General features: G+C 39.6%; 1 pseudogene across 1 annotated transcript; it reads left to right on the top strand.

Moving 5' to 3' along the window:
- Window positions 1-32,857: 32,857 nt before the first annotated feature.
- Window positions 32,858-33,194, top strand: LOC308426947 (cyclin-dependent kinase 2-associated protein 1-like; annotated as a pseudogene). Its single transcript has one exon. The product of its transcript is annotated as a cyclin-dependent kinase 2-associated protein 1-like (transcript).
- Window positions 33,195-72,089: the final 38,895 nt, after the last annotated feature.

The raw sequence follows: 72,089 nt of genomic DNA on the forward strand, positions 1-72,089 counted from the left end.
GAACCCACTACACTGAGAACTAGGTTGTCCCTGGAACTTCAACAGCAATTTCCACTATTTAACTTTATCTTTAAAGTATAGAATAGACTTTATTTTGGTCATGGGAGAGTTCAGAGAGTGGTAGAAGAACAGAGAAAGAGAGACAAACAGAGAGATAGACAGGGAGAGAGACAGAGAGAGAGAGAGAGAGAGAGAGAGAGAGAGAGAGAGAGAGAGAGAGAGAGAGAAAGAGAAATAGAGGAGGAGAGGCCTGCCAAGAGCAAGCAGAAGTAGAGGGGGAAAGAGAAGGTAAAGAGTATGGATAGGGGTGGAAGGGAAAGAGAACCAGGGACCAAGAGAGGCCAAGAGAAAGAGAGGAGGGGGGCAAGCAGCCCCTTTTATAGTATCCGGTCACTGGAACAGAGCATACCTCGCAAATGCCAGGTAATTGTAGAGTGGGGCTTTCAGAATCCCAACATGCCCCCATTTTGATTTTAATTAAAAAAGAAATATTTCAGGTGGTGGTGGACCAGGAATATGGTCATTATGATCTCTTGACTTTTTCCTGCTTGTTTGAGGTGATGTTTCTAGAGAGTCCAGAAAATTGGTGGTAGTGATGTTTGTCCAGTCTTAGAGTTGACGGTTTTCTTGTTGTACAGAATCTGTGGAACCACCTGAGGACAGGTCAGAAGGAACAGGTCCAGTAGAAGAGTCTGTGTCTGCGAGAGAAGGCTGAATCGTCTGTAGGTTGCTTCTCTGTTCTAGATGTAATGAGCACCTGGACTTGACAAGATGCTGGAAAACACATATGTCTACATTATTGGGAGATATTCGGTACTTTTGGCTTGGAAGAAAAAAACCTTTTCAGGAGCAGTGCTAGTGCTCTCATTTCTCCTTTTTTCTTATTGTAAAAAGGAGTAAAAGGGGAGTGGGAGGCCGATGGTGAAAGAGGATGAGGAACAGCAAGAGTCTCATTCGCTACTTCCTGCTGTCTTTGGGCATAGTTCAAAGTGAATCTGGCTTTAACCATCGGGGTCCACTTGGCATATATGCACATCAAGCTCTTCTGTGGACAGTGGATGGTAGTCAAGTAACGGGAACTAATTAATAGTTTGGTTAGAAAGGTTCTGTGTCTATCATTGAAGTAGACAGAGGATTAATAAGATTTGGAGCAAATTACTACAGAATGTGTCCTGATGTGTTAGAACAGTTTGCCATGCAATGAAGGATGTAGAAAGGTGTGGTGTCATGGCAATGTGTGACTCAGGGCAGCTGAATGTTGATAGTACTTACTAAGGACCCTGGTTGATTTTTTTATACTAGAGCTTACCAACAACTTCTGTCTCAAACCTGGGATCTCATGGATCTTGTATGTGGAAAAAGAGCTGTAGGTGACTCGAGCATCACTTTAAAAGGGTCCTGATAGGGTCTAGTAATTGGATGACAACAGAAGAGTGTTTATGAATAGACTCAGGGTCTACCTGAGAAGCTGGTAAAGGAAACATATTTGTGTTTGTAGGTTGACTGGCTAGAAGAAACAGAGGGGTTTCTAGCAAGCTTGGGTTCAGGCAAATGGGAGGAGCAAAGAAAACAGAAAAAAACGCCCAACATATCTAGAAGTTCTATTACCCAATAAGAGGACAGGATATGTTGGCACTACCAAAAATGAATGACTGCGAGGCACACCCCTAAAAATGTAAGTAAGTGCTAGAATGTGGTCAGGAATTTAAAGTTGTCCAGTAGGAAAATGGGAGGGATTAGTGGGTCCCCAAAACTCCAGCAGCACTGAGTAAGTGGCCCTAGTTCCAAGAGGAAGGAGATGGGCTGCTCACATACAATGATAGCTACCCATGACTCCATATTCATGATGGCAGAGGTCAGGTCAAGGGAGCCTGGGCCTCTTCAGTTGTGCATAGCCAAGCCTAGAAAGCTGGAGGTGTTATATAAATGTGATATCCTTCTATCTGGGTGACACAGGGCTATTGAGAGTCCAATGTTCCTCTAGATAGTACTTATAACATGGCCCCTTGGCTTGTGAGGGCTGGAGAAAGCTTTCACCGAAGTGCCTGTTTATCACATCTGTTGCTGGGTCCTGATGGTGTAGCAGTGGCTGGGGCTGGTCGGGAAGCCTTTGCCAGCACATGGTATTTTTTGTGAGCATTTTTACCTTTCCCATGGTACACTTTAAAGGCCAGCACCAAGATTTCTGCCTGTGCAGTTAAGGTTCCTCTCTCTAGCTTTTAAGCTAGTCTCTTATGTCGGGTTAGCTCTGGGAAATGAAATAGGTCATTAGAAGCTGTTTACCTTCTGGGTTTTCAGGGTCTAAGATAGTGTCTATCTGTTCAATGGATCTATACTGTATGCATTTTTTTTTCTGCTCCCAAACTCACGGACTTTCCTCAGGAAGTAATTTATTAGTGAGAATCATATGTAAAGCATGAAACATCAGACTAGAAGATTGCAACAGAGAAAAGGACATGATAGGGAGGTAAGGGGCATCAGCACCAGTGCTTGAGGCCGTTTGGCATGTACTTGTCTACATGTGAGTCTGGCCGTGGAGGGGAGATTTTTGAAGAGCTTAGAGTAGCATGAGTAGAAGCTGAGGTAGAGGTTTGGAATTGCGGCAGAGAGCATGGCTCATTGGCTTGATCGAGAGCTGTGGTGTCATCTGTCTTATTGCCTCTGGTAAATGTAGGTGGGTTTGGGTTACAAGAAGAGCAAAGAGAAGGATTAGAGCAGAGATAGATAAATGCCTGTACAGAGGGAACCTCTTTCCATTTACCAGATCATTGGCAGTATGAGTGAATTTATCATTAAATTAATGAGTCTAGGGTACCATTTTGAGTCATTATCTAGTAGATACTGAGTCCAAACATTGTTGTAGAGGTGTATCAATTTAGATGTCTTTAGCTGAGGTGTTAGTGTTAGAGATGTGAAATTTTCCGGTATACATCCCAGTGGGGAACCTGGTGAAAGGTTGTGAGACATTGAATATCCCATTGGGAAGGAGGAACATGGAGGAGCTACCAAGTTATTAAGTTGGCGTCCCAGTGAATAAAACCTGGTATAAAGTTTCACATATGGGCAGGGGTTGAGAGTCATCACTACGACTCCTGGTGGGTTTGCCAGAGCCCTGAACTGGCAAAGAGTGCCCTTGCCAGGCCTTGTCTTCAGCTTAGTTATCCAGCTGTTAGAGTCATGGGGGTTGGGATAAACTGAAGGGCACTCCTGTAGAGACCTTCTCAATGGTCAATGTCTCAAAACTGTGGCTATAGAGAATTAACACTCTTTGCCAGCAAAGGCTGGCCAGGCCTTGTTAGTGAAATCCGGAATTCTCTCTGCCATCTGGGGTCATAATCTCTACCAATTGACCATATCTGTGCGGGAGCCTTAGCCATGATCTTGTATCATGAAAAGTGAAACATTGTAGCACGTGGTTTATCTATTACAGTGGACCACGAGGCAAAAGCTATAGACAGGAAAAGAAAGAAAAATTCTCAGATGTACATTTGAAAAACATTTGCAATCTAGAGGAATTCCATCCTTTATAATATATACTTAGCTTTAGGCAGTTGTACTTTTCAGGGTGGAGTCTTATTTGGTCAATTTAGGTAGATCTAATTGTGTTTCCTGTAGGTTATAAATTTATAAAAGAGATAACAACATGAGTTAAAAATATAAACAATTTCAGATGAGCCTTTATGGAGCAGAAGGAGCAAGAATTATATGTAGTGGCGAAGGAAGTTCATCAAGAGGAAACATGAAGCATTAATGGAACCTGAGCTTCCATAAGAAAGTAGCCATATATCTGAGCTACTTGTGAGAAAATAGAAATCTGTTTCTTTAAGTTGTTAAGCTGCAGTTACCTTAGCTCTCAATGCACTCAGAAATCTAGCGTAGAATACCGAAAATTTTAATCTAGCAGGCAGAATAAGTTTGAAAATAGTAAAGGATACAGAACATGTTTGAATCAGGCACTACTGCACATGGGTGAGAAATGCAGTTGGGGCACTGGAGGCACTCAAATACACGGAGAAGGGTTGGTTCTGTGGTGGCAGAACAAGACAAGCAGTTCAGTCCAGGGGCTGTACCACCCCTGCCTCTCAGTGCACAGGGAGTACTTGTGCTAGAAGCATGGCTGGGGACCAAGTATGTGAACTACTAGTCAGGACACAGCTTACAAGGAGGCCTGTTTTAATGCTTTCCCTAGGGACTGACAGCAGGGCCAGGGTCCCTGCAGTAACTCAATCACCACCATCCTCACTGGCCCTGGGAGTGGCTAGAGCCTGGGGCACTGGGCCTGCCCAAGGCTCCTAAAGGTACAGTATTCCAGACCAGATGCCTTCCCATTGGCTCTCAGAGAAAAAAAAAAGAAGGGTCTGGGCAGAGAAAGCAAAAAGTCCCAAGTGGAGACTAGGGGCAGGGCCAGACCCACTATTCACACAGAAAGAATAGCTAGCAACTTAGTGCAGTTTATTGGGTTTTGTTTGCTGTAATTTAAACCAAAGCATCCCAGGAAATAGGGACAAAGGCAGCAAAGACAAGCCCATGGTTGAGGGTAAGGATAGCTGCCATGGAGGTGCTAAACTTGAAGGCTGTGCTCCACAGAGGTGTCCAATGGGTGAGAGTCAGAAATGGGGCTAAATCAGAGGCAATGATCCTCAGAGGCGGTACTCCAGGATGAGATCCATGCCTGGTCTGGCTTTAGTAAAATGAGCAGTGTCCCAAGGGCAAAAGACCTAGAATGAGGATCAGTAAAACCATCTGTCCTCATGGGTAGCTCAGGAACACTTCCCTGGGTCCATGTGGATACTTACTCTGACCAATGTGGAAAGGGAGCTTACCTGGTCTTGTGTTAGTGACATTGGGATGTGAACCTGCACCAATCCAATGTTAAAAGTCACAGAATGAAAGGTAAAAAGATACCTGTTTGTGAGGAAATCTATTGTCCTCACAGGAGGCACCGATGTAAGGTGAAGATGACATCTAGGGTTTCAGAACCAATGTTAGGGGAAGGATTAAGAAAGGAGGGATATATGGCCCATGGATGTGCATCAAAACCTGGGGACAAGGGAGATGCCTTGGGGGCTCATGTTGATAATCCCTTCCCCCCGAGGTACTAGCCACAGGACAGTATACTAAAGAATACAGTTTATTTAAGGCAGGGGGAGTAAAAGGGTAGTAGAGGTGCAGAGAGGTCGTGACAATAGAAAGTAAAGACTGGACATGAGCACTTGGACAGAGAGGTGAGAATGGAAGGGAAACAGGAGGGATAGGGTTTGGAGAAAAACAGAGCCAAGAGGCATGAGGGGCCAAGACCATAAATATGGTTTCTTATGTGGTGTCACACAATACAACCCGTCCTTTTAAACAAGAAAACACAGAGTGTGTGTGGTATTGGGTCTGGGATTGCTAACTGTGGGTGATTTATTTGTTTATTTTTTGAACCATCATTGTAGTCTGAGGGCCACATATTGCCAGGGCTGAGGGGTGCAAATGATAAGAACTGTCACCTAACATCCCTCAGCATTCACTTTGAAGACCATGCAGGCAGATCTACAACAGTTTCAAAACTGTTAGTACTTTACACACGCCCGGAAGCCACTGGGCTCCAGTAAGTGGGGTCTAAAGCAGGCAAGCACAGATCATAAGCTTAGGGACCAAGCCTCTGAGTCTCTGTTACTCAGTGTTCCAGATATGACCTCAACTTCTCATGCAGTGCCAGCATCATCCTTAGACAAGATAATGAATGGATTTGCTGCCTGCAGAAACATGCTAAGTATGATGACATCAAGAATGTGGTGAAGCAGGCTGCCAAGGCCCCACTACACTGAGACTAGGTTGTCCCTGCAACTTCATCAACAACTCCCACTCTTCCATCTTTGATGCTGAAGCTAGCATTGCTCTAAATGACATCTTTGTAAATTTTATTTTCTGCTTCATTGGTAAAGTAGGTGGGTTTGGGTTACAAGAAGAACACAGAGAAGGATTACAGCAGAGATAGATAAATGCCTGTACAGAGGGAACCTCTTTCCATTTGCCAGATCATTGGCAGTATGAGTGAAGGTCTTATAAAATCAATGAGTCTAGGCTGCCATTTTGAGACATTATCTAGTAGATACTGAGTCCAAACTTTGTTGTAGAGGTGTATCAATTTAGATGTCTTTAGCTGAGGTGTTAGTGTTAGAGATGTGAAATTTTCCGGTATACATCCCAGTGGGGAACCTGGTGAAAGGTTGTGAGACATTGAATTTCCCATTGGGAAGAGGGACAGGGAGGAGCTACCAAGTTATTAAGTTGGCGTCCCAGTGAATAAAACCTGGTAGAAAGTTTCACATATGCTCAGGTGTCGAGAGATATCCTCCGATTCCTGGTGGGTTTTCCAGAGCCCTGATGTGGCAAAGAGTGCCCTTGCCAGGCCTTGTCTTCTGCTTAGTTATCCAGCTGTTAGAGCCATGGGGGTTGGAATAAACTGAAGGGCACTCCTGTAGAGACCTTCTCAATGGTCAATGTCTCAAAACTGTGGCTATAGAGAATTAACACTCTTTGCCAGCAAAGGCTGGCCAGGCCTTCTTAGTGAAATCCAGAATTCTCTCTGCCATCTGGAGTCATAATCTCTACCAATTGACCATATCTGTGCGGGAGCCTTAGCCATGATCTTGTATCAGAAAAAGTGAAACCGTGTGGCATGTGGTTTATCTATTCCAGTGGACCACGAGGCAGGAGCTATATACATGAAAAGAAAGAAAAATTCTCAGATGTACATTTGAAAAACATTTGCAATCTAGAGGAATTCCACCCTTTATACTATATACTTAGCTTTAGGCAGTTGTACTTTTCAGGGTGGAGTCTTATTTGGTCAATTTAGGTAGATCTAATTCTGTTTCCTGTAGGTTATAAGTTTATAAATGAGATAACAACATTAGTTAAAAATATAAACAATTTCAGATGAGCCTTTATGGAGCAGAAGGAGCAAGAATTATATGTAGTGGCAAAGGAAGTTTATCAAGAGGAAACATGAAGCATTAATGGAACCTGAGCTTCTATAAGTTAGTAACCATATATCTGAGCTATTTGTTAGAAAATAGAAATCTGTGTCTTTTAGTTGATAAGCTGCATTTACCTTAGCTCTCAATGCAGTCAAAAATCTGGCTTAGAATAATGAAAATTTTAATCTAGCAGGCAGAATAAGTTTGAAAATAATAAAGGATACAGAACAGGTTTGAGACAGGCACTACTGCACATAGGTGAGAAATGCAGTTGGGTCACTGGAGGCACTCACATACAGAAAGGGGGGTTGGTTCTCTGGTGGCAGAGCAAGACTAGCAGTTCAGGCCAAGGGCTGTACCAACCTGCCTCTCAGTGCACAGGGAGTACTTGTGCTAGAACCATGGCTGGGGACCAAGTATGTGAACTACTAGTCAGGACACAGCTTACAAGGAGACCTGCTTTAATGGTTTCCCTAGGGACTGAAAGTAGGGCCAGTGTCCCAGCAGTAACTCAATCACCACTATCCTCACTGGCCCTGGGAGTGGCTAGAGCCTTGGGCACTTGGCCCACCCAAGGCTCCTGAAGGTACAGTATTCCAGACCAGATGCCTTCCCATTGGCTCTCAGAGAAAAAAAAGAAGGGTCTGGGCAGATAAAGCAAAGAGTCCCAAGTGGAGACTAGGGGCAGGGCCAGACCCATAATTCACACAGAAAGGATACGTAGCAACTGGGTACAGTTTATTGGGTTTTGTTTGCTTTAATTTAAACCAAAGCATTTTAGGAAATAGAGACAAAGGCAGCAAAGACAAGCCCATGTGTGAGGGTAGGGATAGCTGCCATGGAGGCGCTAAACTTGGAGGCTGTGCTCCACAGAGTGGTCCCATGGGTGAGAGTCAGAAATGGGGCTAAATCAGAGGTAATGATCCTCGGAGGCAGTGCTCCAGAATGAGATCCATTCCTGGTCTGGCTTTAGTAAAAGGAGCAGTGTCCCAAGGGCAAAAGACCTAGAATGAGGATCAGTAAAACCATCTGTCCTCATGGGTAGCTCAGGAACACTTCCCTGGGTCCATGTGGATACTTACTCTGACCAATGAGGAAAGGGAGCTTACCAGGTCTTGTGTTAGTGACATTGGGATGTGAACCTGCACCAATCCAATGTTAAAAGTCACAGAATGAAAGGTAAAAAGATACCTGTTTGTGAGAAAATCTATTGTCCTCACAGGAGGCACAGATGTAAGGAGAAGATGACATCTAGGGTTTCAGAACCAATGTTAGAGGAAGGATTAAGAAAGGAGGGATATATGGCCCATGGATGTGCATCAAAATCTGGGGCCAAGGGAGATGCCTTGGGGGCTCATGTTGATAATCCCTTCCCCCCGAGGTACTAGCCACAGGACAGTATACTAAAGAATACAGTTTATTTAAGGAAGGGGAGAGTAAAAGGATAGTAGAGGTGCAGAGAGGTCATGACAATAGAAAGTAAAGACTGGACATGAGCACTTGGACAGAGAGGTGAGAAAGGAAGGGAAATAGGAGGGATAGGGTTTGGAGAAAAACAGAGCCAGGAGGCATGAGGGGCCAAGACCATAAATATGGTTTCTTATGTGGTGTCACAGAATACAACCCTTCTTTTAAACAAGAAAAGGAAACACAGGGTGTGTGTGGTATTGGGTCTGGGATTGCTAACTGTGGGTGATTTATTTGTTTATTTTTTGAACCATCATTGTAGTCTGAGGGCCACATATTGCCAGGGCTGCAGGGCTGCAAATGATAAGAACTGTCACCTAACATCCCTCAGCATTCACTTTGAAGACCATGCAGGCAGATCTACAACAGTTTCAAAACTGTCAGTACTTTGCACACACCTGGAAGCCATTGTGCTCCAGTTAGTGGGGTCTAAAGCAGGCATGCACAGAGAACAAGCTTAGGGACCAAGCCTCTGAGTCTCTGTTACTCAGTGTTCCAGATATGGCCACAACTTCTCATGCAGTGCCAGCCTCATCCTTAGACAAGATGATTGGCTGCCTGGAGAAACCTGCTAAGTATGATGACATCAAGAAAGTGGTGAAGCAGGCTGCCGAGACCCCAGTACACTGAGACTAGGTTGTCCCTGCAACTTCATCAACAACTCCCAGTCTTCCATCTTTGATGCTGGAGCTAGCATTGCTCTCAGTGACATCTTTGTGAAGTTCATTTTCTGGAGTGACATTTATACTGTCTGGTTTGTGACAACTTGATAGAAGCTGAAGTTATAACATAGTAAAGAGCCTCAGCTGGGGAAATGGCTCTATGATGTCCAGCTGTAAGTCATTTTCTCAACTAATGATCAAGGAGGGAGGGCCTGGCACATTGTGGTTTGTGCCATCCCTGACCTTGTAGACCTGGGTTCTATAAGGAATCAGGCAGGTAAGAAAAAGCCCTCCATGGCCTCTGCATCAGCTCCTGCTTCCTGATCTACTTGAGTTCCAGATCTGACATCCTTTGATGATGAACAGCAGTGTGGAAGTCTAATCTGAGTAAACCTTTTTCTTTTCAACTTGCTTCTTGGTCATGAGGTTTTGTGTAGATATCCTGATTAAGACAACAATAAATACAGCTACAGGAAAATGGTAGTGGACCTCATGACCTCCCTGGAGCCTTAGGAGTAAGAAACCCTGGACCATCAACCCACAGCAAGGACACTTATTTGTTGTGGAGTCCCTGTCCCAACAGGGCTCCAAAACTGAGCATCTTATTCATCATTTCCATCCCAGAACCCTACCATTACAGCAGATACCTAAGAAGCACACCTTACTCCCTTGAATAACTTCAATAAATTTCAACTGTCCAAACACACACACACACACACACACACACACACACACACACACACACACACAATTACACACACACACACAAACACACACACACACATAGTCACACACATGCAGTGAGAGAGATTGAGAGAGAGAGAGAAATCCAAAAAACTCAAATCATTATGTGGTTTCAGATTGTCACTGAGGTCACTGTGGTGTTGACAGCCACAGCTGAAATGCCAGCTTCTGAAGCATAGTTCACTTGAGACAGAATTGCCAGGAGACTTTTACTCTGCTGTAATAAGATCTGAGGTTTTTAGAAAACTTTTATTGTATAGTTTGGGAGGCAGCAATCAACTAAAGAAAAAGGAATAGAGAGAATGAAGGGACTGAGGTCCAGGGAAGCTCTAGGCTTCCAAAATAAAGGAAGATCTCATTTACGATGCCCAACCATTAAGATCTCACCAAAGAAGACCATGGTACACCTCCCTGAGGCATTCCTGTTTGATATTGAGATGTCTGTGTCCTCAGCAAAGGAGGAGGTTCCCCCTCAATTTGATCAACTATAACCCAGTGGGTAAATTACAAGGAGCCACCAGTATTGAGGAACTCGATAAAGTAGAGAGATTGTTCCACTCCAATCAAGGTGGTGTCTAAGAATGTACAGGCAGTGCTGGTAATTGGGCTTGACATTGGTTAGGGTGTGATGGAGGGAGTTGGGAACTCTTCTGAACCCAAGGCCAAGTTAGACTCAGAGCTAAGTTGAGAGAAAAATTGCCTTCTAGTACTACAACCTGAAAGAAGGAAGAGGTTATACTTTGGCTCATTTTCAATGGGTGCCCCTGTTTTTATACCCCCTAAATGCTCTCAGGCATGGGAGACCTGCCCCCCATCCATTAGCATTTCTTAGGCTTTAATGAAACGACATCCTTTTATTTTTATGTTTACCCTTTAATTTTGTAGACACAAAACTACAGACACATACACAGGGGTGTTTTGCATATATGTGTTTTCTGTGCACAAGTTGTGTGAGAACCTGGTGCTGGATCCCCTGGAACAGGAGATATAGACAGTTGTGAGCTACCATGTGGGTACTAGCAATGCAAACAGAATGTTCTAAGAAACAAAAGTATAACTGTTACTGCCAAGCCACCTGTCTAGGTTTTCATAGTATATCTGCTGTTTATCCTAATATACAACATTGGAAATTTCAGCCTAAGATACATTGTTAACTTTAATGCAAAAAAAAAAATCACTGGGGAATCTTAGATCAGTATGACCTGTTTCCTAATAGAGGGAACAAAGACATATCGACCAGGATGTATGACCCTGCTCTCCATTTTCACCTTGTGCACATATTGTGTGTGTATAGATAACACATATGAAGGAATGACAGACATTGTCTTTCTCTAACTTTTCTATGCCCCTCACTTGTAGAAAGAGTGTGTGGCAGTCAGAGAACAGTGGCACTTGACAGTTGGGTTCTGCTACACTCTAGGTTCTGGGACCTGAACTCAGGTTTTCAGGCTTCCCTGTGTGTTCCCCCCCCCCACCATGGTACCTCTGATTAAAATGATGTTCACTCACTGAAATAATGGTGCATTTGTTTTTTCACACTAATACACAGACTTGTACACAAGTAAGCTGTGGGGATCCCCTTGTCCCCACATTGTGTCAGAGTTTCATGGCAAGTGTTTTACCAATTGAGTTTTACCAACGACTGCACCCCTCATTCTTATTTCCCATTTCCAAGTAGTAGAGTATGAAGAGCCATCAACGACACAAGAGTATATTTTCCATAGTTCAGCTCCTTCCTGATCAGTTTGTAATTCTAAGGGGCTAATTTGTCTTTAAGTTGGAGCTTTCATAAGTAATAGAAGAATAAATTATACCTTATAATTTCAAAATATTCCTTTGCTTATTGAAAGTGTTCTTTCAAAACTCCGAATTGTCCAACTCTCCTTTTTTATTATGTCAGTCCATGTTTTCCTGACACATACCTTAGATATCATTTGTGTAGAATAGACTTTCTACTATTCCTTAAGACCTTCCCATTTTTCCACCTTTGTTTTTCTGCCCAGTCAAGCTTCCTTATATTATATAAATGTAACTATTAAATGAAATGAGTAATGATTTTTGGAACCATAGTTTCATTTTGTTTAAAGCTTTTAGCATCTTAAGAAAGAAAGCTTGGCTGTCACAGGTTACCACCTTGTACGGATATTTACCCAGTTTTTGGTGTGAGTCCAGGGACACTGACCATACTATGGCAAAGCATGCAGGAGATCCTGCTTTGATACCATTATGTGCATGAAATGCGATGGATAATATATCACCTAAGGACTAGGTTATGTTCCTGCTGGTACTGAGTAGAGGTTCATTACTCATGGGCATAAAACATAAAATATGGAAATGAAAATAAATCAAAGTATTGATGACTGAGGGTTGCGATTTTTGTTAAAATGTAAAGAGATTCAGGTGATCTGCATAAGTGTCATTAACTTATGGGTTGTGTGATATTTTGTTTAATGAAGGGCACAATGGTCACATGATACAGAACCTTTCATTTTGTAGAGAAACAATGTTAAAAATCTTGACAGCTATAGTTTGAAAACAATAGAAATGATTAGTGATATTCTAATGTTAGAAAGGCTAAATGTTAATTAAAATGAAGGTAACCACAGTGTAACTGGCTACTATTGAGGATGAATAAGGAGGATTATCAAATTGAAGACCTGTTTGGGGAAGAGAGTTTTTTTTAAAAAATATATGTAAACTTCTTTGCATATAAAATTTTTGTATGACTTTTGTGGTTAGAATCCAGTTTTCTCTCGACTGAAATGCTGTGTTTCATATCACCAAGAATATACATCATCATGACCAGCAAAGGCTTAGCTCTCAGAAGCAGGAAAGACTTGTAATGTTCTAGCAAATTTCTGGCCCATCCTAACTGAAGCATCCCAGCAGCCCCATGTAAGAAAGCTCCTATGCTTAATCTCCATCCTTTGGATGGGGAAATGCAGTCACAGAGTTCATAGAAATCCCAAGTAGTAACTAGATGGTACCAGCTCTGAGAATAAAATATAAATCCAAGTAGAGATCAATGTACTAGGATCTTTTCTATCATTCAGACAGGCTGCTTTGAGCAGGGATATAGGTCATGATAGAACACCCATCTTAAAGGGGACAGCCATGCAGTATATCCCAAGCACAGCAAATGAACGTGTCAGTAGACATGAATTAATAACAGAACTTTAGTTACTTTCCCATATCAGAAGGATATTAACTTCCTACTATGTAGTACTTATATAGTAATGGGGCTCTGTTTTAGCATTCAAAGATATCTCTAAATGCTCGTTCAACTTGCAGGTCTTCACTGCATTATGCCTGTGCACAAAATCACCCGGATATAGTGACATTCTTATTAAACTATAACTCCAACATTAACATATGGGATGATGAATGCTGCACCCCCTTGATTAAGGTAGCTCTTGCCCATCTGTTTTGGTATGAAGTGGATTAGAGGTTGTCCCTTTTGGTTTCTGTTGCTGTAATAAATCTCTCACAAAAACCAGGTCAGGAGAGGAAATGCTTATCTGGCTCACATTCACACATCCCAGTTCCTCCTGAAGGGGAACCTGGGCAAGAGCTCAACTCCGTAACAGGAGAAAAAAAACTAATCTGGAGCTCACTGGAGAATGCAGCTCTTCCATGACCATTATCAAATCTTGCTCAGCATTTTTGTTTTTTTATACAACTGAGACTTTCTCCCCTGGCATTTCCCACCCCCAATACCCAAGGTTTTCCTATTTCTATCTAAATACATTTCTTTAAATGCCCATGTGTTTGTCCAGAGTACAGTCTGGTAGAGACAATTCCTGGTGTCTTTAGCCTGTGTGTCCAATTCACTAAAATAACAAAAATAACCAGCCCATCAATCTCTACACTACAACAGCCAACCAGCACAGATCTGAAAACATTGAATATGTAAGGATCCTGTTAGCAGATCCCTTAAATTCTACCTCTTGGAAAGAGATGTGGGGAGATTATAAAATTAATCAAGCCTGGGGTACTTAAGAAGACTTTGTGTCAAAATAATGGAATAATGGGCATAACTGAAATTTTGTGTGACTGAAGGAAAATTATTCCGTGCAATGGTAGAAATGTCTCTCTTGGTTTCCATGAGCTGAAGACATATTCATTTATACAATTTCTACAGGCTGCTCAGAGAAACAATGTTGATTGTATTTCTGTACTGTTAAGATCTAATGCAGATCCAACTCTGATTGATTCCACTGGGCATACAGCATTCCATCATGATGTGTCCAGGGGCAACGTTACTATCGCTTCATAAATACAACATAGATATTGAAGCCAAAACAAAGGTAAAGGTCATTCAAGTTCATTCCCATTGCTCTACTATCAGTGATATTCAGATTGTCTTCCTACACTGAGATTCTCAACAATTCTCAATCTGTTCAGAGGGAAGCTTTTTGATCAATATATGTAATTCATTTTTTTTGGTAGCTAGTGCAAAAGAACACAGCCTATTTTGATTCAGAATTGGTCATGATTTTGAAATTAGAGGATAAGGGATTTAGAACCACACACTACACACACATATAAACAGTAATAATAAATTTGTTTCAATGTAAATAATTGTAGATTAAGTAGAAATGTCTTGTGCTAGGAACTACTGATGTGGGGTTGGCTCAGGAATGAGGTTAGATTGAGAAACGAGAGAGGTGACAGGCAAAATAGAAAATATGATCACTGGAGAAAATATGTAAATCAATACGAAATGTTTAAAAGTTATAATCTACATAGGAGATGCTTTTATTCTTGTGAGATATTTCTTAGTGTAGTAAAGAAATATATTTGAAATATAGATTGAAAAATTCTGCTCCAGTCACATTTGAGCACACTCCTTCAACAGGGACACAGCAAACTTTCAGTTTCAGTGTTGTGGCAATGGAGGCCCTACTCCACTTACCTAAGATGATAGGAACCAATGAGTGTCAGTGAAAATTTTGGAAGGGATTGGTATTCATAGCCAGTGGAGTACAGGGAAAAATGTGGCAAAGGGAAGAAGACAGCTGTGTGTGGGAATATATAGCAGGTGTTGTAGGAAAAATGATCCCTTGTCACAATATACAGATAGTGTTCGTGTTCACATCTGTGATGAACTTTCAGTTAAATGTAACATTATTTTCCCTTACAGTATGGCTTGACTCGATTTCAACTTGCAACATTTGAAATCATGATGAAATGTTAGACTTTTAAAAAGCAATGGTTGCAAATGCCCATGCAAAGCCAGCAAATGCCCAAGCAATGCCTGCAAATGCCCATGCAATGCCTACAAATGCCCATATAATGCCTACAAATGTGCATGCAATGCCTCAAAATGACCATGCAATGCTTGCAAATGCACATGCAATGCCTGAGAGGAACAGGTACAGTTTCTTCTTTTCAACAATCTTAGTGCTGCTCCTGATAATGACAAAGGCTAAAGCCAGGAATCCAAAAATGATAGGAAGATTGGGAGTAACATGTAGGCAGAGTCAGCTTAGCACACATGAGGTGTGATCTGGAAAATAGACTGTTCCAACCCCACAGAAGAACAGCATGTATCAGGGCTCAATCCATAGTTCACTAGTTCCTTTCCTGAGCCAGCAACCAAGCCCAAGAGGAGAAGCTAAATCAGCTGTTGCTCCACTACAGTATTTTTCATTTTGACAGTATTTGTCACTGAATTAAGGGGCACACGTGTCATTGGCAATTTCTTCTAACATGAATAAACACCCACAGTCCCTATGTCTGAAATTTTATAACCTCTGTCCCTAAAGAAGAAAGCCCTAGCCAGTTCCTCAGTAGTAGAGAGTACATAATCACAGCAACATGTGCTTCTTAATGATTTGTTTGAGTGTTGAATGGTCCATTCAGCAGAGAGCTACCTTTCTCTGGGAACTGTTTTCTCAATAGTCTTCTACAGATACCCAGCAACTTTGGAGATTCTGTAGTTCAAGACAGTTTTCTTCCACATTCCAGACTGAGCTTTCAAAGTGGATATAGAAGTAGCTCATTTCTTTCCACAGATTCTGATTCTTTAGCCTCATAAATCTTGTCCTGACTTCTGGGAATATGTATTTCCAAACTGATTTTCTTCCAACAAAGCCATATGCTCTTTCCATCTGAGAGACATTTTTATGCTGAATTTTTTTTATTCCATATATATAACTATTGTCTATATTGAGCCATTATTTTCAAATGACAGCTCGTTGATTTCAGATGAACTTTTCTATAGAGAGTTTACTTTTCAATTCAAAACTTTAAAGCATTTTGTGAACATTTTAATTCATTTCTTTTTATTCACTTAACTTCTCATTCATTGACACTCTTCTGGTTACCCCTTTCCACAGTCCTTCCCTGTTCCCATCCTCTTCACCTCTGAGAAGTTTTAGAACACCTTTTTATTCCCACATTCTGGCAGTCCATGTCTTTGCAACGGTAGACACTTCCCTTCTCTCTCTCTGAGACCAGACATGGCAGCTCAGCTGGAAGGGTGTATCCATGTACAGCCAATATCTTTTTAGATAGGCCCTTTCCCATTGATTGAGACCCACATGAAGCACAAGCTGTCCACCTGCTACATATGTGCAGGGGAAGGGTCAGTCCAGCCCATGGTTGGTGGTTCGGTCACTGAGAGCCCCAAGGGTCCTGATACTTTGACTCTGGTTGTTGTCATCTGGACACCCATCTACTCCGTTCCTGGGATCCTTCCTTCTTGTCTTCCATAAGAGATTACAGACATACTGTCCTGGGCATGCCAAACGTGCCTCAGTTTTTTTTTTTAAGTGTGTGTGTGTTGTGTATTTGTTGTTATTTTATGAGGTAACTATTCCTCTCATTTTTTTGTCTGGAGACAAGGTGGGAAGGATAGCATTCAATAATCATATTCCATTGCTGAACAATGAGTTCAATATTGAATGGCTAGGCCTATTGGCCCATGAATTTAATTCCATATCTCAGAATTAGGAGACACACAGGTCTCTGTGAGTTAAGGCCACAGAGTGGTTTGTAGAGTGGGTTCCAGACCAGCATAGCTTTATAGTGAGATCCTCTATAAAAAAGATTGTTTGAGGGATTCAACTATTACATACTTAAAACACTTGGTAAATGCATTTCTCATGAATAGTACAATAATGAAAACTTTTAAATCTATTCCCAGTGAAAGAACTACAGCACGGAATCGAAAATTCAAACATGTAAGGTTTGCGGAAGGTAAGATTACTATAGTGACTATTAATATAGGCTACAGTAGCTGGCCCTACTTATGCTATGTATTAAGAGAATAGATTTTAGCTCCTCTCCCATTAGATCAGGCAAGGTAGCCCAGCTAGCAGAAAGGATTTCAAGTGCAGGCAATCAAGTTTCAAACAGTCTTCACTTCAGGTTTTAGGGAACCCACATGAAGACCAAGCTGCACATCTGGTCCATGTGCATAGGGTGTCTATGTGCAGCCTTTGCGTACTCTTTGATAGGTGGTCCAGCCTCTGTGAGTCCTCATGGGCCCAGGTCAGTTGATTCTGTATGTTGTCAGGTGATGTCCCTAAATTTGTGTTTCTTTTTTGCTTCTTTACCATTTGCAGGTATTGAATTGTTTAAGTCATTTTCTTCACCTGTTTGATTCTATTTTCATGTATTTTAAAAAAGATTTAGTAGGGATTCTCCACCATGGCGGCGGCATGCCCTGTACTCAAGGTCTGAACAGAGCCTCGCAGCAGGAGGATGGCCTTGCTCTGGTCAGCCGCAGCTGTGGAGCTGGCAACCAGAGCAGAGGCATAGCCAGGTCCTCCAGCCCTGCCACTGCCTCCACCTCTGCCACCTCTCCCTTGCTGTCTGCCCTCAGGTCTCTGTTGCCCCTGCAGTGTGAGCCACTGTACAACTGGCAGGCCACCAAGGCATCGCTGAAGGAGTGCTTCGCCTTCCTCTTCAACTCGGAGCTGCTGAGCACTGTGCACTTCGTGCTAGGCAAGGGCAGAGATGGGGCTGCTGCTGGGGGTTCTCAGCGCATCCCCTTTCCCCGATTCATACTGGAGGCCGGCACCCTGGTCTTCGACTCCATGTTCAACGGCAGCATGGCTATGACGTCAGACGAGATCGAGCTGCTGCACGTGGAGCCCGCTGCCTTCCTGGTGCTGCTGAGATTCTTGTACTCAGATGAAGTTCCAATTGGTCCAGAGAGCATTATGACAACTCTTTACACCTCTAAAAAATATGCAGTCCCTGCCTTGGAAACACATTGTTTGTAGTGGAAGCCATGTTTAATTCCTAATTATATCTCTCATACAGCATGAAATACTGCTAAGAATCCATAGCCTGGAGGTGATTTAGTGGATAAAGAGCATCCATTTTTGTGTGAGAACGAGAGTTTGGATGCACAGTATTTAAAGGATTTCTGATGGCCTCCTGGACATCAGTGTCATAGGCACTTATGTTGAGGCAGGAGGTGGTGACTGAGAATCTCTTAGAGTTTACTGGTTAGTTAGCCTTGGGTTTTTATTCAAGAAGGAAAGTTCAAGCTATGAGACTAAGGGTGAAAGAAGGTTGCATGTCTTCATGGTAAAGGATCCCTGACATACCTACTGTTGTTGTTCCTGAGCATACATTAGTGGACAATGTCTGCATCATCCCGTGCAGCAAGGTAAAATGCTTCTTTGTGCAACTAGTTTTCCTCAGTATATTGTCATAATTCAAAAGTAGTCGAACTATTCCAGTTTTAAATAGAGAATGGCTTAGAGGACACCAAATTGTAGATGCAAGTGAGCAGTAACTCCTCGTCGGTAGTGGTGGCCCAATATGAGAGTGTCCTCAAACACACGTGAGTAGAAGACTGAGTGCAGTCCTCACACACTAGAAGATGTTTGATGTTAGAGCATGGTTTGCAGAAATGAATACACATTAGAGTGATTTTTAAATGTGACAGTGGTGATAGACAGGAATACATTTTAATATGTCCAGATAATCATGTACCAAGAATATCCTAATGCTTTCCCTCTCTGGAAAATTCATGTCACTTTTATTTCCCCTTGGACACTCCTATTCCAGTATCATGGATGAGAGCATCTCATTGAATTCTCACCTCCATCTGTATTAACCTTAGTAGAAATTCTGGATATTTAGCATTTTGTAATATGTTCATACAATTTGCATTAGGGAGAGTGTAGAGCTTTCTTATTTGACTCTGATTAGGGTCTTGAAAGCCCTTCATCTAATTAAACCATAAACATCTTTCCCCAATTATCCAGCATTTCCAGAAGCAGAGAGTCCACAACTATGTGGTTCAATTTCCATTCTCTCAGTGTTTAAAGTATGCATTTATACCCTTTGTACTTATTCCACACCCTTCCAACATTGTAGTGTTTTACGTAGATATTTCTATATTCAGCACGAAGCTTCGTTGTCACAGTGAGGGGCTGGATGTTAGGAAACCTGTTTCTGTGGATTCTCCAGACATAGAGTGAGGGCTGTGTGAATGAGAATTGGCACTTTAAGGATTTGTGAATGTGACTCAGTGGACCAGTGAGTTTGTATACAGCAATTTCTCAGGTTCTATGATGTGGATAGTGCTAGCAATTAATTTTCCATTAATTTATGAATAGAAACATGCATTTTGTGTGCCCCGACAATGGAGGAGTAAGACTGTCAAAACTGGCCCCATTAATATTACTAATTATCTTAATCAAGAAGCAGAATAATTGACCCATAATGAATGAAGTTTAGTCACAACCAGTAGAACAAAGTCAAGTTTCTCAGATCATGAATTTTCTTAATTGAGCCTGGCATAAATATCATTACTTCTTGATGATAAACTTGTAATTTGTAAATAGGCATATGAGAATGTATTCCACATTTTTCTAATGGCCTTTATTGTTCATGTGTCAATAACCTGTGATTGCTGAAGAATGAGGTTGATTTGAATGCATACATTCCAAAACAAAATGTTAATTTCAGAGCCAAACAAAAAGCAACAACCTCCCAATGTTTGCATTGCAGGAACAATTTTTAAAAAATTCACAAAGGATCCATAAGAAGAAAAAAAATGGTATGGAACACTTGGAGTTCCTGTGTGTTCACCAAGAATGTCAGTAACTACTACATGGGAAGTAAAACCATCTCTAATGGTAATTACCTGTAACTTAGGAAGTAACACTTATGCTTGCTCTAAAAGAAAGCAATCGGGGTGTTTGCACATGCCTTCACATTGCAAGTAGTGTAGGAGAAGGGAAGCCTAGCCTTGACCATTAGCTTCATCACTTTAATATCCTCAGTCGTGGCCACTCATGGTATTAGGCAGTGCTTTTCAACCTTCCTAATGCTGTGACTCTTTGATACAGTTCCTCATGTTGTGGTGACTCTCAACCCTACGACTGTTTTTGTTACCACTCTGTGACTGTAAGTTTGATGATTTTATGGACTGTAACTTCATCTCAGTGATGTGAAGGTCTTCAGAAACCTGTGTGAGACTGTTATACGCCCCCCCCTCCAATCAGTCTCACATGAAAGTGAGAGTAAATTAAATTCTGGAAACTAAAGAAATGACCAGATAATGAATTTTTTTTTAACAACTCAAGGAGAATACATTGAACAATACAGGCTCCTTGGATTGGTACAATCAACATGAAAACAACAATCCTGTTTGTGATTCTTATTTTAGATTGACTGATTTTTTTTTTTGTGGGAATGGTTTGCATGTATTCTGTCTTTGTACCTTCTATGTGTGCTTTCTACAGATATAAAAAAGGTCATTTTGAAATTTTGTCAGCCAGTATATATGTATTACAAATCAATCCCAGTGCTTTGCAAAGCAATAAATATTATATAATCTTCAGTGCCCTTTTCCAGCCCACAGACTGAATATTTCTGAGATGCAAAAGATTAAAAGGATCATAAGAGAAAATCTGTAGTCAGTCTTAGGATATTTGTTAACTTCCTGGACCCCAGATCTCAGCCATCCAGGCTCAGCAATAGGGGTCCAAAGGACTAATAGGCAGGGTGCCCACAATGGGAGGTTGTGTGTGTTGGTGCACACCATTAATTCATGATTTTCTCTATCAGGCAGGGTGGTCATTTCAGTACCAGGACACCCAGTTCTTAAGGTAGATTAGGCAAGGAAATGCAAAGTGAATTGTAGGGACAAAGAATGACTTTTTTGAATTATCCTTTCTCTCCTGCTGTTTTCAGTATCAGTATAAGATTCAAGTTGTCAGTCATGCTGGCCAGTGACTTTATCTACTCAGCCATTTTCCTGGCCTGATGATTTGACTGAATATATATTAGCATTAATACACACAGTAGATAAAAAGTGTGTGTGTGTGTGTGTTTATTTAACAATAACACACATGCTACCCATTGCATAGGAGTGTCAGACAGAGATAGTTCTTCATGTGTTTGAGTTCTTGGCCACTTATTGGGAGACTTTCGGGGTATTGTCTAGCTAGCAGAAGTTTCCCAGGGGTAGGCTTGAGTGGTTATGACTACATGTGATACCAGTTTTGTGTTATCTGCCTCCTGGTCCACCAGCATGCGAGAAGCAAAAATGTACAGCCACTAAGCAGGCCACCCTGTTGCCTCCTGGATGTAACTGACTATTTTTCCCATCAGATACTTTGTCAAAGAAACTACAGAAGGCACAAAAAAGTAGTGTTTCTCTTCTCATTTTCATTCCATTAAGAAGGTACAAAACAAGCAGAAGGGTCTGTTTGCAGATCTTACTCACACTTCTTAATCTACTATATACTGTTAACAACTAGATACTTACTTTAAGCCTTCCAGTTTCATCTTTAGAAAAAATAACACATAATTTTTACATCTAATGAAATCATTTGAAACTTTAAATTTGATATTGACAGAAACCAAATTCAAATGCTTTTTCTTTTAAGCTTCATTCCATTTGGTTTCCAAATTAACATTAGCTATTGTATGTGATGAACCTTAGCAATGTTGTTCGAGAGGGAACTTAGCGATGTGGCAGAACTCAGATTAACTTTAATAAGTCGATATTCACTTGGCAATCATCTTCTATTGCAGTGAAAAGTCATTAGAATTTTGTAAACAAGCATTTCTCCTACAAATTCATTTTATACTGAATAAAATGGTAGGATGATATGGAACATACTTCATAATGGTGACGAATATGGTACCCAGGGATTAGTTAGCAATGACATGGAATGAAGGCACCTCTTTCCTATGCCAGTGAATAGGCTACAATCCAAGTATCAGTAAAGCCATGAGAAATGACAGAGACAACAAAGCCAAAGGGAGTTTCTGTTATACAAAGAAATAAATTATGTGACTGAAATGATAACAAAAGTTATTTCTCATGCCTAACTTATATAAAACCAAACTAACCAAGCCCTCCCGGAAGCCTATGTAGCAATTACAGTGTACTTAGTATAAAATAAAAATATCATGATCTTTGCTTGACAATTTCTGTTCTCTACCACATATTGACACATTCCCAGGTAGATATCTTTATAAAATGTAGAGCCAGAGAGGTTTTACAATGACATAGTTATGTTTCCATGATGCTGGCCAGTTTGAGAGAAAGACAAAGCTCAAATTTCAATTAAAATTTCATATTTTTACCCATTTCAATTTCATTGTGATCAGAACAGCAAATCTCTCTCTCTCTCTTTTTCTCTCTCTCTTGCTCTCCCTCCCTTTCTCTCTTTCTCTGATTCACTCTTCTTTTATGTAAAAACTAGAATACATATTTGCATTCATGTACATGTATATCCACATACATACACATAAATTTACAAATATATACACATATGTATACACAGATTAATATACATTAATTTTGCCAAACACATGGCACATTAGTTTAGTGCAATTGCCTTGCAAGCCTAAGGACCTTAAGATTATACTGAAAAAAAGAAAGAGTAGTATGTATATGGTCCTGAATCTTTAAATCCAGATTGGAGGCTGAGAGAGCAGGGCAGCCCTGAAACTCACAATCTATCCAGATTAGAACCTACAGAGCAGCAGAGACAGTGAGAGCCTCTTTTAGCTCTATGGAAGACAAGAGACAGCTCCTGAAATATCTCTTCTGTCTACACACACACACACACACACACACACATACACACACACACACACACACACACACACACACACACACACACACAGCAAAACCAAGCAGAGTAACAATCACAATGTAGAATAAGTTGCATTCATGTACACTAACACGAAAATAAAGAATATTTGTCCATGACTGTGTGTACTGGTAAGTAAATGCTGTTGCTATACTGTTGGTGAGACTAACACTTCAGAAACATCTCTTTAAGGTCTTTTCATTCATCTCCCGGGTTTGTTGTTACATGTGGCAAACATCCTGCAAACCTAACCTTGCAATTTATGGTCTTTTTTTTCTTATTTCGTAACTGGCTCAAGCATATTTACACAATGAGGAGGAAGTAATGAGTCGGGTAACACGTGGCATATACAAACATGTCTCCTCTAAAAATACCACATGGTTTATACTATCAAGCACATCTTTCTCAGTGAATCCAATGAACTGCAATTCTCACCTGATTCATTTGGACAGTTTTAGCACAAATGCAAGAGTTTCTTCCTCATCCTGTTTTTTTTTTCTACAATGCTTCATAACTTGTTTTGTTGAATTGTTTTTGTGTTTTATTGTTTGAAAATGTAGAGTATGGTTTGGGGTGAGTTTTTCAATGAAGAAGCATATACTGTCCTCAAAACTTGGACTATAGGGCAAAATAGATGGCCAGGTTGTAGATTTCACTGAGATGTAAAGGATGACAAATGTGTGGAGAACTTCCTTGTCATCTTATAAAAGTTGATGAGGCTTCCCATTTACAATGTAGCTCAAAAACCAATTCCAAAACTGACAGTTTGTACATTCATCTGGGTGAATAAGTGTGTGTTCTGTGCATTCTATAGAAGAGAGATTTATGGAATTTAAGAGAATGTTTTATGACCAATCCGCTGGTTACACCCCCTCACAGTTCAGACTTAGACCTTTTGGACTATGGTGATGTCACTTCTTCTGTAACTATATGATTGTGATGCTGGTTTTACTTTCTGTTGCTGTAATACAACATCATGGGAAAGTTTTTGTTGGAAGTAGGTCTCATGGTCCTGATTTTATACACACACCAGCATCATAGTTCAGGCAGACAGGAATGGTGCAGAAGCAGCAGCTGACAGATGACACCTTCACCTACACCAGATAGAGGGAACTTGGTGAAAATGGCACCCTTCTGCTGAAATTTTAAAGCCCATCCCACTGACACCTATCCTACAAAAGGCCACAACTTCTGATCATTTCCAAGAAAGCTCAGCCCTCTGGAGACCAAGCATTATATGAGCCTATGTTGCTGTTGATTTTCAAGCCACTATAGAGGTGCCACATGAGGTCATTGTTTACATGCTGTAGGTGGAGCAGCAGTTATAGTATTGCAGAATATTTGATCACACTGTGCTCCCCACCCCACTATAGTGTTTAGTCAAGAAATTCATTTTGAGTTGTTGTAAGGCTTACTCTTGAAATTGACCTTTAGTCTCTTTAACTAGAATACAGACACATATTGAAGAGAGAAGAGAGAACAAGGAAGACACAGGTGAAAGCAGAATAAACCATAGAATCCTAAGGAGCCAGAAGATTATAAAATATTGCTAGTTAGTTGAGGCCAAGTAGAACCAAACATCAGAGGCCAAGAGGGAATCCAGACTGTATCAGGTGCATGGATAAGAGCTTTGAGTCAGAACAGCTGAGTTGAACCATTCAGCCAGAGAGAAAAAAGAACTAGATGCCATGGTATGCTCACGCAGAAGTAGGTAAGAGAGTCTGAAAATATTTTAGGCCTATGTAAATTTTCACAGTGGCATGAGGCTTCCAGGGTGTGAGCTATGTTGGCAGCCAAAGGAATTAAGCCTCAGAGATTGCAATAATACCTAGTGAATAAGAGTTTCTTTAAGAGATGGTTAATAAGTGGGATTTGTGAAGGTATATATAGATTCCATACATGGAACTCAGCAATTCCCCTATGCTGTGGGTAGTGGCATACTTGTTCATGCATTTGAAAAATGCAGCTCCACTGTTCTGATATTAAGATATCTAGTGGAAAAGTGAAAGGCCATTGGGGAAGGGTTAATGTAGTGCAGATCAGAGGAGATGATTTCTGTTCTCAAAGCACCTCACTGTCCCACTCTCTTCAACTGGCTGGAATCCTAACTTCCATTCCTAAAGACAGGGGGAACACATTTTGTCACTTCTCCTTATATTTTTACATTTTACAAACTATGAACATATGAGGTAGCAAAAAAGTTAAGCAAAAATGTTAGCAGTTCTCCACAAAAGAATTCAGGAATCTCTGGCCCTTTCAAATAAGCAGAAAGGAAAGAGACGTCACTGAATATTAAAAAGTGTAGTGCTGATATTGGATTGAATACAGATACATTTTGGGGACTATAAATCAAATTTCTGGCAGTGGATATGTGATAAAATGAATAAAATCAGTGAAATTTTAAACCAAAGTAACACTGCTGATTTCAATTTTTAGGTCAAGAACAAAAAATTAGATATTTTTATTCACTCTGGTCCTGGGCCTAGAATTTCTGTGCCTGAGGCAACTGCTGACATCAAAACTGCTCCTGCTACGAGTGATGCTAGAAACGGAGCAACTGGGGACTATGAAGAAACTCCTAATATTAGTGGTGTTAGAATTGGCCCGTATGGCAGCCTTTGTGAAAACACGTAATATTATTGATTCTGCTACCAATAGTGGGTCTACTGCTGATGTTGACATTACTGATGAATATGATGCTACTCTTTCCAATGCTCTTCAGTACATGTGGAATTAGAAGATGATCATGCATCAGAAACAACTAATATCATTGGGTTTGATTGTCAGATTGACTTAGCTGTTTACACATACCATTTGAGGTGTGCACCCCATGCTTACCTAGAGCCTCCTTCTGGTCCCTGCCATTGTTATGCCTTGGACCCCATTGAAACGACTGATCTGACTCTTCTGTCATCCCATAGAAATGAAGATGATCATGACACTGATATTTCAAACGAGGAATATACACTTGTCCCTGAGATGGAAGAATATATTCCCTCTCTCCAGGATGCTGAGGTTATAGTTGAAGGTTCAGAGCCAGCCGATGACAGTGGCCAAAACGTGGCCACCATCATGGATCCTCATTTTATTCACACACCAGAGATGGCAGCTTTTTTGATGTTTTTCCTGACATGGTATTTATTTGTTATCTTGAAATTAGTGAGAGGCATGAGCAACAAAGTTTATCGATTTTGGCATGGAGAAGATAATCAAGAAGCCAAATCTAACCAAAAAGATGAACCAGGTATGTTAGTAAACAGTCATATCTTAAAAAAGATAAACTTTTCTTTTAACTAGAGAGCTATGTCTCTTTAATACTAATACTTGTTCTTAAAGGATCTAATAAAAATTTATAAAAGAATATTAATTTACTCAGTACACTTGTGTGATGGCATGTATGTTAAAAGGTACATTCATTATTAAAACTGACGAGTATAAAAATATGCCCCTTCATGGATATTGAGGCTTGACATAGAACCAGAAAAAGTTGTTTCCATTTCTTAACTTATTGAACATACTCACATAGTGTAACAAAACCAGTTACACCAACAGAACCATCCATGTGAAGTTGGTTGGTCCTTGTTTGTCTCCCATTCTGAGATGAGCAAATTATGTTCACTCCAATGTAAACCTTGTGTTTTCTGAATGCCAAAGTAGGGAAATCTTCCTGCTAAACATGACTGTCTATTCATCTCTGTTCTTCTGAACTCTGACTTGTGATCTTAGCAAAACTTTGGAAACAAGCATTGCAAAGGAAGCAGCATCTGAGAATAACAGTAACAAAATGAGCCTCCACCTTCTCACTGTTTCTCATCACATTGATCCCAATGATAATAACCCTGAGGCTGTTGATGCTTATCCTGACATTACCACCAGTGATGTGCCTGATGATAATCTGTTAATTCTTGCTTTTCTCCTAGGTGCTGCTGATGCTGATCAGTAGAGACTTAAACCAGATCTCTAGATGGACTAAAGCATGAAGTAAAATGTTTTTTGTTTTGTTTTCTACTTGTTTTTTGTTTTTTGATTTTTTTGGAGACTCATTTGTGCCATGTGGTGTTTCCTTAGAAAATATTTTTTATTTATTTTTCATGTTATTCTTTACCTGTTTACAAGTGTAACAGAGTACTATTGATAGTGTCAGGGATTGTTGGCAGTCTATGGAATGAGTCTCTACTTGGGTAGGTTCTCGGTTGACTGTTCTCTCAGTGTCTCCTCCATACCCTATTCCTACATTTCTTTTAGACAGGAAACATATGGGGTTGAAAGTTTTGTGGTTGGGTTCACGTATATATTGCTCCACTCGGCTTCAAGCATAGCCAGAATGGGCAGCCTCCCCAGGCTTCATATCCCCAATGCTTTAAGTCACAGCTTAGAACACCTCCATTGATATCAGTGTGCTTCCCAATCTCAGGTCACTGTGTCCTCCTGAAGTTGCTCCCTACCTTAACACCCCTATCAGTTGCAGATTTCCATTTATTATTATGGCACCTACCCTTCCACCCACCAGAGCCCGTATTCCCTTTCCTCTCCTTTTCTATCTTCTTTCTGAATCAGTTTCCTCCATCTATCTGCCTTTTATGACCATTCCAGTGACTCAAACTTCGTTTCTTGTGTCATTCTTCCTGTTTAACTTTCTTGGGTCTGTGCAATGTACCATGGGTATCCTGTAATTTATTGTCTGCACCCAGGAGAAAAGTAGTCTTGCTTTGGCTCCTTTTTACTATGCCCAACTGGGTTATATACATTTTTAGGCTCCTAGTCATGACCTGCATACCTTAAGACATCAGTTCCTAGGCCTTCTATAAAAAAAAATGTCCAGTGAGGTTGTGTCATTGAGAGCCCTTCATTGAAAACTTTAACATGATTTAAATAAAGAAATTACATACAATTTACTTTCTTTGTATATGCTTGAACTTTATAGATTTGAATAGAGGAGGGTTTTGCTTCTGTGTGATTTCTATGCAGCAAGTGTGATGGAATCGAGTTCTGGGTACCCTGGAACTGGAGTAGAAGATAAGTGTAAGCTGCCATCTCTGTGCTAGCAATTAAAATGCAATGCTCTACAAAACAAAACTAGAGCTCTAAACTGGCAAGTCATCTCTCCATCCCATAATATTGTGTTATTCATACTATGTTATGTACAGCATGATAAATTTCATAAGATAATAATATTTTTAATAAACTGTAAATTGTATTGCAAAATTAAAAATACACTAAGATATCTTAGATCAATTTGACCCATGTTTCAGATCGATCCAACGAAGAAGTTCTGAACTGGATCTATAAGCCTGCACTCATTAACTCCCCTTGGGTTCCTGTTGTGTGTGCATTGACATACATATAAAGGAGAGACTGACAATTTCTTCCTCATACTTTCCTGTGCCACACACATGTGGGTAAGTGTGTGGTAGTCAGAGGACAATGACACTTGACAGTTCTGTTCGGTCTCATTGTGGGTTTTGGGCACTGAACTCAGGCCATCAGGGCTCCCCTTGGTTTCTACCCTCTGGTCCTTCAAATTGGAGTCATGTTGACACACCAAAATCCCTGATGTGTTTGATTTACTGTTTGGAGAACACTGATTTTTAGACTTGCAGCAATGAACCTTAGGGGATCCACTTGTTTCCACATCTGCAGTCAGACTTTCAGAGCAAGTGATTTACAAAATGAGTTGTATCAACCACCTCAGCCCCTCCTTCTTATTATCTATTTTCATGTTATAGTAGGTTGCTTTTTGAACAATTTTTTACTTCTGAAGGTTTCTTTAATATTTAATTTTTGAGCTATACATACATATATATAATATACTTAATTACAGTTTCAAAATATTCCTTTGTTATTAAATGTTTTCTTAAAAAGAACAGATTAGTTTTTAAGGAGTTGTAAACGTGTGCCTTCCTACAAGCAATGGAGGATTGTTTCTCATGTTCATTATCTTTGCCAGAAAATTATGTCCCTTGTTTTTGATTTTAGCCATAGTGACTGGTTTCTTTAGTGGCCTTCTGAGTTACATTATGCTGATGCCTAAGAACTGAACATTTAAGTGTTTCTTGACCTGAAATTCCTCTGTTGAGAATTCTCTTTTTACATCTTCACCCCATTTTTAATTTGTTTTATGGGTGCCTGACTTTTTGGGTTCTTTGTATATTCTGCATGGTAGTGCTCTATCAAGGGGAGTGTTGGTGAATATCTTTTCCAAATATGTAGGTTTCCAATTTGTCCTTTTGACACTGTTGTTGGCCTTACAGAACTTTTTCAGTCTCAGGAGTCTCTATTTACTCATTGTTGATTTTAGATCCTGAGACATTGGCATTCTGATTAGGAAAATGTCTTTGTTTAGTCTGTGATTCAGTTTTCTTTCCATTTAATTTGCTATTGGTTATTGGTTTGTTGTATATTACATTTACATTTTTTAGGCATGAAACTCTTATCTTGAAGTCTCCAAGACATTTATCAAAGGCTTTTTATCATTTAATATGATGATCATGCAAGTTTATTACAGTGTATACTGTTGGCTCCTCTTTCAAAAAAAGATGTTATCAAGTCTTTGGAAATTATGACTGAATCTACTATTTGACTCATTGAATCAACACATATGTTTTTAAGTGATTATCATTTTATATCTTATTACCCTAGCGTTATAATAAAATTTGAAATCTGGGTGAGGATCATTCCAGATATTGTTTTTTAATTTCTGTGAATAATTGTTTTACAATTAAATAAAAATTGAATTGAATCTGTAGATTGCTTTTGTAATGTGGCCTTGTATTTTATATTTTTAAGTCAATTTGACATAGCCTAGAGTCATTTTGAGGAGGTATTTAAATTGAGACTAGTACTCGAGATGTTTAGGCTATATGCAAGCTTGTAGATCGTTTCTTGTTCTTGTTCTTGTTCTTCATCTCCTTTTCCTTCTTCGTCTTCTTTTTTCTTTTTCTTGTTTTTGTTTGTGATCTTCTTTCTTCTTCTTCTTTCTTCTTCTTCTTTTTCCTCCTCCTCCTTCTTCTTCTTCTTCTTCTTCTTCTTCTTCTTTTTCTTTCTTTTTCCTCTTCTTATTCTTCATAGTTTTTATAACACATATTTATAAATATTCTTCTACAGCCCCCTCCACTTTCCCCAATCCCCTGATATGTCCTCTAGATTTTCTTTCCTGTTTCACTTGGGAAGACAGCTGGCCTCCCAGGGATATCACTGAACACAGCATAACATGTGTCAATAAGAATAGGCACACCTCCTCATTTCAGGGCTTGGGAGAGGAAACTCATAAAAGGAAAAGTGTCCCAACAGCCATAGAAATAGTCAGATATACCCCACTCCCACAAAAAAAAAAAAAAAAAAAAAAAAAAAGCTAATCATCATAACATTTGCAGAGGACCTAGCACAAACTCATGTAGGGTTTGTGGTTGCAGCTTTAATTTCTGTGAGACCTTGAGTCTCACTTAGTTGTTTTTGTAAGTTGTTTTATTCTGATCTCTGTTCTTCATGTCCTGGTATCTCCTTTCCCTCTTCTATGGGTTTCCCTGATTTCCAAGGGGAGGGACCTGATGAAAATCATTAATTAGCTCTTCCCCTCCATCTAATGTTTTGCTGTGGGTCTCTGTTGCGAGAAAATGTCTCTCTGATGATGATTGGGCTAGACACAAGTCTGTGAATAAAGCAAAATATAATTAGGGATCATTTGATTGTTATTTTTCCTAACCTAGTTCTCTGGGCTATCCAGCCTCTACTTCTGGTCATCAGGCAGAATGGGATAATTGACTCCCTTTCATGCCATGGCCTCTCAGTTAGATCCATCAATTGTTGGCAATTTCCACAAGTTCTGTGCCTCCATAGCTGCAACATATATTTTGGGCAAGTTGCAGGTTGAAGGATCTGTGGCTGGGTTGGTATTCCATTCTCACACGTGGCAATTACCTGGTTACAGAAGATAGCTGATTCAGGCTTTGTATCACCCTCTGTTGAAATCTGGGAGTTTCACTTTCCCCAGAGTGTGAGGGAGAGATGGAGTGAGAAAATATGAGAGATGATTGGTATTAGACCATGTTACGGAATGATATGAAAACCACTGTGTGGACATTTTCTTAACTAGTGACAAATGTGGGAGGGCCCAGCTCATTTTGGGTTGTGCCATCCTGGGCTGGAGGACATAAATTCTATAAGAACTCAGACTAAAGAGCCATAGGGTCAAGCCAGTAAGCAGCATTTCTCCATGACTTCTGCATCAGCTCCTGCCTCTGGTTTCCTGCCCTTTATTATTTCTAGCCCTGACTTCTTTTGATGATGAACAGTGATGTGGAAGTGTGAGCTGAATAAACTCCCTCCATCCCAAGTTTCTTTGTTGATGGTGCTTAATCAAATCTTACAAGACCTAAAAGGACCGAACTTTTCACAATTTTGATCTTTCTACTCCATGAGCATGGAATATCTTTTCACCTATCAGTGTCTTCAATTTCTTTCTGCAGTGTCTGAAAGATTTTAATGTACTTGTTTTTCAATTGCACGACTATATACATCCTGAGGTGATTTTTCTCTAGGTCATTGTGAGGAGTTATTTTTTTCTGATATCTTTCTCAGTACATTTATAATTGGTAAATAAGTGGTCTATTCATTTTTTATCTTCCTACTTTGCTGAAGGCGTTCATCAGCTCTTAAAATCTTCTAGTATACTTTCTCGGGTTATATATGTATAAAATGGTATTACATATAAGGATATCTCACTTCTTCCTTTCCTCCTGGTGTTTCCTGGATTTCCTTTAAATGCTTTATTGCTGTAGCTATGAATCCAAGTACCAATGGGTCTTAGAATGTGGAAATTCTTGTCTTAGTCCAGATTATAAGGGAAATGCTTTGCGTTTCTTTCTATTTGGTATGACATTGGATGTAGGATTCCTGCAAATCACACTAAAAACGATTATTTATTTTATGTATATGAGTACATTGTCACTGTCTTCAGACACAATAGAAGAGAGCATCAGATTCAATTACAGTTGGTTGTTTACCACTATGTGCTTGCTTGTAATTAAACTCAGGACCATTGGAAGAACAGAGAGTGCTCTTAACCGCTGAGTCAACTCTCCAGCCCCTCTCTAAGACTTTTGTCATGAAGGACGTTGGGTATTCTCCCAGTCTCTATCTACAGGTAAAGGGATGGTCTTTAGTTCATGACTTTTAGTCTGTGTATTTGAATATACCTACTTTTATATGTGTAGCAATATAATTAAAGAAATTATTATAGGTCAGAATGGGAGTACTGGGAGTGAAGGGAGCACAGTGCTCTCTGCAAAAGGGTCCTTTGCTGCCCATACAGAGTGCTGGGTCTCTGTCATCAGGAGTCAGTATCTGCCTTTGGAAACCTGATTCTAAGAATAGGTGCACATGTGCTTCTTCACCTGAATGAAGGCTGAGCTTGAGACACAGGTCTGGGGAGGACACTCCAGGTCTTCTCAGAGAGCAGGGAGTTCCCTGTTCTATGAGAAAGGGTCCTTTCCAGCCAACAGTGATGGCTAGATCTCCACCAAAGGGATTCAGGATCTGCTCCCAATGAGCTAAGCTCTCATATCAGCTGCACAGGTGATTTTTAAACTGGACCAACGGTCAGCCTAATGCAAAGGCCTTCAGAATTTCTGGTGGGACTCCCGCCGCCCCCTCCCGGTCCGGGCCGGGCCCAGCACCGGCTGGGTTCAAAGTTTGCGGCCGCCCCTGCGCCCCGCGCCCGATGTATGGGTGATATACTGCGGCGGCGGCAGGTTGAGGGATGGCCATATTTGCCGGCGCGGCCCGAGCCGGCGACAACAAAAAGTGCGCGGGCTCCCGGCAGGCGCTCTGACGGGTGCGGGGACGCGGGGCCGCTCGCCCGGGGCCTAGGCCTTTCCGCCGCCGTCGCGCTCGCGGCCTGGCCCGGCTCTGCCCGGCGCACCCGCCGTCCGCGGGGATGTCTTACAAGCCGAACTTGACCGCGCACATGCCCGCCGCCGCCCTCAACGCAGGAAGTGTCCATTCACCATCTACTAGCATGGCGACCTCCTCCCAATATCGTCAGCTGCTGAGTGACTATGGGCCTCCATCTCTAGGTTACACCCAGGGAACTGGAAATAGCCAGGTGCCTCAGAGTAAAGATGCAGAGCTGCTGGCCATCATTGAAGAGTTGGGGAAAGAGATCAGACCCAGGTAGCAAGAGCGCCATGGAGAGGCTAAAACGGGGCATCATTCATGCCCGAAGCCTGGTTCCGGAGTGCTTGGCTGAAACAGAAGGTAATGCCAGGTCCTAGCCCCTGGTCAGTCTGAAGGCCCATCTTACTACCCCATGGAGATGAGAAGCTTTGTTCAAAATGGCAGTAATTTTTCTACCACAGTCATTAAGCTCTGAATCCTCACTCAAAAGATTGGGAAGACATTTTGCTGTAACTGATGATGTGCATTTTAAGTAGTTAGGAATGACCTGGCTCTTTTCTTTTCAAGCATTTGAAAGATGTTTGTGAAGCCACTTCACAGCAAGCTATTGTTTGTCCCCAAATACCAGTGTCCCCTTTAACTTCCCTTTGGATACATTTTCCATTTGCATCACCCCAGTTGACTTCCTTTCCATGAGCTCACCTGCCTCTCAGGAGTTGAGTGCAAACCACAGCACATTTGCTTAGTAGTTGGCCCGCCTGTGTACAGCGTAGACCCTGCTTCATGGAACTGCTCTGCTTAAGCGATTGCATGACTGAGTGCTTTGAAGTCAATCTTTACAATGCACAGGTTATAAATACAGAAGAAAGAGCAATCTACCCAACCTTTCAAGCACCTTGCAAATGTCTGTCCTGAGACTGTAGATCTCAGTTCCATGTTTACTGTGAGCCAATCACAACATCTGGAAGAAAACGACTGAAACCGTTGCATCTTTGTATTTATTACTTGATGTAATAAAGCTTATTTTCATTAAAATAAAAAGAATTTCTGGTGAGGAAATGCCAGGTGTTCTCAGAGCTGAGGGAGCATTGTTCTCTCTGGAATAAAGTCCTTTTGGCCAGCAAAAGTGCTGGGTCTCTGCTATTAGGAGTCAAGGACCTGTTGAAGTTGGCTGAGCTAACAGTACTGTCTCACAAGAGCACTCACACCTGAGCCAAGGAAAACAGAACTGAGTGACTATCATCAGAAGTCATTGCCTGCCCACAAAGAGCTGAGCACCCAGGAGCAATCTCTCTCCTTAGCCCAACAGCCCTCAGACCAATCGGAGAAACAAGCACCAGTCAGAAAGAAAAAGATCCACTACAATCGCTGACAACAAGATGGCAAGAGAAAAGCACAAGATCCAAAGCAATGGAAAAAAGACAAGCTAGCAATAGAGATAAACCTGGAGATAGGAAACTTAAGCATGAAATCAGGAATCTTAGATAAAAGCATCACCGACTAGTTACAAGAATTAAAAGAGGTCATCGGGGGCATAAGACAATATAGAAAGCAGACAAAACAGCCAGAAAAGATGCAAAAACCAAAAATGTCTTTACCAAAAATTCCAGGAAATCCAGAACATATGGAGAAGGACAGGTAAGAATATTAGATATTAGAAGAGGGTAATGATATTAAGTAAAAGGCACAGTACATATCTTCAACCAAATCATAGAAGGAAATTACCTGCCCTTAAGAAGGAGATGGCCATGATCATAAAAGAGGCCTACAGAATTCCAAATAAATTAGAAAAAAAATAAAATTCTGCCTGGCACTTACTAATCAAAACACAAAATGTTCAAAACAATACTAAAACCAGTAAGGGAAAAAGGATATGTAATATATAAAGGCAGATCAATCAGAATTATAGCAGCCTTTTCAACAGAGACAATGAGACCTAGAAGATCCTGGACACACATCATACAGACTCTGAGAAAACAGAAATGCCAGACCATGTTACTATATTCAGCAAAACTCTGAATATGTATAGATAGAGAGACCAAGATATACCAGGACAAAACCAAATTTACACAATGTCTGACCACAAATCTCCATGTACAAAAGATTATAGATCGAAAATACGATTCAAGGAGGGAAGATATACACTAATAAAAGCAAGGAAATAATCATGCAAGAAAAACAAAATAAGAGTGCGCAGAACAGGGCGCAGCCCACCCACCACAGGGATCAGCAGCGTTTAAAGCTTTAAAGACTGGCGAGTGGGAGACCTGGGCAGCCAGGGAGCAGAGAGATCTCTGCAGAGTGCACACTGTAAGCGCACCCCCAGCCCTGCCTGATCCAGGGACAAGGAACAGAACTCTGGAAATTCTGTTTCCACCCGGCGACTCTGAGGCATAGAACAGGGTTCAGCCCATCTGCCATTTAGACCAGTGAAGACCCAGGGACACAGACCAGATACAAGGGAAAGGCAAGAACATATCACTGACAACAAAATGGCAAGAGGAAAGCGAAAGAGTATATCCCAAGGAAACCAAGACAACCTGGCAACTTCAGAACCCAGCTCTCCCACAACAGCAAACATAGGAATGCCAAACACTCGAGAAAAAGAAGACACAGACCTGAAATCATACATCAAGATGCTGATAGAGATACTTAAACAAGAAAGGGAGGAAAAGCAAAAAGATTCAGAAGCTTTTAAAGAGGAAGCAAGAAAAACACTCAAAGAACTCAAAGAACTAGTGGAAAACACAACCAAAGAGATGAAGGAATGGAAGAGGGAATTTAAAATGGAAATTGACACAATAAAGAAATCACTAAAAGAGATAACCCTAGAGGTAGAACACCTAAAAAAGAAATCAGGAGTCACAGAAGCAAGCATTTTCAATAGATTACAAGAGATGGAAGAGAGAATCTTGGGGGCAGAAGATAACATTGTAAACATAGAAAAAACAGCCAGAGAAGATGCAAAAAACAAAAAGCTCCAAACCCAAAATGTCCAGGAAATCCAGGACACAATGAGAAGATCGAACCTAAGGATAATAGGAATAGAAGAGGGAGAAGAGTATCAACTAAGAGGCACAGTAAATATCTTCAACAAAATCGTAGAAGAAAACTTCCCTACCCTCAAGAATGAGATGACCACAAGCATAAAAGAAGCCTTCAGAACTCCAAATAGGTTGGACCAGAAAAGAAATACCTCCAGACACATAATAGTCAAAACACCAAGTGCGCAATGCAAAGAAAGAATACTAAAAGCAGTAAGGGAAAAAGGTCAGGTAACATATAAAGGCAGACCAATCAGAATCACACCCAATTTTTCAACAGACACTATGAAAACTAGAAGAGCCTGGACAGACATCATGCACACCCTAAGAGAGCACAGGTGCCAGCCCAAGCTGCTATACACAGCAACTATCAATCACCATAGATGGAAAGAGAAAGATATTTCAAGACAAATCAAAATTTACACAATATCTGACCACAAACCCAGCACTACAACGAATTATAGGTGGAAAACCCAATACAATGAGGGAAAATACAGCCTAGTAAAAACAAGAAAACTCCTAAACAAGAAAACTAAAAGAAGAAAAAGACATAGACACAACTCAACCCACAAAAGCAATAATGGCAGGAAACAGAAACAACTATTCCTTGATATCTATTAACATAAATGGACTCAACTCCCCAATAAAGAGACATAAACTATCAGACTGGATACATAAACAAAATCCAGCCTTTTGCTGCATACAGGAAACTCATCTCAGAGACAAAGACAGACACTATCTCGGAGTAAAAGGGTGGGAAAAAAACTTCCAAGCAAACAGCCCCAAGAAGCAAGCTGGAGTGGCTATTCTGATATCGAATAAAGTAAATTTCCAACCAAAAGTTATCAAGAAAGATAAGGAAGGACACTTTTTACACATTACCGGGGAAATCTGTCAGGAGGAACTCTCAATCCTTAACATATATGTTCCAAATCAAAAAGCACCCACATTCATAAAAGAAACCCTACTAAAGCTCAAAAAATACATTTCACCCCACACAATAATAGTGGGAGACTTTAATACCCCACTCTCACCAATGGACAGATCATGGAAACAGAAACTGAACAAGGACACTGCAAAGCTAGCAGAGTCTTTGAACAAACTAGAATTAATAGATTTATACAGAACATATCATCCTAGAGTGAAAGAATACACCTTCTTCTCAGCACCCCATGGCACCTTCTCAAAAACTGACCACATAATTGGACACAGAACGAGCCTCAATCGATATAAGAAGATTGAAATACTCCCATGCATCCTCTCAGATCACCATCGTCTACAGCTGGTCTTTAACAACAACAAAGACAACAAAATGCCCACATACACATGGAAAATAAACAACACTCTGTTAAACGATAGCGGGGTCAAAGAAGAAATAAAGAAATTAAGGATTTTCTAGAATTCACCGAAAACGAAAACACAACATATCCCAAACCTATGGGATGCAATGAAAGCAATACTGAGAGAAAACTCACAGCCCTAAGTGCTTCCAAAAAGAAACTCGAGAGAGCTTACATCAGCAACCTGACAGCACAGCTAAAAGCCCTAGAACAAAAGGAAGCAGATATACCCAAGAAGAGTAGACGGCAAGAAATAATCAAAATTAGGGCAGAAATAGATCAAATAGAAACAAAAAGAACCATTGAAAAAATCAACAAAACCAAGAGTTGGTTCTTTGAGAAAATGAAGAAGATTGATAAACCCCTAGCCAGACTAACTAGAGGGCAAAGAGAGAGTATACAAATTAACAAAATCAGAAAGGAAAGTGGAGACATAACAACTGAAACTGAGGAATTTCAAGAAATCATCAGATCCTACTACAAAACTTATACTCCACAAAATTGGAAAATCTGGAGGAAATGGACGAATTCCTAGACAGATGCAAGATCCCAAAGTTAAACCAGGACCCAGTAAACCATCTAAATAACCCTATAACACCTAAATAAATAGAAGAAGTCATAAAAAGCCTCCCAACCAAAAAAAGCCCAGGTCCAGATGGGTTCAGTGCAGAATTTTATCAGAAATTTATTGCGGACATAACACCAATACTGTCCAAACTATTCCAGAAGATAGAATCAGATGGAATACTACCTAACTCATTTTTTGAGGCTACAATAACTCTAGTACCTAAACCACACAAAGACCCTACAAGAAAAGAGAACTTCAGACCAATCTCACTTATGAACATTGATGCAAAAATACTAAACAAAATACTTGTAAACCAAATCCAAGAACACATCAAAACGATCATTCATCATGACCAAGTAGGCTTCATCCTTGGGATGCAGGGATGGTTTAATATAAGGAAATCTATCAATGTAATACACCATATAAACAAACTCAAAGAACAAAACCACATGGTCATCTCACTAGATGCTGAGAAAGCATTTGACAAAATTCAACACCCCTTCATGTTAAAAGTCCTGGAAAGAACAGGAATCCAAGGTCCATACTTAAACATAATAAAAGCAATATACAGCAAACCAACAGTCAACATCAAACTTAATGGTGGGAAACTTAAAGCAATCCCACTAAAATCAGGGACTCGACAAGGCTGCCCACTCTCCCCCTACCTAGTCAACATAGTACTGGAAGTCCTGGCTGGAGCAATTAGACAGCAAAAGGAGATCAAGGGGATACAAATCGGAAAGGAAGAGATAAAAACATCACTCTTTGCCAATGACATGATAGTGTATTTAAGTGACCCCAAAAATTCCACCAGAGAACTCCTACAGCTGATAAACAAGTTCAGCAAAGTGGAGGGAAACAAAATTAACTCAAACAAATCAGTAGCCTTCCTATACTCAAAGGACAAACATGTGGAGAAAGAAATTAGGGAAAAAGGTACCCTTCACTATCGTCACAAAAACTATGAAATACCTTGGTGTGACTCTAAATAAGCAAGTGAAGGACCTGTAAGACAAGAACTTCAAACCTCTAAAGAAGGAAATTGAGGATGATCTCAGAAAATGGAAAGATCTCCCTTGCTCATGGATTAGAAAGATCAACATTTTAAAAATGGCCATCCTACCAAAAGTAATCTACAGATTCAAGGCAATCCCCATCAAAATTCCATCACAGTTCTTCATTGAGTTGGAAAGATCAATGTGCAATTTTGTATGAAATAACAAAAGACCTAGATAGCGAAATCCATCCTCAGCAACAAGAAAACATCTGTGGGAATCACTATTCCTGACCTCAATCTATATTACAAGGCAATTGTGCTGAAAACTGCATGGTACTGGTACAGAAATAGGCATGTGGATCAGTGGAATAGAATAGAAGATCCAGAAATGAGCCCTCATGTATATGGTCACCTGATTTTTGACAAAGGAGTTGTAAACATTCAATGGAAAAAGGACAGCCTATTCAACAAATGGTGCTGGTCCAAGTGGCACTCAGCATGCAGAAGAATGAAAATAGACCCTTTTTATCTTCTCGTACAAAGCTCAAGTGTAAGTGGATCAAAGATCTCCACATTAAACCAGATACACTTAAAATATTAGATGAGAAAGTAGGGAAAACCTTAGAACACATAGGCACAGGAGAAAATTTTCTGAATAAAACACCAATGGCTCAAGCTCTAAGGTCAAAGATTAACAAATGGGACTTAATGAGATTGCAAAGTTTCTGTAAGACTCAGGACATTGTCAAGAAAACAAAACGGCAACCAACAGAATGGGAAAAGATATTTACCAACTCCACATCAGATAGAGGCCTAATATCCAAGGTATACCAAGAACTCAAATAGCTAGACACCAGAGAATCAAATAACCCTATTTAAAAATGGGGTACAGAGCTAAACAAAACGCTCAGTTGAGGAACATTGAATGGCTGCGAAACATCTGAGGAAGTGCTCCACATCCTTAGCCATCAGGGCAATGCAAATCAAAACAACCCTGAGATTCCACCTCACACCAGTCAGATTGGCCAAGATCCAAAACTCAGATGACGGCAGATGCTGGCAAGGTTGTGGAGAAAGAGGAACAGTTCTCCACTGTTGGTGGGGCTGCAAACTAATACAACCACTCTGGAAATCATTCTGGCGATACCTCAGAAAATTGGATATAGTACTACCTGAAGATCCAGCTATTCCACTTCTGGGCATATACCCCAGAGACACTTTAATACACAACAAAGATATATGCACCACAATGTTCATAGCAGCTTTATTTATAATAGCCAGAAGCTGGAAAGAACCCAGATGTTTTTCAGAAGATGAATGGATACAAAAATTGTGGTACATTTACACAAAGGAATACTACTCAGCCACCAGAAACAATGACTTAACCAAATTCTTAAGAAAATGGCTGCATCTAGAGAATATCATCCTGAGTGAGATAACCCAGTCACAAAAGAAAAGACATAATATGCTGTCATTGATAGTGGGATGCTAACCCCAGAGGCTCGCACTTCCCCAGAAACAACTCACAGACTGTATGAAGTCCAAGAAATAAACAAAACAAAACAAAACAAAGAAATCTTTACACAACAAGAAAACGTTGACTATATCCATGTTACATTATGTTTTACATGTACTTTATGATCATTGTAACGATTAAGTTTTCAATGCATACTATCAAACCTTTAAAAAAATCAAGAACTGACTAAAAATATATATTCATATAGTTGTATGTAAAAATTATCTTAAAATCTGAAAAAAAGTACTGACAAAATGTATCGTATAATTTTATGCAAAAATGCTTAAAATCAGTACATTTATCTTTGTTTTGTAAAATAAAGTTGTAAAATAAAAAAAAAAGAAAAAAATTGTCATTAGAAGTTTTTTACCTTCTGGGTTTTCAGGGTCTATGTTAGTGTCTATCTGTTTGATGGATTTTGTCTGCATGTACTATTTCTGCTCCCAAACTTACTGGCTTTCCTCAGGAAGTAAATTATTAGTGAGAATCATATGTAAAGCATGGAACATCAGATTATAAGACTTCGACACAGAACAGGACAAGATAGGGAGGGAAGGGGCATCGGCAGGTCTGCTTGAGGCTAGGTGGCATGCTCACGTCCACATGTAAGTCTAGCTGTGGAAGGGAGGGTTTTGAAAAGCTTGGAGTAGCATGAGTAGAAGCTGAGATAGAGGTTTGGATTTGCAGCGACGTAGAGAGGATGGCCCATTGGCTGGATGAGAGCTGTGGTGTCATCTGCCTTATTGCCTCATTGCTAACAGGAGGTGTGTGAGCTTATAAGAAGAACACAGGTAGGAATTAGAGCAGAGATAGATAAATACCCATGCATAGGGAACCATTTTCCATTTACCATATTGTTGGCAGTATGAGGGAAGTTCTCATAAAATTAATGAGTCTAGGGTACCATTTGGAGTCATTATCTAGTGGATACTGAGTCCAAACATTGTTGTAGAGGTGTATCAATTTAGATGTCTTTAGCTGAGGTGTCAGTTTAGAGATTTGAAGATTTCCAGGAGACATCCCAGTGGGAAGCCTAGTGACAGGTTTTGAGACATTGAATTGCCCATTGGGAAGAAGGGACATGGAGGAGCTACCAAGCTATTAAGCTGTCGTCCCAATGGACAAAACTTGGTAGGAAAGTTTCGTCTATGGGTAGGGGTCAAGAGTCGTCACTCCAACTCCTGGTGGCTTTGCCAGAACCAGGATCTGGCAGAGAGTGCCCTTGCCAGGCCTTGTCTTCGGCTGAGTGAACTGGCTGCTAGTACCCTGGGAGAAGGTATGCACTGAAGGGCACTTTTGAAGGGACCTTCTCAATGGTCAATGTCTCAAAAGTGTGGTTATAGAGAATTAACCCTCTTTGCCCGCAAAGGCTGGCCAGGCATTGTTTGGCAAACCGGGGATTCTCTCTGCCAACAGTAGTCATAGTCTCTACCAATTTGCAGATGTCTGTGAGGGAGCCTTAGCCATGATCTGGTATCAGGAAAAGTGAAACCGTGTGGCATGTGGTTTATCTATTCCAGTTGCCCATGAGGTGGGAGCTATAGTCATGAAAAGAAAGAAAAATTCTTAGATGTACATTTGTAAGCCACATTTGAAATCTAGAGGAATCCCAACCTTTAGAATAGGTAGTGAGCTTTGTGCAGATGTATATATATGTGTGGCGTCTTATTTGGTCGATTGTAGGTAGATCTGATTGGGTTTCCTGTAGCTTATAAGTTTATAAAAGAGATAACCACATGAGTTAAAAATGTAAACAATTTCAGATGAGCCTTTATGGAGCAGAAGGAGCAAGAATTATTTGTAGTGGCGAAGGAAGTTCATCAAGAGGAAACATGAAGCATTAATGGAACCTGAGCTTCCATAAGAAAGTAACCATATATCTGAGCTACTTGTTAGAAAATAGAAATCTGTTTCTTTAAGTTGTTAAGCTGCAGTTACATTAGCTGTCAATGCTGTCTGAAATCTGGCTTAGAATAAATAAAACTTTAATCTAGCAGGCAGAATAAGATTGAAGATAATAAAGGGAAACACAACATGTTTGAGACAGGCACTACTGCACACAGGTAAGAAAGTGCATTTGGGGCACTGGCGGCAATCACATGCAGGGAGGGGGATTGGTTCTGTGGTGGAAGAGCAAGGCTAGGAGATCAGGTCAAGGGGCACACCACCCCGCCCCTCGGTGGGAGAGGAAGAACCTGTGCTGCCACCATGGCTGGGGACTACTTGTGTGATCTGGTAGGTAGGCCAATGTTAAGTAGGAGGCCCGCTTTCATGGTTTCCCTAGGGACTGACAGCAGGGCCAGGGTCCCTGCTGAAACAATCACCACCATCCTAACTGGCCCTAGGAATGGCTAGAGCCTGGAGCACTCTGCCTGCCCAAGGCTCCTGCAGGGCCATTGTCCCAGACCAAAAGCTGGAGGCAAAAGAGATGCTGGGGAGCCCATGTTGAGAATCCCTTCCCCCTGAGGGACCAGCTATATGACAGTGTATTAAAGAATAGAGTTTATTTATGTCATGGGAGAGGGTAGTAGAAGTAGAGAGAGAGACAGAGAGGGGGTAGAAATAGAGAAGAAGAGGCCAGCCATGAGCATGAGGAGAGAGAGGGGAAGGGAAAGGGAATAGGAGGGGTATGGTTGGGAGAAAAAGGAAGAGAGGAGGCAAGAGGCAACAAGAAGGTAAACATGGTTTCCTATGTGGCATCACACAATACAGTCCTTTAATTTTACACATGAAAAGGAAACACAGAGCATGTGTGGTATTGGGTCTGAGTTTGCTAACTGGGGATGATGTATTTATTTATTTATTTATTGAACCATCATGGTAGTCTTAGGTCCACATATTGCCAGGGCTGCAGGGCTGCAAATGATATGAACCGTCACCTAACCTCCCTCAGCATTCACTTTGAAGGCCATGCAGGCAGATCTACAACAGTTTCAAAACAGTCAGTGCTTTGCACATGCCCTGAAGACAGTGGGCTCCAGGCATTTGTGTCTGAAGTAGGCATGCCCAGAGCATAAACTTAGGGACCAAGTCTATGAGTCTCTGGTGCTCCCTGTTCCAGAGACAGCTTCATCTTCTTGTGCAGTGCCAGGCTCATCCTTAGACAAGATGATGAATGGATTTGCTGCCTGGAGAAAATCGCTAAATATAATGACATCAAGAAGGATGTGAAGCAGGCTGCCGAGACCCCAGTACACTGAGACACTGAGACTAGGTTGTGCCTGCAACTTCATCAAAAACTCCCACTCTTCCATCTTGGATGCTGGAGCTAGCATTGCTCTCAATGACATCTTTGTGAATTTCATTTTTTGGTGTGACAATTATAATATCTGGTTTTGTGTCAACTTGACACATGCTGGAGTTATCACATAGTAAAGAGCCTCAGCAGGGGAAATGCCTCCATGACATCCAGCTGTAAGTCATTTTCTTGACTAGGGATCAAGGAGGGAGGGCCTGGCCCATTGTGGTTCATGCCATCCCTGAGTTTGTAGACCTGGGTTCTATAAGGAATCAGGCAAGTAAGTAACATTCCTCCATGGCCTCTGCATCAGTTCCTGCTTCCTGATCTACTTGAGTTCCAGATCTGACATCCTTTGGTGATGAAGGCAGTGTGGAAGTCTAAGCTGAGTAAACCCGTTCCTTTTCAACTTGCTTCTTTGTCATGATGATTTGTGCAGGAATAGACACCCTGGCTGAGATAAAAATGAATACAGCTAGAGGAAAAGGGTAGTGGATTTTATATCCTCCATGGAGTCATAGAAGTAAGAAACCCTTGACTACCCACCACAAAGCAAGGATTCTGAGAGCAAGAGAGGGGCTCTCAGTTGCTGTGGAGTCCCTGTCCCAACCCAGCCCCCAAAACTGAGCATCTTCATCACAATTTCCATCCCAGACCTCCATAATAACAGGAGGGGCCAAGGGAGCACTCCACACTTGGTTTAATACACACACACACACACACACACACACACACACACAAACTCACAAACACTGAGAGAGAGAGAGAGAGAGAGAGAGAGAGAGAGAGAGAGAGAGAGAGAGAGAGAGAGAGAGAGAGAGAGAGAGAGAGAGAGAGAGAACCTAAACAACTCAAATCATTATGTGGTCATGGAATGTCACTGATGTCACTGTGGTGTTGCCAGCAACAGCTGAACTCCCAGATTCTGAAGCATAGTTCAGTTGAGCCTGAATTGCCAGGAGACTTTTCTCTGCTGTAGTAAGATTTTCGGTTATAGAAAACTTGTATTTGTATAGATTGGGAGGCAGCAATCCACTAAAGAGTAAGGAATAGAGGGCTAGAAGGGCCTGGGGTCCTGGGAGGCCCTAGGCCTCCAAAATGGAGGAAGATCTCAATTATGATGCCCAGCGATTAAGATCACACCAAAGAAGACCCTGGTATACCCGCCTGCGGCATTGCTGTTTGATATTCGGATGTCTGTGCCCTCAGCAAAGGAGGAGGTTCCCCCTCAATTTGATTGGGTATGACCCGGTGGGTAAATTACAACGAGCGGCCAGTGTTGGGGACCTCGATAAAGTAGAGAGATTGATCCTCTCCAGTCAACGTGATGTCGATGAATGTGACAGGCGGGGCAGGTAATGCCATTTGACACTGGTGAGGGTGGGATGGAGGGAGGTGGGAACTGTTCCGAACCGGAGGCCAAGTTAGACTCGGGGTTAAGTAGGGATAAAAATTACCTTCCAGTACTACATCCTGAGAGAAGGGAACGGAAATACCTAGGCTCATTTTTACTTGGGGCCCCTGTGTTTTATACCCGAAACATGCTCTAAGGCATAGGAGACCTGCCCACTGTCTATTAGCATTTCCTAGGCCTTAATGAAACTACATAATTTTATTTTTATGTTTACCCTTAAATTTTGTAGACACAACATTACAGACACATACACATGGGTATTTTGCCTATGTGTATTTTCATTACACCACGTGTGTCAGAGAACATGGTGCTGGATCTTCTAGACCAGGAGATATAGATAGTTGTAAGCTACCATGTGGGTTCTAGCAATGAAAACAGAATCCCCTAAGAAACAACGTTAGAGCTGTTAACTGCCAAGCCACCTGTCTAGATTTTCATAATATATAAGCAGTTAATACTAAAAACAACATTGGAAATTTCATCCTAAGTTAAATTGTTTACTTTAATACAAAGAAAAAAATCACTGAGGAATCTTAGATCAGTATGACCTGTTTCCTAATGGATGGAACAAAGACATTTTGACCTGGACGTATGACCCTTCTCTCCATTTTCACCTTGTGTACATGTTGTGTTTGTAGAGATAACACATGTGTAGGAAAGATAGACATTGTCTTTCTCTCACTTTTCTGTGCCCCTCACTTGTAGAAAGAGTGTGTCCTGGTCAGAGGACAATGACATTTGACAGTTGTGTTAAGTCTATTGTGGGTTCTGGGAACTGAACTCAGGTTATCAGGCCTCACTGTGTGTTCCCCCCAGCATGGTCCCTCGCATTTATAACTATGTTCACTCACTGAAATAATGGTGCATTTGTTTTTCACACTGATACACAGACTTGCAAGCAAGTAAGCTGTGGGGATCCCCTTGTCCTCACATTTGTGTCAGAGTTTCAAGGCAAGTGTTTTCTCGATTCAGTTTTACCAACCACCCCACTCCTCTTTCTTATTTCCCATTTTCATGTAGTAGAGTATGAAGGGCCATCAACAACACAAAAATAGATTTTCCATAGTTCAGCTGCTCCTGATCAGTTTGTAATTCTAATGGATAATTTGTTTTTATGTTGGAGCTTTCCATAAATAAGAGAAGAATAAATTATACCTTATAATTTCAAAATATTCCTTTGCTTATGGAATGTTTTCTTTAAAAAGACTGAATTGTCATACTGTCCTTTTTCATTGTGTCAGTCTATGTTTTCCTGACACATACCTTCGATATCATCTGTAGAGAATAGATTTTCTACTATTTCTCAAGACCTTCCCATTCTTCTACCTTTGTTTCTCTGCCTAGACAAGCTTCCCTTACATTGTATAAATGTTACTACTAAATGAACGGAGTCATGATCTTTGGAACCATACTTTCATTATGTTTAAAGCTTTTAGAATCTCAAGGAAGAAATCTCGGATGCCATAGGTTACCACCTTGTAGGGATACTTTCCCAGTATTTGGTTTAAGTCTAAGGACACAGTGACCATTCTATGTCAAAGCAGGAATGTGGTGTTTCTTTGTTACAATTTAGTGGGAGAAATGCTATGGATAATGTATCACCTAACGAATAGGTTATTCTCCTGCCTGTACTGATTAGAGGTTCATTACTCATGGGCATAAACCTAAAATTTGGACATGAAAATAAATCAAAGTATTGATGTCTGAGTGTTGGGATTTGTGTTGTTAAAATGTAAACAGATACAGGTGATCTGCATAAGTGTCATTAAACCACTGATTATGTCATTTTTTTTTCAAAGTAGGGCACAGGGGTTGCATGATATAGAAACTTTCATTTTGTAGAAAATCAATGTTAAAAAATCTTGACAGCTATAGTTTTAAAACAACAGAAATGATTAGTGACATTCTAATGTTAGAGAGGCTAAATGTGAATTAAAAGAAACTTAACCACAGTGTAACTGGCTACTATTTAGGATGACTTAGGAGGATTATCATATTGAAGACCTGTTTGGGAAATAGGGTTTAATGAAAAAATATATGTAAACTTCTTTGCATACAAAACTTTTGTATGACTTTTGTGGTTAGAATCCAGTTTTTTCTTGACTGAAATGCTGTGTTTGTTATCACCAAAAATATGAATCATCATGACCAGCAAAGGCTGAGCTCTCAGGAGTTAGAAAGACTTGTTCTAGCAACATTCTTGCCCATCCTAACTGAAGCGTCCCAGCAGCCCCATGTAAGAAAGCTCCTATGCTTAATCTCCATGCTTTGGATGGGGAAATACAGTCACAGAGTTCATAGAAATCCCAAGTAGTAACTAGATGGTACCTACTCTGAGAATAAATTTTAAATCAAAATTGAGATCAATGTACTGGGAACTTTTCTATCATTCAGTCAGGCTGCTTTGAGCAGGAATGAAGGTCATGATAGAACACCCATCTTAAAAGGGACAGCCATTCAGTATATCCCAAGCACAGCAAATGAACGTTTCATTAGACATAAATTAATAACAGAACTTTAGTTACTTTCCCATATCAGAAGAAATTTAACTTCCTACTATGTAGTACTTACATAGTGATGGGGCTCTTTTTTACCATTCAAAGATGTCTCTAAATGCTCTTTCATTTTGCAGGTCTTCACTGCATTATGCGTGTGCACACAATCACCCGGATATAGTGAAATTCTTATTAGAAAATAAATCCAACATTAACATCCGGGATGATGAAGGATGCACCCCCTTGATTAAGGTAGCTCTTGGCCATCTCTTTTGGTATGAAGTGGATTAGAGGTTGTCCTTTTTGGTTTCTGTTGCTGTAATAAATCTCTCAGGAAAACCAGCTCAGGACAGGAAATGCTTATATGGCTCACATGCACACATCACAGTTCCTCCTGAAGGGGAACATGGGCAGGAGCTCAACTCAGGAACTGGAGAAAAAACTTAGCTGGAGCTTAGTGGAGAATGTAGTTCTTCCATGACCTTTACCAAAGCTTGCTCAGCATTTTTGTTTTTTTATACTACTGAGACTTTCTCCCCTGGCATTTCCCACCCCAAGATTCAAAATTTTCCTATTTCCATCTAAATACATTTTTTAAAAAGCACACATATTTACCCAGAGAACAGCTTGGTAGAGACAGTTACTTAAGTGAGGATCTTTCCTGGTTTGTTAAGCCTGTGTCCAATTGGCAAAAAGACCGAAAATACCAAACCATCAATCTCTGCACTAAAACAGCCAAGTAGCACAGACCTGAAAACTTTGAATATGTAACCATCTTGTTGTCAGAACCCTTAAATTCTACCACTTGGAAAGAGATGTTGTGGGGAGATTATAAAATTAGCCAAGCCTGAGGTACTTAAGAAGAATGTATGTCAAAATAGAGGGATAATGGGCATAACTGAAAATTTGTGTGACTGAAGGAAATCTATTTGGTGCAATGGTAGAAATGTCTCCCTTGGTTTCCATGAGTTGAAGAGGTATTCATTTGTACAATTTCTACAGGCCGCCCAGAGAGACAACGTGGATTGTGTTTCTCTACTCTTAAAATATAATGCAGATGCAACTCTTTTTGATTCCATTGGGCATACAGTCTTTCATCACGCTGTGTCCAGGGGAAACGTTACTATCGCAAAAATGCTTCATGAACACAACATAAATATTGAAGCCAAAACGGAGGTAAAATCATTCAAGTTCATTCCAATTGCACTACTAGCAGTGATACTCTGTTGGACTTTCTACACCGAGAAGCTCAAGCATTCTCACTGAATCTGTTCAAAGGGAGGCTTTTGGCTTAAAATATGTTTTTCTTATTTTTGTGGTAGTTATTGCTAAAATCACAGCCTATATAGTCTCAGAATTGGCCTTGATTTTGAAAATCAAGAATAAACGATTTAGAACCACACACACCACTCACAACACACACAGAGACAATAATAGTAAATTTGTTTCAAGTTAAATGATTGTAGATTAAGTAGAAATGGCTTGTGCTAAGAACTACTGGTGTGGGCTTGGCTCAGGGATGAGGGTAGACTGGAAAACAAGAGAGGTGAGAGGCAAAATAGAATATATGATCACTGGAGAATATATGCAAAACCAATATTTTGTGTTTAAAAGTTATGATCTACATAGGAGATGATTTGTGCTTGTGATATAATTCTTACTTTAGAAAAGAAAAATATTTGAAATATAGATTGAGAAATTCTGCTCCAGACCGTTTGAGCACAGTCCTTCAACAGGGGCACAGTAAACTTTCTGTTTCAGGTTTGTGGCAATGCAGGTCCTACTCCATGAAGCTAAGAAGGCGGGAACCACTGAGTGTCAGGGAGAGTGATGGAATGGAGTGGTATTCATAGCCAGTGATGTACAGGGAACAGATGTGTCAAAGTGAAGAATACAGCTGTGTGTGGGAATATATAGCAGGTGTTGTCGGAAAAATGATCCCTTGTCACAATTTACAGGGTGTGTTCATGATCACAACATCTGTGATGAACTTTCAGTATAATGTAACGTTGTTTTCCATTACAGTATGGCTTGACTCCCTTGCAACTTGCAACCTTTGAAGACAAATCAGAAATGATAGACTTTTTAAACGAATTGGGTGCAAAGGCCCACGCAAAGCCTGAAACTCCCCATAATCCTGCAACTACACATGCAATCCGTTCAAATGTGCATGCAGTGCCTGAGACGAACAGGTACAGTTTCTTCCTTTCAACAGTTAGTGCTGGTCTTGATAGTGACAAAGGCTAAAGTCAGGAATCCTAAAATGATAGGAAGATTGGGAGAAACTTGTAGGCACAGAGTCAGCTTAGCACACATGAGGTGTGATCTGGAAAATAGACTCTTCCAACCCCACAGAAGAAGAGCATGTATCGGGGCTCACTCCATAGTTCACTAGTTCCCTTCCTAAGCCAGACACCAAGCCCAAGAGGAGAAGCTAGATCAGCTGTTGCTCCACTACAGTATTTTTCATTTTGACAGTGTCACTTAATTAAGGGGCACACGTGTCATTGGCAAGTGTTCTAACAAGAATAAACACACACAGTCCCTATGTCTGAAATTTTATAACCTCTGACCCTAAAGAGGAAAGCATTAGCCAGTTCTTTAGAATTAGGCAATCCATAATCACAGGCAGCAAGTGCTTCCTAATGATCTGTTTGAGTGTTGAATGTTCCATTCAGCAGAGAGCTACCTGGCAAGAGAGCTTCCTTACCACCTGGCAAGCCCAAATATGCCTTCCATGTTTTTTAAAGTGTGATTGTGTGTGTGTGTGTGTGTGTGTGTGTGTGTGTGTGTGTGTGTGTGTGTGTGTGTTGCAGTTGTTAGTATTTTGAGAGGTAACTATTCCTCATTTTTTGTCTGGAGACAAGGTGGGAAAAATAGCAGTCAACAATGATAGTCCATTGCTGAAAAATGAGTTCAAAATTGATCGGCTAGGCCTGTTGGCCCATGCATTTATTTTCATATTTCGGGACATAGGAGACACACAGTTCTCTGTTATTTAACACCCACATGGTTTGTAGAGTGAGTTCTAGACCAGCATGGCTACATAGTAAGATCCTGTGTGAAAAAGATTGTTTGAGGGACTCAATTATAATGTACTTAAAACACTTGGTAAATGCATTTCTCATGAATAGTACAATAATGAAAACTCTTAAACCTATTCCCAGTGAAAGAACTTCACCACTGAATGGAAAATTGAAACATGTCAGGTTCGCGGAAGGTAAGATTACTATAGTGACTATAAATATAGGCTACAGTAGCTGGTCCTACTCACCCTATGTGAAATAAGGGAATAGATTTTAGCTCCTTTCCCATTAGACCAGGAAAGGCAGCCCAGATAGCAGAAAGGTTTAAAAATGCAGGTAACCAAGAGTGAAACAGTTCAAGTTTTAGGGAACCCACATGAAGACCAAGCTGCACATCTGGTCCATGTGCGTAGGGTGTCTATGTGCAGCCTGTGCGTGCTCTTTGATAGGTGGTCTAGCCTCTGTGAGTCCTCATGGGCCCAGGTCAGTTGATTCTGTATGTTGTCAGTTGATGTCCCTACATTTGTGTTTCCTTGTTGCTTCTTTTACCATTTGTAGGTATTGAATTGTTTAAGTCATTTTCTTCACCTGTTTCATTCTATTCTCATGTATTTTTTAAAAATATTTACTAATTTCCCCTTTAAATTCCTCTATTAAGATCATAAGATTGTACTCAACATCATTTCATTGTGCTTTGTTTGTATTAGGATATGCTGGGATTGCTGTAGAGGATTGCTTGATGTTGCCTGTGTCACATTGATTTGACTCTTTTTGATTTTGTTCTTAAGCTGGTCTTTGGCCAACAGATTATGCCTGTGTGTTTCTGGTACAGGAGTCCTGAGCTGGGCTGCCTTTGACCTGACGTTGGAGATTCAGGGACTCTGTATATCTCAGGGAACCTGGGCTGTGGATTCCAAGAGAGGAGGTCTAACTTGGATGGTCCTGGTGCATCAGATCTGCTGAGGGTGGGTTGAATTGTGGCTAGAGAAAAGAACTCAGGGTACAGCTTGAAGCTCAGCCTGGGTGTTCCTTTTTCTGTGTGGAATTGAGACATGGTGTCATTAATATGTAGCTATGTTTGTACAGAATCACAGGGATCCATCTGCTTTTGCCTCCTAAGTGTTGGGATTCACATTGTGTGCCATAAGACTCAATCTATAATTTCTTTCCAGAACGATTATGCTATAGTTAAAAAGAATCACAGTTGATTATACTTCTTCTCATAAGGATTGGGCTTTCTATCAGCCTGAGGGAGTTTATTTAAGATCATCACAGTTACACATGGGTATTCATGTTTATGCATTAATGTTTGATATATTTGAAATATACAGGAAATGCAATAGTTTGTCATGAAGTTATAGGCTACAAATGAAAAATTACTCTAGTATAGTCTCTAGATTGTTCTCCTAGAAATTGATACTAGCTATGAGCATGATTATTTTATATGCAATGTTTTCCTATTCTTGTAACAATGAATATTTTGTTTTTATTTTCAGAAGTCTTTGTTTTTAAAGATGAAAGGCCTTTGTCCTGGTAAGATTCAGCAATACATTAATACAAAAGAAATTCATAGAGAATAAGCAAATTTTTTTTGGGTTTACTTTGATACTTGTCTGTACAGGACCCACAGTATTATGAATATATATTTTAGCTTGAAAACATGATCAGTGTAGTTTATATGAACATGAATGTTATACTCACCCACTGTTTCTATGAACAAACTCTACAGTTTTGTATAAGAGCCTGCTGGGATAACTTAGCACATTGATGTCCATTTCACACTCTGGCTTTTCAAAATCTTACTAAATCAATTTGTGAATTAGACCCAAACTAGTGTTTACAGCTTACATAATTTGGGATGATTTTCAGTTGTCCGTCATTACTACAAGAGGCGAACCAATTTCACTCCTCCTTAAACACCTGCTTTATATGCCAATGATCTTTTTGTCAGGTGTAGCATAATTCATGAATGTTTGAAGCCACATCCATATCTTCCTGTATGTTGCACCCATCAGTAATCTGTGCACATGATCTGCTTTTCACAGAAGTGACTCCTTTGACTCTCAACAGATTATCTGAATTTATAGAGCCAAACAACCGTGTGAGTGTTATTTATCTCTGTATAAAAGGGCTTTTGTCTTTCACAATAGTTGGACATGAATATAGAGGTGAAGCCCCATCCATTCCTGTTCAGGGTATTATTTCTACCTAACTAGGGTAGTAACTAGTTAGGTAGAAAACTAAAAGTTATATTTCAAACTAATTCTGTGCTCATTAGGATTAATTATTTCCACATGAGAAGACAATCACATTGTTCTCTGCATATGTGATATGTACTAACAAAATATTTTTTGCTTATTGTTATGTAGCTTATTGAGTTCATGCTGACAATTCTCTAAATTATCAAAGCTTATGTCCAAACCGAAGATTTAACATCTGTCAAATTTAATCTGTTCAGAGATTTTGCAAATTACACATGTTAACTTCTTAATCCCCAGTGAATCTGCAAGTGTCCATTAAGTTTTATTATTTTTCCTTCTTGTTAGTATCTTATGAAGTTCAGAAATATGCTTGTTTTTCATAGAAACAGATAGATTGTGAATATAGGATCCATTCATGCATGGGTTATTAAAGGCCATCTTGAACTTCACAAATGCTCTGGTGGGTTTTGAAGAGTTCTAGCAGAACAGGAATCCATGTGATGGTAGACAAGCTGACCTCCAGGGTGGTAAAGTTATTAGGGAAACATGTACAAAGTATCCTGAGAGCATGTGCTGTGCTGCTCTAGGGGAACAGACTGACATGAGAAATGCAGTCAAGGTACTAATTACTTTAGTCTATGAATAAAAACAAACATCAGTCAGCACAGCTACCAAAGCAAAGTCTGGGGAGGTCCTTGTAGTTGTTGTAATAGTAGTTGTAGTAGTAGTAGTATTAGAAGTAGTAGTAGTAGTAGTAGTAGTAGTAGTAGTAGTAGTAGTAGTAGTAGTAGTAGTAGTGTGTCTGTGTGTAGTTTATGAGTGTCCCTGTGTCTGTCTGCATCAATTTGTTGTTTTTTTGGGCTAATTTTTGTGGGCTAATTCTTCCCTTTCTTCCACATTGGGAAAAGTTATAAGAACATGTCCCCAAACATAATGAAATATTTTAAGAACAAATTAATTGCTCTTTGTTAAATATGTAATGTAATATAAGTTAGGAAGTCAAACAGGAAAGAATTCAAGACATTTGATTAATGTTTCATATGGATATTAAACTAACACTCTTAAAATGCACCACAGTGGAGTAAGACCACCAGGACAGCCAAAATCCATCCTGAAAAACACTTTCCAGTATAATACAGGCAAGATTAAGGGTGAGTAGTTCCTGATTCTATCCTAATTATACCTCATTTGGATTCTGCTAGAAATATAATTGAGGAAGTCAAATAGGAATGAATTTATACTTTCTTAATTTGCTTTCAGACATTTTTAGGATTCAGATTTATTTAAGGGATTGTTTTTAAGAAATTTCAAATTCAAATTATATTTTCCAAAACATGTTAGTTTATTTAAAATTAACGGCTGATGCATGTAGTGTGTTTTTATACATGAAAAGATTTTTATCCTATTCCATGATAGGAGACCTCTCTAGTCACATAACTGCAAGTTGACTTTGTTATAGAATGAAGTTTTCTCACTTTTTATTATAAATATATCATCATTGGCTACAGATTGTAATATGTGTCAGTGTACATAACATAATCATGTTAAAAAAACACAAATGTATTCAAGTGCTTTCATTCTTTTTTGAGGACAATCTGTCTTTAGAGAAATTTGGATTTTTTTCATATAAGTTATTGATTTAGATTTTCTTGATAATTCATACGTTGACTTATGTTTATTTTTAGTTGTCATTCACTTATGATACATTTCTTAACATAATACATAAGTATCTCATTCAGAAACTTTTTAGAACATAAATGGTATGTGAGTTTTGCAGGTAGGGCTGGACAATGAAAACTGACATCTAAGCATTGTAAGAACCCAGCCTACATAGGGGCTACTCTGATAGCGCATTTTCCCAGTATTTCTTTCTATTCATTATCAAAAGATGGAGTGATAATTGGTTTATATCTTATAAGTTATCATTTCCACAAAAAAAACTGCCACAGTAGAAGGAAGGTAGAAAAATCACATTCTTCTGTTGTACACAGCTTTGTCTGGTCCATTGATTGAGTCTGAGTAGGATTCTAACAGTGGGAGATCATCCATAGTGTTTAAACCTTTCAGCAACTGACACCAAAGCATCACTCATATCACCTTTGCCTTAGGAGAGAACTGTCTCGAGAATATTGTAGAGGGATCTAAATGACCCTCTTCAAATAAGCATGAGGTAAAATGTTACTGTAATTGTGAGAGTTTCTTTTAAGTTACTTCAGCACTGGAGTTTTCTTTGTGGTGATGAGGATTGAAAGAGGCTCCACACATGCTCAACACAGGTCTACCATACAGCCACAATCTCAACCCATTTGATGGTGGGACAAATGCTCTGCTCTGGTTTTGGACAATGCTAAAGAGTGTACAGTTGAGTTTTACATAGTGTAAAAAAAAGCAAACCTGAATTGTTCTATTTTTAGCTTATTTTGAGGGCAGATTTCTTCCCCATAGAGTGAAAATTTGAGACAGTCACTAGTTCATATGGAAATAAGTTGAAAAAAACTTTCATGTGAGGCACTACTTTCTTGGAATTGCTGCTCTGTCCCCATGCTTCTTCCATAGTCATGATTCCTATAGTTGTTTAATGACAAATTATTCCTTCCTCTTGAGTAGGTAGAGCTAAAATGACAAAAGGACCATCACGAAGGTAAGAATGTTTGCATTTTATAATACATTAATCTGTAGAAAAATATCATGTTCAGAACCTGACACTGTCTTAGCCTCTCGGTCAGAATTTCGGTTTCTATCTCCAATCCACAATCACAAGCTGAACATTTATTTGTAAAGCAAGCCATGTTGAAATTCCTAATTATATCTCACATACAATATGAAATCCTGGTAAGAATTCATAGCCTGGAGGTGATTCAGTGGATAGAGTGCTTCCATTTGTGTGTGAGAATGGGAGTTTGAATACACAGAATTCAAATGTTTTCTAATGGTCTGGTTGGCATCAGAGTCCTGGGCACTTATGGTGAGGGAGGAGGTGGTGACATAGAATCTCCTAGAGTTTACTGGAGAGTTAGCCTTGGGTTTTTATTCAAGAAGAAGAGTTCAAGCCATGAAAGTCAGGTTTAAAGAAGGTTGCATGTCTTCATTTTAAAGGATCCCTGGCAAACCTACCAGTGTTGTTCCTGAGCATACATTAATGGACAATGTCTGTGTCATCCCATGCAGCAAGGTAAAATGCTTCTTTGTGCAATTAGTTTTCCTCAGTATATTGTCCTAATTCTTCAGTAGTCTAACTATTCCAGTTTTATATAGAGCATGGCTTAGAGGACACCATATTGTAGATGTGGAAGTTTCTGAAAATTGCAAGTGAGCAGTAATTCCTCGTGGGTAGTGGTGGCCCAATATGAGAGTGTCCTCAAAAGGCATGTGAGTGGAAGACTGAGTGCAGTCCTCACACACTAGAAGATGTTTGATGGTAAGCAGAGTATTGTTTGCACAAATTCATAAACATAAGGGTGATTTTAAAATGTGACTGTGGTGATAGACAGAAATACTTTTTAATATGTCCAGATAATCAATGATGTAAGAATATTTTAAGTGCTTTCACTCTCAGGAAAATTCATGTCAGTTTTATTTCCCCTTGCACACTCCTATTTCAGGATCATGGATGAGAGCTTCTCCTTGGTTTCTCACCTTCATCTGTATTTAACCTTAGTAGAAATTCTGGATATGTAGAATTTTGTAATATGTTCATGAAATTTGCGTGATGGAGAGAGTAGAGTGTGCTTCTTGACACCGATTAGAGTGTGTTGAAAGCCTTTCATCTACTTAAACCATAAGCATGGTTCCCCAATAAGTCAGCATGTCCAGAAGCAGAGAGTCCATTACTATGTGGTTCCATTTCTTTGCTCTCAGTGATTAAAAGAGTGCATTTATACTCTTTGTACCTCATTCACAACATTGTAGTGTTTTATGTAGATATTTCCATATTGAGCACGAAGGTTCTTTGTCACTCTGAGGGGCTGGATGTTAGGAAACCTGTTTCTGTGGATCCTCCAGACATAGAGTGAGGGCTGTTTGAATGACAAGTGGCACTTTAAGGATTTGTGAATGTGACTCAGTGGACCAGTGAGTTTCTATACAGAAAATTCTCAGGTTCTATGATGTGGCTAGAGCTAGCAATTAAATTGCAATTATTTTATGAATAGAAACGTGCATTTTGTACCCCCAACAATGGAAAGAAAGACTGTCAAAAGTGGCCCCAATAATATTAGTTATTATCTTAATCGAGAAGCAGAATAATTGACCCATAATGAATGAACTTTAGTCACAACCAGGAGAACAAGGACAAGTTTCTCAGTTCATGATTTTTTTCTTAATCTAGGCTGGCATAAATATCATTACTTCTTGATGATATCCTAGTTATTTTTAAATAGGAATATTAGAAAGTAGTTCATATTTTTATACTTGCATTTATTTTTCATGTGTCAATAACCTGTGATTGCTTAAGAATCAATTGATTTGAAAGCATACATTTCAAAACAAAATGTTAATTTCAGAAACAAACAAAACGCTAACTCCCTACCTTTGCATTTCAGGAACAATTTTGCAGAAATTCACAAAAAATCCATAAGAAGACCAAAGAATGTTGTGGAACTTTTGGAGTTCCTGTTTGTTCACCGGGAAAGTCAATAACTACCACATTGGAAGTAAGTCCTTCTCTAATGGTAATTACCCGTAACTTAGAAAGTAACACATATGCTTGCTGTAAAAGGGAGCAATCTGTGTGTTTGCCTATGACTTCACACTGCAAGTAGTGTAGGAGAAGGGAAGTCCAGTCTTGACCATTAGCTTCATCTCCTTCATATCCTCAGTCCTTGCCACTCATGGTTTTAGGCAGTGCTTTTCAACCTTCCTAATGCTGTGACTCTTTGATACAGTTCCTCATGTTGTGGTGACTCCCAACTCTACAATTGTTTTTTTACCACTCCGTTACTGGAGGTTGGATGATGTTGTGGACTGTACCTTCATATCAGTGTTGTCATAAGATCTTAGGAAACCTGTGTGAGACTGTTGTATGCCCCTCCTCCAATTGGTCATGACAAACATATTGAGAGGCATTTTTCTCACATGAAAGTGAGAGTAAATTAGATTCTGGAAACTAAAGAAACAACCAGATATTGAACTTTTTTTTTAACACATCAAGGAGAATACAGTGAAAAATACAGGCTCCTGAGGATGGTAGAGTCAACATGAAAACAACAATCCTGTTTGTGATTCTTATTTTAGATTGACTGATTTTGTGTGTGAATGGTTTGCATGTATTCTGTCGGGGTGTCTTCTATGTTTGTTTCCCACAGATATGAAAAGAGGTCATTTCTGGATTTTGTTAACCAGCATATGTGTATTACAAATCAATCCCAGGAGCTTTACAATAGAAATAAATGTTATAATCTCTTCAGCGCCATTTTCCAGCCGACAGACTAAATATGTCTGATATACAAAATATTAAAAGTTTCATAGGAAGATTTCTGTAGTCAGTCTTAGGATATTTGTTAACTTGCTGGACCCCAGATCTCAGCCTTCCAGGTTAACCCATAGAAGTCCAAAGGACTAAGAGGCAGGGTGCACACAATAGAATACTGGGTGTGTTGGTGCACACTGTTAATTCATGAACTCATAGAGCAGGAAGGGTGGTCTTTTCAGTACCAGGACACCCACTTCCTAAGGTAGAGGAAGGCAGGAGAAGGCAAGGTGAATTGTAGGAACAAAGTATAAGTTGTTTGAATTATCCTTTTCCTCCTGCTGTTTCCTGTATCAGATATTAAGATTTAAGATGTCAGTCACCATGGCCAGTTTCATTATCTACTCAGCCATTTTTGCTGGCTTTATGGTATACACTTTGACTGAATATACTTTAGCATTAGCACACACAGTAGATAAAATGTGTGTATTTGTGTGTGTTTATTTAAGAGTAACACACATGCTTCCCATTACATAGGAGGGTCAGTCATAGAGAGATAGTTCTTCATATGTTTTTGTTCTTGGCCATTATTTGGGAGACTTTCAGGGTATAGCCTAGCAAGAAGAAGGTTGTCAGGGGTAGGTTTGATTGGTTAAGACTACGTGTGGTAAACGTTCTGTCTCATCTGCCTCCTGGTCAACCAGATTGGGAGAAGCAAAAAAGCACTGTCACAAACCAGGCCACCCTGGTGCCTCCTGGAAGTAACTGAATCATGTCCCCATAAGATATTTTGTCAAACCAACTACAGAAGGCACAACAAAAGTAGTGTCTTTCTTCTCATTTTCATCCCATTCAGAAGGTACAAAGCAAGCAGAAGGGTCTGATTGCAGATCTTACTCGTACTTCTTAATCCACTATATACTGTTAAAAACTAGATAATTACTTTATGCCCTCCAATTTCATCATTAGAAAAAATAACATAATTATTACATCTAATTGAATCATTTGAAACTGTAAACTTATTATTTTTATAAACCAAACTCAAATATTTTTTCTTATAAGTTTCATTCAATAGGGTTTCTAAATTAACATTAACTACTGTATGTGATGAACCTGTACAATGTTGTTCTAGAGAGAATTTAGCAAGGCAGTGGAAATCACATTTTCTTTGATAGGCTGATATTCACTGGGCAATCATCTTTGATTGCAGTGAAAAGACATTAGAATTATGTAAACAGACATTTCTCCTACAAATAGATTTTATCCTGAAGTAAATTTTAGGATGATATGGAAAGTACACCATAATGGTAATGAATAGGGTACCCAGAGATTAGTTAGCAATGGAATGAAATCAAGTCACCTCCCATATGCCAATGAATAGACTAATATCCTAGTATCAGTAAAGCCAGGAGATATGCCAGAGACAACTCCGCCAAAGGGAGCTTCTGTTTTTTAAAGAAATAAACTATGTGATTGAAATGAAAAAAAAAAATGTTATTTGTGATGCTAAACTTATATAAAAACAAACTAACCAAGCCCTCCCAGAAGCCTATGTGGCAATTGCAGTGTACTTAGTATAAAATAAAAATATCATTAACTTTGCTAGACAATATCTGTTCCCTACCACATGTTGACACATTCCCAGGTAGATGTCTTTATAAAAGCTACAGCCAGACAGGGTTTACAATGACACAGTTATGTTTCCAAGATGCTGGCCAGTTTGGGAGAAAGACAAAGCTCACATTTCAATTGGAATTTCATACTTTTGTCCATTTCAATTACATTCTGATCAGATGACAGCAAATCTCTCTCTTTCTTTCTTTCTCTCTCTCTTTCTCCCTCTCTCTCTTCCTCTGATTCACTCTTCTTTTATGTAAAAACTAGAATACATATTTGCATTCATATACATGTATATCCACATACTCACATACACATAAATTTACAAATATACACACATATATATACACACATTAATATACATTAATTTTGCTAACCCAATGGCCCTTTGGTTTACTGCAATTGCCTTGATAGCTTAAAGACCTGAAGATTATCCTGAAAAAAAGGAAAGATAAGTATGTCTATCATTCTTAATCCTTAAATCCAGATTGGAGGCTGAGAGAGCAGGGCAGCCCTGAAACTCACAATCTATCCAGAGTAGAACCTACAGAGCAGCAGAGACAGTGAGAGCCTCTTTTAGCTCTATGGAAGACAAGAGACAGCTCCTGAAATATCTCTTCTGTCTACACACACACACACACACACACACACACACACACACACACACACACACACACTCACACACATACACATACACACAGCATAACCAAGCAGAGTAACAATCACAATGTAGAATAACTTGCATTCATGTACACTAACCCGAAAATAAAGAATATTTGTCCATGACTGGGTGCACTGGTAAGTAATTGCTGTTGCTATACTGTTGGTGAGACTAACAATTCAGAAACATCTCTGCAAGGTCCTTTCATTCATCTCCAGGGTTTTGTTGGTCCCTGTGGCAAATGTCCTGAAAACGTAACCTTGCATTTTATGGTCTTTTCATTCTTCTTTCATAACTGGCTCAAGCATATTTACACAATGAGGAGGAAGTAATGAGTCGGGTAACAGGTGGCTTATCCAAACATGTCTCTTCTGAAAATACCACATAGTTTATTCCATCAAGCGAATATTTCTCAGTGAATCCAATGAACTTAAATTCTCACTGAATCATTTAAATGGTTTAAACACAAATGTAAAGATTTTCTTCTTCATACTGTTCTTTATCAACAATGCTACATAACTTCTTTTGTAGAGTTGTCTTTTTGTTACATTGTTTGATAATGTAGAGTATGTTCTGGAGTGAGTTTTTCAATGAAGAAGCATAAACTGTCCTCAAACCTTAAATTAAAAGGCAAAATAGACGGCCAGGTTGTAGGTTTCACGGAAATGTAAAGGGTGGCAAATGTGTGGAGAACTTACTTGTTATCTTATAAAACTTGATGAGGCTTCCCAGTTACAATGCACCACAAAACCCAATTCAAAAATTGACACTTTGTACATTTATCTGGGTGAGTAAGTGCATGTTCTGCACATTCTATAGAAGAGAGGTTTATGGAATCAGAGAGAATGTTTTATGACCAATCCACTGGGGTACACACCTTCAGAGCTCAGACTTAGCCTTTTGGACTATGTTGATGTCACTTCTGTTGTAACTATAAGATTGTGGTGCTGATTTTACTTTCTATTGCTGTAATAATACAACATGGGACAGTGTTTGTTGGAAGTAGGTCTCATCTTCCCGATTGTATACACACACCAGCATCATAGGTCAGGCAGATAGGAATAGTGCAGAAGCAGCAGCTGACAGATGACACCTTCACCTACACCAGATAGAGGGAACTTAGTGATAATTTTACCCATCTGCTGAAATCTTAAACCCACACCAATGACACTTATCCTACAAAAGGCCACAACTTCTGATCATTTTCAGAAGAGTATAACACTCTGGATAGCAAGCATTATATGAGCCTATGTTGCTATTGACATTCAAGCCATTATAGAGGTGCCACATGTGGTCATTGTATATATCCTGAAGGTGGAGCAGCAGTCATAGAATTGCAGGATATTTGATCACACTGTGCTCTCCACCCCACTATTTTGTTTACTCAATAAACTCATTTCTAGTTGTTATAAGCTTGGCCTTGAATTTTACCTTTAGTCTCTTTCATTAGAATACAGACATTTCTTTAGTAAACACCCTTCATCCTCAACACTTAAGGTAAACGTAGATTTTTCAATGAAGCATCTTGTTTGGAAGTGATGTTTAATCACACGCTAGAGAAAATGAAGAAAGGGAGAAATATTTAATAGAAGATATGCCCAGCTCTCTCCTAAAGAAAGTGGAAAGTGAAGCTCATGAGGGCAAAGAGAGCAGAGATGAGACAGGGGAGTGCTTTTTACACAGTGAGTTAAGAGAGACATACTGAAGAGAGAACCAGCAAGACACAGGTGAAAGAAGAATGAACCATAGAATATGAAGGAGCCAGAAGATTACAAAAGATTGCTAGTTAGTTGAGGCCAAGTAGAGCCAAACATCAGAGGCCAAGAGGGAATCCAGACTGAATCAGGTAGCATGGACAAGAGCTTTGAGTCAGAACAGCTGAGTTGAACCATTCAGCCAGAGATGAAAAAGAACAAGAAACCATGGTGTGCTCATTCATTAGTAGGTAAGAGAGGCTGAAAATATTTTAGGCCTATATAAATTTTCACAGTGGCATATAGCTTCCAGGGCGTGACCTAGGTTGGCAGCCAAAGGAATTAAGCCTCAAAGATTGCAATAATACCTAGTGAATAAGAGTTTCTTTAACAGATGCGTGAGATTTGTGAAGGTATATATAGATTCCATACATGGAACTCAGCAATTCCCCTATACTGTGGGTAGTGGCATACTTGTTCATGCATTTGAAAAATGCAGCTCCACTATTCTGATATAAGGTATCTAGTGGAAAACTGTGAAAGGCCATTAGGGAAGGGTTAATGTAGTGCAGAAGAGAGGAGATGCATTCTTTTCTCAAAACTACTCACTTTCCCACTCTCTTCATCTGGCTGGAATCCTATCTTCCATTCCTAAAGACAGGGGAGGACACATTTTATCCGTTCTCCTTATATTTTTACATTTTACAAAACATGAACAAATGAGGTAGCAAAACAAGTTAAGCAAAAATGTAAGCAGTCCTCCACTAAAGATTTCTAGAAACTCTGGGCCTTTCAGTCAAGCAGAAAGGAAAGAGAGGACACCGAATATCAAAAAGTGTAGTGCTGATATTGGACTGAATACAGACACCTTTTGGGGACTATTAATCAAATTTCTCAGAGTTCATATGTGATAAAATGAATAAAATCAGTGAAATTTTAAATGAAAAGGAACACTGCTGATTCACTTTTTAGGTCAAGAACATAAAACCAGATATGTTCATTCACTCTGGACCTGGGCCTAGAATTTCTGTGCCTGAGGCAACTGCTGACATCAAATCTCCTGCTACCAGTGACGCTGGAAACAGAGCAACAGGGGACTATGAAGAAACTCCTAATACCAGTGCTGGTGAAATTGGAGCAACAGCAGCCTGTGATGAAAGTTCTCGTGCTAGAGCTGCTGAAATTGCACTTATGGAAGCTTTTGGAGAAGTTCTTAAGATTATTGATGGTGAAGTTGAAGGTAAGATAGCATCATGGAGACTTCCAACTAGCATTGATCTTGAACTTTTAGCCGCAGCTGGCCTTGCAGCTCCTCCTTCTAATCATGGTACTAAAAGTAGAGCTATGGAATACTTTGAGAAAACTTCTTATCCTAGTGCTGCTGGAATTGGCCCTATGACAGACTTTATGAAAACTCGTAATATCATTGATTCTGAAATTGGAACTACAGCTGATTCTGAAGAAACCCTTTCTACCACAGCTACCGATAGTGTATCTACTGCTGATGTTGACTTTACTGCTGACCATGAAGCTACTCCTTCCCAATGCTCTTCAGAACATGCTGAGTTAGAAGACGATCATGTTTCAGAAACAGCTAATAGCACTGGCCTGGACTTTCCAATTGACTTAGCTGTTCACACAAATCATTTGAGGTATGCACCCCATGTCTACCCAGAGCCCCCTCCTGGTCCCTGCCATTGTTATGCCCTAGAGTCCATTCAAACGACTGATCTAACTCTCTTGGCATTCCTTAGAAATGAAGATGAGTGTGACACTGATATATCAGATGAGGAATATATGCTTGTCCCTGAGATGGAAGAATATGTTCCCTCTCCCCAGGATGCTGAGGTTATACATGAAGGTTCAGAGCCAGCCGATCACAGTGTCCAAAGCTTGGCCGCCAACATGGATCCTCATTTTATTCACACACCAGAGATGGCAGCTTTTTTCATGTTTTTCCAGACGTGGTTGGTTTTCATTATCTTGAAAATAGTGAGATGCATGAAAAACGTATTTCAACAGGTTTGGGGTAGAGAAGATATTCAAGAAGACAAAGCTAACAAAAAACATGAACCAGGTATGTTAGTACACAGTAGTATCTTAAAATAGATAAACTTTTATTTTAATTAGATAACACTGCCTCTTTGTTACTAATACTCGTTCTTAAAGGATCTAATAAAAAATTATAAAAGAATATTAATTTACTCAGTACACTTGTGTGATGGCATGTATGTTTAAAAATACATTCATTATTAACACTAAGTGATGAGTATGAAAAATATTCCCCTCTATGTCTATTTAGGCATTACATAGAACCAGGAAAAGTTGTTTCCATTTCTTACTTTATTGAACATACTTCACATAGTGTAACAAACCTAGTTACACCAAGAGAACCACCCATGTGAAGTTGGTTGGTGCTTGCTTGTCTCCCATTCTGAGATGAGCAAATTATTTTCACTCCAAGTGTAAACCTTGTGTTTTCTGAACGGCAAAGCAGAGAAACCTTCTTGATAAACATGAGTGTCTATTAATCTCTGTTCTTCTGAACTCTGACTTGTGATCTTAGCATCGGTTTGGCATCAAACATTGCAAAGTAGGCAACATCTGAGAATAACAGTAACAAAATGTGCCTCCACCTTCTCCCTATTTCTCATCCCATTGATCCCAATGATAATAACCCTGCGGCTGTTGATGCTTATCCTGACATTACCAGGAATGATGTGCCTGATGATAATCTGTTAATTCTTGCTTTTCTCCTAGGTGCTGCTGATGCTGATCAGTAGAGACTTAAACCAGATCTCTAGATGGACTAAAACATGAAGTAAAATGTTTTTTGTTTTGTTTTTTTTTTTTTGTGTGTGTGTTTTTTTTTTTTTTTTTTTTTTTTTTGGAGGCTCAGTTATGCCTTGTGGTGTTTCCTTGGAAAATATGTTTAATTCATTTTTAATGTTATTCTTTACCTGTTTACAATTGAATGTTGGCAGTCTATGGAATGGGTCTCTAGTTGGGTAGGTTCTCAGGTGACTGTTCTCTGTCTCTCCTCCATTCCCTGTTTCTACATTTCTTTAAACAGGAATATTATGGGGTTGAACGTTTTGTGGTTGGGTTCATGTATCTATTGCTCCAATGGGCTTCCAGCATAGCCATAATGGGCAGCCTCCCCAGGTGTCATATCCCCAATGCTATAAGTCACAGCTCAGACACCTCCATTGATATCAGTGTGCTTCCCAATCTGAGGTCACTGTGTCCTCCTGAAGTTGCTTTCTACTTTAACACCCCTATCAGTTGCAGATTTCCATTCATTATCATGGCCCCTACCCCTTCTCCCACCAGACCCTGATCCCTTTCTTCTCCTTTTCTATCTCCTTTCTCAACAAGTTCCCTTCATCCATCTGCCTTTTAAGACCATTCCATTGGCTCAAACATCTTTTCTTGTGTCCTTCTTCCTGTTTAACATTCTTGGTTCTGTGGAATGTACCATGGGTATCCTGTAATTAATTGGCTGCACACGGGAGAGGAGCAGTCTTGCGTTGGCTCCCTTTTACTAAGCCCCACTGGGTTATATACATTTTTAGGCTCCTAGTCATGACCTGCATACCTTAAGACATCAGTTCCTAGGCCTTCTATAAAGAAAAAAGTCCAGTGAGGTTGTGTCTTTGAGAGCCCTTCATTGAAAACTTTAACATCATTTAAATAAAGAAATTACATACAATTAACTTACTTTGTATATGCTTGAATTTTATAGATTTGAATAGAGGAGGGTTTTGCTTCTCTGTGATTTCTATGAAGCAATTGTGATGGAATCGAGTTCTGGGTGCCCTGGAACTGGAGTAGAAGATAAGTGTAAGCTGCCATCTCTGTGCTAGCAATTAAAGTGCAATGCTCTATAAAAAAAAAAACTAGAGCTCTAAACTGGCAAGTCATCTCTCCAGCCCATAATATACGTGTTATTCATACTGTGTTATATACAGCATGATAAATTTCATAAGATAAGAATATTTTTAATAAACTGTACATTGTATTGCAAAATTAAAAATACACTAAGATATCTTAGATCAATATGACCCATGTTTCAGGTCGGTCCAACGAAGAAATTCTGAACTGGATCTATGACCCTGCACTCATTAACTCCCCTTGGGTTCCTGTTGTGAGTGCATTGACATACATGTAAAGGAGAGACTGACAATTTCTTCCTCTTACTTTCCTGTGCCACACACATGTGGGTAAGTGTGTGGTAGTCAGAGGACAATGACACTTGACAGTTCTGTTCGGTCTCATTGTGGGTTTTGGGCACTGAACTCAGGCCATCAGGGCTCCCTTTGGTTTCTACCCCGTGGTCCTTCAAATTGGAGCAATGTTGACACACCAAAATCCCTGATGTGTTTGATTTACTGATTGGAGCACACTGATTTTTAGACTTGCAGCAATTAATCTTAGGGGATCCACTTGTTTCTACATCTGCAGTCAGACTTTCAGAGCAAGTGATTTACCAATTGAATTGTATCAACCACCCCAGCCCCTCCTTCTTATTTCCTATTTTCATGTTATAGGAGGTTGCTTCTGGAACAATTTTTTACTTCTGAAGTTTTCTTTAATGTTTAATTTTTGAGATATACATACCTATATATATATACATATATATATATATATATATATATATAATACACTAAATTACAGTTTCAAAATATTCCTTTTTTATTAAATTTTTTCTTAAAAATAAGATTAGTTTTTAGAGAGATTGAAAACTTGTGCCTTCGTACAAGCAATGGAAGATTGTTTGTCATGTTCATTATTTTTGCCAGAAAATGATATCCCTTGTCTTTGATTTGATTTTAGCCATAGTGACTGGTGTCTTTAGTGGCCTTCTCAATTACATTATGCTGATGCCTAAAAATTGAACATTTAAATGTTTCTTGACCTGAAAATCCTCTGTTGAGAATTTTCTGTTTATTTCTTCACCCCATTTTTAATTTGTTATATAGGTGCCTGCCTTTTTGTGTTCTTTGTGTATTCTGAATATCAGTGCTCTCTCAAGGGGAGAGTTGGTGAAGATCTTCTCCAAATATGTAGGTTTCCAATTTCTCCTTTTGACACAGTCGTTGGCCTTAAAAAAGTTTTTTAGTCTCAGGAGTCTCTATTCATCCATTTTTGATCTTGGATCCTGAGACATTGGCATTATGTTAAGGAAATTGTTTAGTCTGTGATTTATTTTTCTTTCAATTTAATTAGCTATTGGTTATTGGTTTGTTGCATATTACATTTATTTTTTTTTAGGCATGAAACTCTTATCTTGATGTCTGCAAGACATTTATCAAAGGCTTTTTCTTCATTTATATGATGACCGTATGAGGTTTTTCCAATGTATACTGTTGGTTTCTCTTTCAAAATACAAATTTTATCATGTCTTTGGAAATTATGACTTAATCCACAATGTGATTCATTCAATCAATACATATAGTTTTAAGTGAATATCATGTGGTATCTTATTTCTCTAGCTTTACAATAAAATTTCAAATCTTGGATGAGGATCATTCCAGATATTCTTTTAATTTCTGTGAATAATTGTTTTACAATTAAATAAAAACTGAGTTGATTCTGTAGAATACTTTTGTAATATAGCCTTGTATTGGATAATTTTTTGTCAGTTTGACATAGCCTAGAGTCATTTTGAAAAGGTATTTCAATTGAGACTAGTACTCAACACTTTTAGGCTATATGCAAGCTTATAGATAGTTTCTTGTTCTTGTTCTTTTTCTTCTTGTTTTGCTTGTTCTTCTACTTTTTCTTTTTCTTCTTGTTCTTGATCTTCTTTTTCTTCTTCTTTTGTACTTCTTCTTCTTCTTCTTCTTCTTCTTCTTCTTCTTTTTCTTCTTCTTCTTCTTCTTCTTCTTCTTCTTCTTCTTCTTCTTCTTCTTCTTCTTCTTCTTCTTCTTCTTCTTATTCTTATTCTTATTCTTTTAGTTTTTAAGACACATATTTAAAAAAATCTTCTACAACCCCCTACACTTTCCCAAATCCCCTGTTCTGTCCTGTAGAATTTCTCTCCTGTTTCACTTGGAAAGACCACTGGCCTCCCAGGGATATCACTGAACACAGCATAACAAGTGACAATAAGACGAAGCACAAACCCTCATTTCAGTACTTAGGAGAGGCAAGTCATAAAAGGAAAAGTGTCCCAACAGCCACAGAAATAGTCTGAGATAGCCAAATCCCACAAAAAAAAAAAAAAAAAAAAAAAAAAAAAAAAAAAAAAAAAACAACAAAAAAAACAAAACAAAAAAAAAAAAAAAACCTAATCATCATAACATTTGCAGAGGACCTAGCACAGGCCCATGCAGTGTCTGCAATTGCAGGTTTAATTTCTGTGAGACCCCTAGTCTCACTTAGTTGTTTTTGTAAGTTGTTTTATTCTGATCTCTTTCCTTCATGTCCTGGTATCTCTTCTCCCTCTTCTAATGAGTTTCCTGATCTCCAAGGGAAGGGACCTGATGGAAATCTATAATTTTCTCTCTCGTCCACCTAATGTTTGGCTGTGGGTCTATGTATCGTCTGTCCTCAGCTGCCAGAGAAAGTCTCTCTGATGATAACTGGGTAGAAACAATTCTATGAATATAGCAGAATATCATTAGGAATCATTTGATTGATTTTTTTTCTAACCTAGTTCTCTGGGCTTTCCAGCCTCTACTTCTGGTCATCAGGCAGTATGGGATACTCAGTTCCCTTTCATGGCATGGCCCCTCAATTATATCCATCAGTGGTTGGTAACTCCAACAAGTGCTGTTCCTTGACTGCTGCAAAATATCTTTTGGGCAAGTTGCAGGTTGAAGGTTGTGTGGCTGGGTTGGTATTTCATTCTCCCAAGTGACAATTGCCTGGTTACAGAAGATGGCTGGTTCAGGCTTTGTATCGCCCTCTGTTGAAATCTGGGAGTTTCATCTGTGCCAGAGTGTGAGGGAGAGATGGAGTGAGAGAATATGAGAGGAGATGACTGGAATTAGTCCATGTTAGAGAATATGAAAACCACTTTGTGGACATTTTCTTAAGTAATGAAAAATGTGGGGTTGGGGCCCCATTTATTTTGGGTTGTGCCATCCCTCAGCTGGAGGCCATGAATTCTATAAGAACTCAGACTAAAAAGCCATAGGGGCAAGCCTGTAAGCTGCATTTCTCCATGACTTCTGCATCAGCTCCTGCCTCTGGTTTCCTGCCCTTTATGTTTTACAGCTCTGACTTCTTTTGATGATGAGCAGTGATATGGAAGTGTGAGCTGAATAAACTCCCTCCATCCCAAGTTGCTTTGTTGATGGTGCTTAATCACATCATACAAGACCTAATAAAGTAGAACTTTTCACAATTTTGATCTTTCTACTCTATGAGCATGGAATATCGTTCCATCTATTGGTGTCTTCAATTTATTTCTTCATTGTCTGAAAGATTTTAATATACCTATTTTTCATTTGCACAGCTATATACATACTGAGGTTATTTTTCTCTAGGTCATTGTGAGGAGTTTTTTTTTTTCTGATTTCTTTCTTAGTACATTTATAATTGGTAAATAAGTAGTCTATTCATTTTTTATCTTGCTACTTTTCTGAAGTCATTCATCAGATCTAAAGATCTTCTAGTATAACTTTTAGGGTTATGTATGTATAAAATTGTATTACATATAAGGATATTTACCTTCTTCCATTCCTCCTAGTTTTTTCTGTATCTCCTTTAAATGCTTTAGTGCTCTAGCTATGATTCCAAGTACCAATGGGTTTTAGAAAGTGGAAATTCTTGTCTTATTCCACATTATAGTGGAAATGCTTTGAGTTTCTTTCTATTTGTTATGGTGTTGGATGGAGGATTCCTGAAAATCACATTAAAAAACTTTTATTTATTATACGTGTATGAGTACATTTTCACTGTCTTGCGACACAATGGAAGACAGCATCAGATTCAATTAAAGTTGGTTGTTCTCCTACATGTTGTTGCTTGAAATTGAACTCTGGACCTCCGGAAGTACAGAGAGTGCTCTTAACCACTGAGTCAACTGTCCAGCTCCTCTCTAAGACTTTTATCATGAAGGATGTTGGGTATTCTCCCGGTCTCTTTCTACAGGTAAAGGGATGGTTTGTGGTTTAAGTCTTTTAGTCTGTCTATTTGAATATATCTACTTTTATATGTGTAGCAATATCACTAGAGATATATTAATATAAATATTTATATTTATATAAATATAATTATAGGTTAGAATGGGAGTATTGTATGCGAAGAGAGCACAGTGCTCTCTGCAAAAGGGTCCTTTCTCACCCATACAAAGGGCTGGGTCTCTGTCATCAGGAGTTGGGATCTACCTAAGGAAACCTGATTCTAAGAGTAACTGCAGAGATGCTTCATCTGAATGAAGGGTGAGCTTGAGACACAGGCCTGGAGAGGTCACTCCAGAACATTTCAGAGAGTAGGGAGCTCCCTGTCTATGGAAAAGGGTCCTTTTCAGCCAACAGTGAGGGTGGGATCTCTAGGACAGTGACCCAGGATCTGCTCCCAGGGAGCTGAGCTCCCATGTCAGCTGCACAGGTGCTTATCAACCTGAATCCAGGGTCAGGCTGATACAAAGGCCTGTGGACTGTCTGCTGAGGAAATGCCAGGTGTTCTCAGAGAACAGGAAGCATGGTTCTCTCTGTAATAAGGTCTATTTGGCCATAGAAAGGTCTGAGACTCTGCTATTAGGAGTCAAGGACTTGTGGGCAGTTGGCTGTGCTAACAGTACTGTGTCACAAGAGCTCTCACACCTGGCCCAAAAAGACAGAACTGAGTGACTATCATCAGAAGTCACTGCCTGCCCACAAAGACCTGAACACCCAGGAGCAATCTCCATCCTTAGCCCATCGGCCTCTAGACCCACAGGAGAAATAATCACCAATCAGAAACAAAAAGATCCCCTACAATCACTGACAACAATATGGCAAGTGGAAAGCACAATACCTGAAGCAATGGAAACCAAGACAAGCTAGCAATAGAGATAAACCTGGAGATAGGAAACTTAAGCAAGAAATCAGGAATCTTAGATACTAGCATTACCAACCAGTTACAAGAGTTGAAATAAGATCTCAGGGTCATAAGACAATATAGAAAGCAGTCAAAACAGCCAGAAAGATGCAAAAACCAAAATATGCCCTTATCAAAAATTCCAGGAAATCCAGGACATATTGAGAAAAGAAACTAAGGATAATAGTTGTAGAAGAGGGCAAAGATTTCAAGTAAAAGGCACAGTAACAACAAGATCTCTTGACCTGGGAGTTCCAGTTGGTATTTCTGGATAGTCAGTTGAGAGAAAGCAAGCATATTCCTGACTCCTATGAGCCTGGCATTGTGTTAGGACAGACAATCTGCCATGAGACATGTGTCTGCATTTGCAAAGTTTAGAAAGGAACGAGACTGATTGAAAAGGAAAAAAGCTGTAGATGAGAACTCTAAAGAATGAAAATCTTTTAGGGCTTTTTAATGTTTTAATTGGTTTTAAATATGAAATAACAATTTAGAAGAATTAGTGCTTCTGTGACATGCTAACAGCCTCTCCTTTAACAAGTAGAAATCGGTAACTTGAAAAGTTTGCAGAGAGACACTACTTAAAATTATTTGAACATATAACTTTGCATAATTTAGAAATGAGAGATATGTGAATGAACAGCTAATAAGAGGTCTCAGTTAGATAGCCAAACATCCTGTTTGTATTCTAGGAGAAAAATAGCCAGTAGAAATGTAGCATTAATCCCCAAAGGGACCTAGAAAGTTAGCAATTCTTTCACTTAAACTCTGGAGCATGACATAGTCCAGTAACAGAATGTCAGATGAGGTAGAATGAGTTTGTCTCATTAAGGCATGAGAGACCTGTGGGTTCTTAGCCATGATTTTTCATCTATCTGAAACTAAATTCCTATAAAGTTTTAATTCTGCCTTATGTAAATTCCAGGACAGCTGTGAAGATAAATAACAAAAGACCAGGCAAATGCAAAGTCTTAGTGTTACAATGGTTGCCTAGAGAACATAAGATATAGTAGACTGTAGT

Source organism: Micromys minutus, assembly GCF_963924665.1.
Source record: "Micromys minutus genome assembly, chromosome: 11".
Lineage (NCBI taxonomy): Eukaryota > Metazoa > Chordata > Mammalia > Rodentia > Muridae > Micromys > Micromys minutus.